Raw genomic sequence first — 61923 nt, forward strand, 5'->3', positions numbered from 1 at the left:
ACCCAGAATGCCTGTCAACAAATCAGAATCAAGCATTTGTGTCAAGTGTTATAAAACACTGCATAATGCTAAATTGATGAATGAATCGATGCATTTTTGTTATAAAAATATCCATATTTAAAGTGGTAGAAACACTTTTCTCTAACTTCTGCTATGGATGGATGCGTTTGATTGGACTTCTTTTGGGCTTTTGAAACCCACTGCCATTATAAAGCTTGGAAGAGCTAGGACAATTTTTTACATAACTCCCGATTGGATTCGAATGAAAGAAAAAGTCATATACACCAAGACGCCTTGAGGGTGAGTAAAGCATGGGCTAATTTTCATTTTTCGGTGAGCTAACCCTTTAATACTACAATTTTAATACCTTCCTGTGATTTAGTGTCAATTTTAATAATAAACGAGATTCTATTACAGTTTTTAATCTTTTTTTTTATTCGTTTTTATATTTTTAATTTTAGGTTTTAGTAATTTCTTTTTTTTATTTTGCTATTTTTAATGTCTATATTTTGTACAAAATATTTCAGTTTTAGTTATTTTAGTATATACAGTTAAACTAAATAATTTTCTTAAATTTTTTAATAGTTAATATTTTGCAGTAACAAAAGTTTTTATGATTTTAGTTTAGCACTTGTTTTTAACTTTCCGTGTTGCCGTCTTCTAAATTCAGCAAAATGGTTAAGTGTGAAAGTAATGTGGTTTTTGTTTGTTTATTTGTAAAATTATTTTGGTTTATTATCATTCCATAACAAAGCGGGTAAAAACCGTTCTGTCCAACAAGGCCACCGTACAACCCGTGACGTCAACCCACAACAACACCATTGTCTGTCTGCTGATCTCTTCGTTCATACGTTCGTCAAATTCACACACTGTCAAAATAAACCAGGTAGCATGTACTACAGTCTTCTTGACAGCTGCTCGCGCCTAAAGGACGTCTTTATTTTTGCTCGCGCTTCATACCGTCAGACAGATGTAGTAAGCTCGATGCTAACTTACACTGAGGATCTTATCATCGGGGTTTGATTGACTAGCCGCGAAAGTGTGAAGTGCGATATTTACCGTGAAATTAAGTTCCCGAAATCCTCATACGTGAAATGAGTACTCAATAGAAACTAAAATATTTGAGGTAAAAATCACCATGGGTGGTCTTTAATGTCATGATCATTCAGCGATCCGTTTATCTTGATAAGAGCGAGCTCGATTAACGTTAGATCGGACACAGGATCATGACGGACACGGTGGTCCTCTCCTTCCAGACTCGGCTGTCCGCGGTCATGGAGACAGTCCTCAAGACCACTATGTACGAAATCACCCGGCTGGTGGAGGACAGCTTCTTGGAGCAGATGGATCGAGGCAAGCGGGAGGCGGAGGCGTTCAAACGGAGGCTGATAGTGTCGGAGGCCAAACTGAGAGAACGGGAGAGGTTTAAGAGGGTGAGGTGTGTGGACTGTGGTCGGACAGCGGTGTCCAGGAGGAGGATACTACACCGAGGCCCCGAAGCACAGAGCAGTGAGTAGAAACAAGACTTTCCAAGAGGACCATCGCCACTCAGACATATAACAACGTACAGAATGGTGGCTATAGTTTTCTACATTATTAAAAATTGTTAAGCAATTTTCATTATTTAATGAACAAACAAGTGTCAGATGTTTTAAAAAGTACAGAATAGTTTCCCTGTCATCATTTCAGCAAATGTTTATGAACATTCAGTGTATTTTATTTCTCTTTTTTAATAAGAACTTAATGATGTTCTAAAGCAGTGGTTCTCAAAGTTTTGCACCTAAAGGCCCCCATTACAGTAATTCGAGCTTTATTTTAATTTAATATATTAATGAAAGTTTATATATAGTTTAAATACTTTGAACTAATCTCGTTTTTTTATATATATATTTGAAAAAATAATATATATTTAGATCGCAGTTTGAGTGTCACGACACCATTGACTCATGTTTCATGTAACATCATCAAGAAATTATTATATTCAGTAAAATAATTAACACTGGTTAAGTGCGACAATCTATTTGGCACTGAATGCTATTCTTCTTCTTCTTCTTGAAAGGTTTGGACCACGCACTTGATGTAAAGCAGGAAAAAGCCTCTGACAGTAGCTGGAGGTGCAGTCCCAAGGGAAGCACAAATCATGAAAAGCCTTCAGCAGCTCCAGAAACTAAACAAAATGTGTGTATGGTATTATTTTACTGGTAATATCCAGTGACCCAGAAGACAGTAAGCATTTGGACATTTTATTTGGGTGCCAAAGGGAATTAGTGAACTTGAGGGGAACTGATATCATTCAAAATTACTTATTTTTTGATAAATTTATGCAATAAAAATTCTGACATTTTAAACTTGGCTTAGATGTCCAAATACTTAAGCCATATACTGGGCCACTGTAGTTTGCCTAGATGTTATGTAAAAAATATGTTCGCATAATTTTAGCTTCAGTATGTAGGAAGTTTCTAATGCGCACATGTTTTGTGCACGACAGGTCGATCAAGTGTGTGAACCTAAACCTGGAGGAGAAGTGAAAGAGGAAGCAACAGAGGCTAGAAACCCGCAAGCTTGTCAAGTGATACATCCTCAAATACACAAACAAAAAGATCCTCCGGGCAGTGTTGAAGAGACCAATGGACTCCGAATGACAGATTCTGACCACAAACCAGGTGGCAGATCTGGCACAGATATACCTGTGGATGAAGCCAGACACCGAAACCTCAAAAAATGGTTTGATCCTAAAAAAGACCCTTTAGCATGGTCACCTGTTTCACAGCCAGAACCAGCCAGGACCTCAGTATCTTCAGAGTCTCCAGGTTTGAGACCGCAAATAGGCAGCATTGACTCAGGGCCTGTTAAAGAGGAAGTTGTAGTGATGCTTCCACCAGACTGGGAAGATATAGAAAGGATCAGGCCTCAGGTGGTTTCTGCTCAAACCAGTGCTAAGAAAGCACAATTAGATCTTCAGCCTGGAGATCCTCTAATCACTGGGCCTCAAAGACAGGAGCGGGTTTCCTATCCTGCGCCTCCCGTCAAGGTTCAGAACCTTGCACCACAAACCGTGCAGCATCTCACATCACCCGTTAGGAAAAACACAAAAATTGTTCTACATCCCAGTTCGGTTGTGACAGATCACGGCGCTGTTGAAGTAGACCGGGTACAATCCATCTGTAAACCCCTTCCTGCTCCAAAACCCTCTCATATCCGTCAGTATCCTGAAGGAGCCACTACAGGTGAAAGAAGTTTCAGTACCATACAGCCAGGAAGAAGTCTGCCGCAGATGGTCAGTATGAGGGTTCAAGGGGACACACGGCACCTTTCGGCAAAGACATTGCACAACTGCAGCCAGTGTGGAAAGGGCTTCTCTCATCTGTGTCACCTCAGAGCTCACCAGCAGATCCACACAGGTGAGAGGCAGTTCTGCTGTACCATCTGTGGACGCAGTTTCACCAAACTGAGTAACCTGAAAGCGCACCGCAGGGTTCACACCGGCGAGAGACCTTACATCTGCACAGACTGCGGGAAAAGGTTTACCCAGAAATGCAACTTGAAGAGACATCAGAGAATTCACTCTGAGTTCACTCACTCTAATGTATGACGAGACGTTGGGGGGGTGATAGTGGTAGAATCTGGTACTTAACACATTAGAATATTAATTGATGTTTTGTTGAATGGTTAATTTATTTTTTTATATCATCCATTGTATTAAAATTACTAGACCTCATTTTTCGAACCTCATGCTCAGAAAATTTTCATCTGTAGTGATGTGACCGGATCACTCAGGGGAAATGCCAATTTTATCAAGATAAATAGAAATATTTTAAAACAGACCACTTTTCCATTCCCTCTTGATATGGAACAGGCTATTTCTCACAAATAAATGTCCACATTTTACCCTAAAATCAAAAGAAGAGAAAAATATATATAGCTTTGATGAATACAACACAATTGCTCAAGTATAAACTGGCAAATGAGATCCCTTTTGATTTGTTTGTTTTTTCAGATGCATAGCATTAGCTATTTGAAATGGTGCATTACTGTTTTTTCCTTTTTATTTTTAAGATATGCGATAAACTGTTTGAAAAACGAATTTATGTGCATATGCTGCTGTGGGCTTAAATAGTTACATGTTCATATTTAGATGTCAGTGGTTAAAGGTTTAAACCTATGCAGGAGGAGCCGATGAAAGCACCTGCTAAACTTCAAATGACTATTTTAAAATGTAGTGACATTAAATGACATGGTTCCTGTGTTTTTTAGAGCATAAAGAATGAGTAACAGTACAGCTGGTACATTTAAGCTACTTTCTCTTCTCTTTTTAGTTGAATGTCTTTTGTTGATTAAATGCCACAGACTGTGTTTTATTACACACTGTGCAAACTCTTCCAGAAATGCATGCAAACAGATTATTGGGGAATCAGGTACACCGGAGTAAGCCACGTACATTACAGGCTCTGTGACTGTAATTCAAATCATTTGATTCTTTTTCTGTGAAAATGAAAAATATAAATGATGAAATTGCATTGAAAATGGACCAAATGGCAGGACGTTAATGTCTACATTTTTGTCATATATATTTTGTTTTGTAAAGTTAAATTGAGCTAAATTAAATACTTCTCCATCTGTTTGGTATGTACATGGGTCATGTGATATTCTCATGTGGTCCTTCTGATAACTGACATGTTCTCCTTTCTTATTGCACTAATACTGAAATGTGACCCTGCATGACAAAACCAGACATATGCTGAACGAATAGTTAACAATACATTGTGTGGGTCAAAATAATATTTTTTTAATGCCAAAAATCACTAGGATATTAAGTAAAGATCAAGTTCCATCAAGATATTTTGTAAATATTCTACCATAAATATATCAAAACTTAATTTTTCGTTAGTAATTTGCACTGCTAAGAACTTCATTAGGTCAACTTTAAGAATTTTTGTTCAACATTTATAATTATTATTATTATTATTTTACACCCTCAGAATCCAGATAGTTCAAATAGTTAATATATTTTCCTATATTAACAAACCATGAATCAGTGGAATGCTTATTTATGAAATCTGTTTAATAAAATTGACCCTTATGACAGGTTTTGTGGTCACATATAATACTGATACACTAATAACACGGTAGTAACAGCACATGATGAAACACAAACTTGTGGCTAGTGCAGAGCAAGATGTGGCACTTTTTACTGTGTTGTGCAATTTTTGTGACACTTACTGTATGACAACACAATTATAAATGATTAGAAAAGGTTAAATGGTCTTTTAAAATCAAACCTCATCTTAGAAATAGAAAATGTTAAATAATAAATATTATTAAAACAAAAACAGTTATTAGAAATGTTACACCGAGGATCACAAGTTACCGCTTTAGGGTTAAATCAAGATAACAACACAAGGATCAAAACGTTTGAGTTCTTTGCTTTTATTACTTGTCATTAATGACTTTGATCTTCAAACACATTTTGCAAAAGCCTTAGTAAGAATGATGTGCAACCACTGAAGTGTTTAAATCAAAGGGGCATGGGTTCAGTGGTTGATGAGCTTTGTAAACGAGTAAACTAAGTGAATCTGTCAGTATCCGCGCTGACGGATTAGAATGTTTTTTATACAGTCTATGATTAGAACACGCGCGTTACAAATGAACAGGTAATTACTAATGAAGACTCATTCTATTCACGTACATTACAGTCACGTAATTGCACAAAAACTAAATGTCTCCTCCAGCTCACTACTTGCACTTTCAGCACACTGTGGTATCTTCCAGGCCACTAGAGGGCAGTAGCACCGGAAACATCAAAATTATCTGCATCCGCTCAAGATGACACTGTCAACTTCAACGATCATATTACCACAATAACACCGTCTTTTTTCACGTTATTCCGAGTGTTTCTGCTGAGGAATTCGCTGTGTGAGGTTCGTTTTCATAAAGTACTTGCATAAGGTACATAAGGTTACCGTATAAATAATGTGGCTTTCGTTATTTGCCACTGTCCTGTTCATTTCATTTAATTTCGTGTTTTTCCGGGAAAAATCGGTACAGACTATCTTTCTCTTATGAATATAATAAAACTAAAGACTTTTTGGAGTTATGAAGGATGCAGTACTACTCTATAGGTACTCAAGATTAACAGGATATTGAGTGAAAACGAGCATTTCACCCCCCCCCCCCTTAAATGGCCGAAGTGAGGGTCAATACTTAGCTTATTTACCACAGAAACCCAAGTGAAAACATTCATATGCATATATAGACGTATTTCTAATAACATAGAATTTGCAGCTTTGCAGTAATAATCAGATTGTGTGCTGGATCATGCACGTGGTCCACAAACAACAATAACAACTCGTCCACCTGCTGAGAGTCTGGATAAAAATACCAGATTTGGGACAAGTTGACACGGTTTGCTCGGTCGTCATGATGCCAGCAATATCACAGTTTTCTGATTCTGCTTTTATGTCTTTTCAGGGTAGTTATTTTCACTGCATCAGTGTGTCCTCGAGGAGACAGGACGATGTCAGAAGCGCTTTTCCTCACATTCCAGTCTCAGCTCTCCCTTGTCATGGAGACCGTTCTCAAGTCAGCCATGTTTGAGATCACCAGGCTGGTGGAGGACAGCTTCCTCAAGGAAGTGAGCAATCGGAAACAGGAGCTGGAGGTCCTGAAACGAAGGCTGCAGTTGTCTGAGAGTAAACTGAGGGAGAGGGAGAGAGAGAGGGAGCGGGAGCAGGAGCAGGAACGAGGGAGGAAGACACGGTGCCCGGACTGTGGCCGAACAGGAGAGTCCAGCAGAGATGAGAGCCAGCCTGTCGAGACAGTCCGGGGTGAGATACAACTACTGTTATTATTATTGATCATTTAAACTATTTAATCCATCCATCTTTTCCCGTTATAACTTATCTTATGTAGGGAAGGCTCAAGCCTGTTCTGGCATCTCTGCACAACTCGCACTTAATTTTTTGCCCTTTTTTCTGGTCTTTATTTAGGCCTAAGCTTGAGAGATCAGTCTACCAATCAGCCTACACTACCTGTAGATGTGTGGAGCGCTAGACAACGCCTGGAGTCTGACAAACAAACGACAGCACACACACTCTGTAAGGAGAAGAATGATGTACACAGACAGAATACAAAAGAGATCGTCACACCTAACTCCAATGCACAAATTCATCAGGATTTTCTGCAGAGGATTCTGGCCAATTCAGTCATCCACAGTGAGTCCACTAGTGACTTCACTCCCACAGTGAGCAATGTAGACAAATCCGCCAAAAACTTTACTCTCTGTAAGGAAACGGACTCAAACACCTCAATACTGTTACAAAGTGCTTCAGCTCAGGATGCGCACGAGGACTTGCCATCATCTTCACCAAACAGCAAAGTAAAAACAGAAACGGAGCTGGATCTTTTATCTGTCAAGGAGGAGGAAGAGATGGTTCTGGTGTGGGACAGCGTCAACAGAGATGACGGATGCCAAGCAGAAATGGCTGATCCGAGTCCGGGAGAGCTCAGAGGTCCTTGTGATCAGGAGGAGATACAGGTAGAAAGCTTTCCAGGTCTAAACTCTCTCGACATCCCAGATGCCACCTCATATTTCACACCTTATTCAGTCAGCACACTGGTAAATCAAGGTATTAGGGCACAACACAGTCATTTATGCACAACAGAGCTGATGCTCTCTAGCATACCAGAGAGGTCACATTCATTAGTCCAACCAGAAAATGGACAAAGTTATCCTGGTTCAAAGAGTTCCGTCCTCTATTCTCACAATGATGTTTGTCCAGGTGTGAAAGCAATCCGCCATGCACAAAACCCACAGCGTTTCTCCCAGGACAAACATGGGACGCCTGAACAAATCCATGCAGAAAGATCCCACCATTGCACCCAATGTGGGAAAAAGTTTGCGAGAGCATCCGACCTCAAGGCTCATTCGCTGATTCACAAGGGCAAGAAGCCTCTGAGCTGTTCGCAGTGCGATCAGACGTTCGCCTACAACTTCGAGCTGAAGGCTCACCAGCGAAACCACTCAGGGGAGCGACCTCATGTCTGTCCGCACTGCGGCAAGGCCTTCGCTCGAATGAGCAACTTCAGGCAGCATCAGAACATCCACACGCGGGAAAAACTCTTCAGCTGCGCTCAATGCGGGATGCGATTCAATCGAGCCACCAACCTGCGAGTTCATCTCAGACGACACAGCTACGCGGGGAAGACTCACAATTGCCCTTTTTGTGGAAAGAGCTTTCTGGGTCCCAGGCAAATGAAGGCTCATTTACTGAAAGTCCATGGAAGAGGAGGGAAATAAACATAACTAATTTATGTTTGGAAATACTGATTCGGAATTGGATCAATTCATGTTTAGATGTTATAAACGGTCTGCTCTGTTAAAACTCAAGAAGATACCACTGTCCCATAGTTGCCACCTTCGAGACAACTAAACAAGATGTGGACAAATGGTCATGCATGGAATCTTTGCATTGTGGAAAGATGAGGAAACCTATTTAGGTTTTATCAACCGGAGTTATTTTGCTGTTGTAGTGATCAGTCAGTGTGTAATAGCTGGTATATATTATGTATTTAATGTTTTTGTATATTATTTTCAACAACAGTAAAGACAGACTATGTATGTAGCACATCCTCTTTCCTGAGATATCTTTTTTAGAATGACTTTACTCTTTATATTTTGACTAGAAACGTACCCTGGCCTTCACTTAAATTGTGATGTGTCCCTGTAGCTTCAACTTTTTAATGGCATTTTGTTGGAAAAAGTAAATGAACCATCAGATGTACTGTAGCAGCTCTCTTTCTTGTTTCTGACAAATCAGTCCCTCCTCATCAAGACCGTATAATTAGTCCAAAATGCTCCAGATCCATTTCAGTTTTCCATTCAGACTCCTTTTCAGTGTTTTTGTTTTTTTGATTGATGAACACCCTTGTTGGACAATACACGACCTCCTGCTCAGCCCTTTCCACAAGGTTTCTGTGATCTCCAGCAGCATTGTGTCTTGATGCCTGCCTCTCCTGGAGTGACGCACAGGTCATTATCTGATGGATTTGTATACTTTTTTCCAACAAAAGCAGTAAATGCTAGCAAGACATTAAATTGAGAATATTTAATTTAATATTTGTTATTTGCTATATTTTATTATTACTAGTGCACGACTGCAGATATTTCTGACAAACATTCAGCATTCCATTTGAAATGTAATATTAAATTGCAGACTTATCTTTGTCTGTTATGATAATAAACAAGCAGGTTATATGCATGTGATTGCGTACATGACCTGAGAATTAACTGAACTTTAATTCAAAGCAGTCAGTCTCTCAAAAACATTAACGTTCTTTGAGCGGAATATTACAGAGGTATAGAAATGTTTCTAAATGCATCCAAGTTGATATGAAAATTAACAATAGAAATTTAGGTTTACTAATTTATTGTTGTGTTTGTTGCAGATCGGCCAAAGGTTTGCAGAGCACATTTCCGCAGAACAAGGAAATCTACAGCCCATAAACAAGCAGAGGACGTTCAATGTAAGCATTTATACGAAGTGAGTTTCATTTAAAGGCTTTTGAACGATCGAGTGACCAGTATTATTTGTTTCTTGTGTTTTCACCAGGTTGTGGCCAGAGAGATCCTGACTCAGTTTCAGGTGTGGCAGAGGGCCTGTTATAGCAGGAACATCGAGTGGGGTCCCATTACAGCGAAGGTTCAGTCCTCTTCATTTTTCCATCTGCTGAAATGATCCATTTTGATATCTTGAAATGCATGAAGATAAAGTCATGTGTTCAGGAAGTGTATTGTGGTTTGCTTTTACACAGATCATTTCTGCGTTGCCGCAGTTTTATGGACGGGAGGCTGAGGTGATCATTCGATGCACTAAGATGCTACACAACCGCAGGGATTACCTTCGAAGGAGAGTAAAGGTTAGAGTTCACAGGCTCAAAGATTTAATCTCTTAATTGCTTGTATGATGATGAATCATTCATGAATTCACTTTTATTTATATTGCTTAAATGTTATGGAAGAAAGCTAATTGGAAAAAGGAAATTTCAATTTGACATTATATGTGTAACTTAACTATTAGGATAAGAGATAAATAGACAAATAGATTATTTAAACATTTAAACAAATGTATTCGCATAGGTGTTTTGAAAATCTGTCCTACTAGCATAGGATGGTTTACCCATACAATGTTTTAAAGGGATAGTTCACCCAAAAATGAATATTCTGTCATTTAATTACTCATCCAAACACATGACCTTCGTTCATCTTCAGAACATAAATTAAGAAAAAATTTTTTTATGAAATCCAAGACCTTTCTTCTGACCCTGCATAGACAGAAACACAACTGACACAACATGAGTGAGAGTTCACCCAGATTTAAGTTTTAACTATTCCTTTAAAACGTTGTATGGGTAGACCATCTTGCTATGCTAGTAGGACAGATTTTTCCCCCCGTTTATGCTTGTTTGGTTAATGGTGCAAAATGTAATGACTAGAATAAGAATGCAATTGACAATTTTAAAGAAAATGTTATATATATATATATATATATATATATATATATATATATATATATATATATATATATATATATATGTATATATATATGTATGTATGTATATATATATATATATATATAGACAGATAAATTAATAATTTATTTCTAATCATTTTTTATATTGTTTAATGATTTATTTATAATAATTTATACTTTTATTTTTTTCCCATGACCTTTCAAAAAGTGTAAAGTATTAAAAAAGGCCAATTTAATTGAATGAATTTAGGTTATTAAATACATTATGTGCAAAAAAAAAAAAAAAATATATATATAGACTTATATAGCATTAAAAATAAAACAAGCACACACAAGGAAAAGGACAATTCAATCATGTTTCAATTAAATATGGTCAGGATTATTGCATTTCCTCTCTGTAAGAAATGAAGAGGGTTTTGCTGCAGACTGTAGCATGATGATCCACTTTAATCATCTAATCCACTACATAATAATTTAGCTTGCATAGTGGATGTTTTTATCATGAATGCGTATTACGGTACTTTGTTGACACGCTGGATGTCTTTAATGCACGTGCATAATAATGAGGATTATTTGTCATATATCATACTCCATGACAAGGATGGACTCAACACCAACAAGTGATTCAGTAAGTGAATGAGCACAATTTGTCTTGTTATATTGTTAGTGTATTTTAATGGCACTTGCATTTTACATGAACCCTTTTGGAATTGACTTTGTGTTTTCCTAATATCATGCTGGGTCCTCATAACCCCTATTTTGCAAATGTAAGAATATTTAGATTAGATTTTAAAAATTGTCAAGGCAAACTTAAAAAATACTGAAATAAATATTAGCTGAGTAAATAAGCTAAAATCTGGATTATTACAAATTGTTAGCAAATTTTTAATTGTCAACATGTTGATGGTAAAGATGTAATCCTTGTTTAATTTGTAAAAATATTCTTTTTTTTAGACGCATATTACTGTCCTTAAAAGTGGAGAAACCCCCTGTATCTCTAAGTGCACTCAGTGTTGTGACAAGTATCACTGCCCTTATTGTGAGACCTGGGTCTACAAGCCAAGAGAGTCAGGGAGCGTTGTGAACCACGTCCAGAATCATCTGAAGTTGGCTGTCCATGAGGAGGGTGTGTATAGTGCTTCCAAATTCATTCAAATGATCTTTCGTCAAGGCATGTTAATCCACTCTTGTTTGACTCTTTTTCAGATTTCACTATTGTCAAGTGTAACTTAAAATGCAGGGAATATGCACATTTTCATTGCTGCTACTGTCCTGCTACTGTTCTTCGAAGAGGCCAGTTAAAAACACATCTCACTAAATGCAAGCAGAAGTTCAATGCTGAAGAGGAATTTGAAGGAACCTGCTCATTTGAGGAAAGTCCTGAACATCAGTAGTGCATTTCATTTTCTGTTACTGTTGATTCACTAGTTCATATATTTAGTTCCCTGTTAGCTGCAGATAACACTCAGAACTGTAGTTTTTGGTGGATTATGAAACTGTGTTGTGGAAATAAACAGTTACTGAGAATGTATCTGTGCTTCTTTTTTCAGAGCTGAGAAGTGCTGAAATATGTGTACATTATCTAAAATCTTTCATTTTACCACTACTGAGATACCACATGATATTAATAGTTCAACTTTTGAAATGGTCTTAACCATGGACTTCCTAAATTCCCAGTTTTTCCTCTCCGTATGAGTAATAAAAGTAAAACGGACACATGTAATGTGTACTGTTAGAACAGTCTCCTGTAGTTAAATATAAAACAAAGCATATGTCAAAATAAAGCTTGACATATATAACAGCAAACAGAATTTAATATAGGATCCTCTACAAAAAAACAAAACCTATAAAAAAAAAGTGTTTGTGCATATTAAAAGCATAGCTGCTTCATCATACCACAGTCTGCAGCAGAAGAGTTCTGTTGTTCTCGGAAGAGGGGCGACACCAAAAAGTTTGGTTGTCTGGTTCAAACTTTTATTCAGTAAGGACACATTCATTTGATCAAAAGTGACAGTGAAGACATTTATAAATGTTTCCATACACAAATAATAATAATAATAATAATAATAATAATAATAATAATAATAATAAATTAAGCAATCACAACTGTTTTCAACATTTATAATAAAAATAAATATTTCTTGAGCACCAAATTATCATATTAGAATGATTTTTGATAATATTGAGACACTGAAGACTGGAGTAATGGCTGCAGAAAATTCAGCTTTGCCATCACAGAAATACAATAAATATATTCAGTAAAGACAGACTGCTCTGCTTCAACTTGTGTATTTCATTACTCATGTAAACAGGCAAATGGTGCTTGATTACATTATCAGCATGCCAAACATTGTTGGAAAGTCAGCTGGGCCATTAACTCAGTAAGGTGTTGCTAAGTCTTTTAACACTGACCTACTGTGAAACACCGCCTGACTTCTTCTGATCTTTCAATGAAGAAGTCGATTGAAAATCTGCTTTTGTGAAACTCGTTTTATCTGTTGTCCAAACAAACTCCTTAGTGGGCAGAATAAGTTACAACATTGACCAGCTTTAATACTGATAAATATAGTGTATATAATTTATATATATATATATATATATATATATATATATATATATATATATATATATATATATATATATATATATATATTCATTTTACTGGAAAATATATAGACTGCAGACAAAACAGGGTGTTGCTCCTACACTTTAGTGTATTTGTTATTTAAGCTTTTAACAGCTTTTGTGTTTCTGCTTTATCTCAGTTTATTGCAAAGCCTAACAATGTCCAGTTTCAGTTACTGAACTTTACAATGATGTGAAACATCTTTTTAAGATGTTCTTTTCTCCTGCAGGAAAGTGCTGTGGAGAGAAATCTTTTACCTATGGGCCAGCGATATCTTGTACATTTTCAAAGAGGTGATGTTCAAAATGTACAATTGTGAATAAAATATAGTTATATATGAGCTTGTCCTCTCCGTTTTGTGTGTGTGTGTGTGTGAGAGAGTGTGTACGATCATGTTATCTTTTCTAAGGAATATAGTCAGCCAGACTTTGTAACATTCATGGGAGCTCTGTGTGTGGGAAGGACATGGGGTGGGTTTGAAGAAAGGATTGATGAGAAATCTTAAAGTAGACTGGGTGCATTTTTAAGTTTAAGATTTGATGTCTGGTTTACAGATCATTTACATGTACGAGATTCATTGATAAGTATGTAGAGCATGAAACGCGGAATGCATGTAAATAAATGCATGAAAATAATTTTATACACGTTCACCTATTTTCCTCAAAGCAAATGGGTTTGTTTACTGTCACTATGTTCGTTGACATGAACAAGAAGGTTTGCCACGAAACATCCCAACAATACTAAAGCTAAAAACGCAGTTTGTCCGCAATGTTGTGGGATACGGTCCTGCTGATATTTGTTTCCCGTCGGCCCGCTATGCGGTGACGCTTCACACTCCCCAAACCGACTGGGATTCAGAGCACCTCTGTCTCAAACGGGGAAAATTGACATTTCATCGAAGGTAAGCTTCTCTTTTATGAAATATTTGTTTACCTTTGAATATGTGGTCACATTTGTGTGCACAGGCTCCATCATTAAATGATTCCCGCTTCAGACTATTGATCAGGTGAGGAGGAGTTTTTAGCTTTAACAGTGCTGGTTACTAATGAAAACAACGTGACCATTTTATATTTGCCGTTAGTTTACAGAAAGCGTGTTATATTAGACCAGAACAAATATTATTTTATGCACACTTCTATGGGAAGAAATCAGTTTTCGTCCTTAGCCTGCTTGCTTTAGCAGACATGTCCCTTTAAACGAGAGCAATACCCCATCCACGTTTTTTTCCACCGGCATCACAGGCACGACCTGTTAAAACCTGCACAGTCAGCTTGCTTGCTTCTTTCTTTCTTTCTTTCTTTCTTTCTTTCTTTCTTTCTTTCTTTCTTTCTTTCTTAATTTAATTTGTTAATAATAATGGTTAGCTGCAAAATCTTAAAGTGGCCACAAAATACACTTATTTCCTAAAAATCTTAAGATTTTCTGCTTTTTCGTGGTGACAAATAATGTTAGATGATCAGTTACCATGCTGGAGTTATTTGTTCACTGACAAATGCTGGGTTTATCCATATTTTATAATAAATGTGCAGATGTTTTGAAAGAATCAGAATCATCTACACATAATAGACTTTTGCTACGTTTTTAAATACTGTATTTAATGTTATTTATTACATATAATTTTCACTTAAAAGGATAGTTCACCCAAAATTAAAATGTTATGTTTATCTGCTTAGCCCCAGGGCATCCAAGATGTAGGTGAATTTATTTCTTCAGCAGAACACAAAGATTTTTAACTCAAACCGTTGCAGTCTATCAGCCATATAATGGAAGTGAATGGGGAAAAACGGCTTTGAGAGTAAAAAAAAAAAAACATACAAAAACAAAACCAAATTAAACCCTACAGCTCTTGATGATGCATTGATGTGTTAAGACAAGAAATGATCGGTCTGTGCAAGAAACTGAACAGTATTCCAGTTTTCCTAAAATCTTAGCTACTGCTATTGATGGATATTTGGAATAATAACTACCATTTATAGTGGTAATAAAACTCTGAATTCATACACATTTTATCATTTTGTCAAAATGGCTTATTGTGCAAAACCTGAATGTGGATGATTTGTTTTGATTCTTCCAAGTATATCGTAAAGTAGGCAGCCAGATGATATAAAACAATAAATAAAAATAAAAACAATCTCAACCAACTAAAACGAGTTTCAGTGACTAAGAAGCATAACTTATTTATAACGGGTCATGAACAATACGTCTCCTCTTTTGAAAGGTAACCTGAAATTGGACGGCTAATTTTCAGCTTGACTGAATAAGAAGGCTTTGCCCGCTGGAAGTAAGTCTGCCCTTTCTGTGTAAGATATCCACCACCAACGACCCACAATGGAAGTGGAGGATGCCTTATCAGCTAAGTTCAGGGTCCTGATTCAAGGGCTCATGGTGACGACGACCTCAGAGATAGTTAAAATTTTCAGCAAAGTGCTGCTGGAGACCAGAATGGAGATCACCCAGAGCTGGAGGGAGATCGACTTGTTGAAGCAGCAGCTGGAGGAATGTGAGCAGCAAAAGACAGAGGCCATCATTAGGGCACAGAGGAACGAATTCAAAAGAGAAGACGAGGAGGTGGAGGTGTCACCTGATGTGCAGAGCTATGACACGGTCACACCAGAGGCGGTGGTGAGTGGGCAGGCATCTGTTCTGTGGTCATTACCTTCACTTGTTTTCAGTGCAGTGCAAATCTGCAAAGAATCGATGTTGTTATTTCTGTGCTGTTTACCAAAAAATACAGAAGTACAAATATATTTTATGAAATTAATAGCAGTGATCGTGCTTGTTTCCAGTTGGTCATCATAGCCAAACTGTAATTTTAGTGAAATTCTGTTGAAAATGCATTATTTTCTGTGGAATCATTTGTGCTGTTTGTGTGTTACAGCGGCTTCAAAAAAGAGCAGAGAATGTCTCAGAACCAGAGATGACACAGTCAGACACACCAGGTACTACTATTTTTAAAAGTAATTTAGATAATCTTTCATGATAATAAATAGCAGTAGACATAAATCTCAGGGAAGTACCAAAAAAACAAAAAAACAAACAGATTACACATATATTAAAAAAAGAAAAAAATGATAAACTGTAAAGTTAACTTGAACTTACTATGATTTGTTCTAACCTTGATGAAAAAGATTGATAAAAAAAAAGATTTTGTAAACTGAAAGAAAATAAAGATGACAAAATAATTGAAGAACAAAATGAAACTAACTAAGAAATAATCGTTTTCATAATCCTTACGTTCTCACCCCTTGGCGAAAAAATATGAGTTGTGTGGTGGTTTAGGGAAATGTCTGTAAATGGCACATCGTGATAGTTAAAAGAAAAATAGATGAGAACGCATGTCCTTTCTGTAAACAATACAAAACTTTAGCCTAGCATCTTGTGATCACTCTGCCAGGATTTTGGACCAATGTGCATAGGCTAAATCACATCATACACGCTTATAGTTCTTCTTAAATGAGAAAAAAATAAACCTATTCAAATATGAGCCTTTACTGTTACAATATCATGATTATGGTTAAATAAGAAAAAGATATCTAACCATCATAACCAAATTAGTCTACTTTGGAGTGTTCTCTTTGGAGTGTTAGAAGCTCTTGGTGCATAAAAAAGATCTGTAAAGTTGCAAAGACTAAAGTCTCAAATCCAAAGACATATTCTTTATAAATGTTAAGACTCATCCACACCCCGGGGATTCCACGTGGAACATAAATACAAACTGAAATACCTGTGAAATCTACGTTGAAAGGTTCTGATAATGTTCATGGGGTTTTGTTTTCTTTAGGAATCCTGCAATAACTGTATTTTTCAGTGATATTAAGCAGATGAAAGTTATTGTTCAGATCAAAACATTATATGTCACAATAGTAAATTTAAACTGTGAACCTTTAAAGCAAGGTCTAAAAATATATACAGGCTTTTTTTTAAAATACACTGACCCCTGTATCATGATACGTATAGTATCGCCAGATTCTTGCCGATACACAGCCCTACTATAAGTAAGGGTTAATGTACATCCAGCCTGTTGCTATCTCAGAATAAACCCCGACAGGGTGATCAGGACCCCGACTCGAAGCAGAATAATCTGTTTATTACAAGCTAAAAAGATTAGTTTTTACCATTTATGTTGAAATTAATGCTGAAGTCTTCCATTGTAACACGCAGTGGTTAAGTGTTTTCAATCACAAGATGGCGCCAGACAGTCAATGTTAGCGATTGGTTATAGTGATTCATTAAGCATATATGTAAGTACCAGTCAAGATAACTCATAGTAACTGGATGAGCAGTGTGTTATTCAATTTGCCGGTTGTTATCTGGGAATAACATACTGCTGGATGGCGCGATTGACCAATCAGAATCAAGTATTCCACTGAGATGTGTAATTAAATACAAATATTTGACATCATTACTGTTGTTGTGCTGAAGCTAAATACATTCATTCTGATGTGAGTTTTTAGCAATACTAATTAGCAATTTTTTTGCGTGTTGATTCATTAGGCAGAAAGGTTCAGAAAATCTGTACTATTGCTGAAAACAGCCAGAAGGCCAAGTGCCAAGAGACAAAATGCACACAACATGTGGTAAAACCGAAAATAGTTTGTCCCACCAATGTGCCACGAGTGAGGGGGCGGAAATCATCAAGCAAGACCATATCACAGACCACATCTAAAATCATTGCAAATGGACCATCTACAAGTGTGGACATGTATACAAAAAAACCAAAATCAGAGGCGATGAAGAAAAGGAAATTAATAAAAACGCAGAAGCATGCTAATGATGTTAGTGTTGCTCGTGGTCTTCGAGACCGACAGCACCTCAGCATGCAGAGGCAATGTCTGTGTTGTTCATCGGATGAGTGTGACCTCCAGTCTAGCCCCTCCAGAGCCCTGCACCAGGTCCCTAGTGTGTATATCTGTCGCAGATGTGAGAGAAGGTTTAAAACAGACCTCCTGTTCAAGAGTCACAATTGCCCAATGCCTCAGAATTGCAACAGGTGTGGGCAGATGTTCACTACTCTTCAGGGGCTCACTGCACATAGTCAGGAAGTTCAACCTCAGTTCAGCTGCAGTCAGTGTGAGCAAAGCTTTTCCAATCAGTGTGCTTTAACCATGCACAAACGGATCCACACCAACCTTAGTGTTCCCAAGGATATTAAGGCTAAGAGGTTCGAGATTCGTCTCGAGAGAATCTCAGACTCCCAGCTGGAGGCCGCTTTGTCCTCAAAAAGTTCTCTCTTGCCAATGAACTCTTCAAAACAGGATCTTTTGAGTGAAGCACACAATATGACTACAGCAGATTCAACTCCTGGATCTTTAAGCAAACATAGTGCAGAATCCACGGCAGTGAACGTACGTGAGACCAGCGAGACACAACTATCATCCCAAAGTGTAGCTGAAAGCCTGGACTCCAGGCCAGGAACCATGTCAGATTCCAGTTATGGACAGTCAAGCATCAGGAAAGTCTATGCTGTCATGTCATCCACCTCATGCCAATATCAGATTACCGAGGATGCAAATGGATCAGAGGCACTAGATGTGCATGAAACTGAAAAAGTAATTTATAACGGAAAACATGCCAGTTCAAGTGATGAGTCAGGAATCCGTTCTCCTCCAAGAAAGCGGAAGATGTCAGGTAATATTACAAAAATGGGAAAATGTTTATTGAACAATCATACAATAAGTGACTGGATTCAGTATTGGATTAGTGTTAATGTTGTGGATACCATGTTGTTATATTTAAAGGGTTAGTTCACCCAAAAATTACCCCATAAATCATCCAAGGTGTATATGACTTTCTTCTTTCATATGAATCCAGTCGGAGTTATATTAAAATTTTTCTTTAATCTTTAACCTGTTTAACGCCACTCAGCGCTAGGCCTGTTGCAATAGTCAATATATTTACTTATCGCACGATATATAGAAATGAGCACGATCATTTTTGGGCCTATTGATATATTGTGACACATGCGATATATACTCTGTGGCTTAGGCGGGCCTCAGTCAATAATATAATTTATCGCAATTAATTTTGGTGCAATATATCGCACAACAAAAAGTAGTTATTGTGACAGCCCTGCTCAGCTTGTGTTGCATGGATCAGTCCAAAAGAAATGAAATAAAAGGCGCCCATCCATAAAATAAAGTGTCTTAAAAGGCTCCAGGTGGTTAACAAAGGCCTCCTGTAGTGAATCGATGCATTTTTGGTAGAAAAATATCCATATTCTTAATGTAATAATCACTTTAATGTAGCTTTTGCCAACAGTTGGAAGCAGCTCTGGGCGGATGGCATATGAAGTCAACATTGCACATGTGTTGGTGAGTCTCGTGAAAACCAACATTTATTTACAGGATCAAAAGAAGCAATGTTTCCTTACTTTAACAAAGGAAAACCAGTCTCCTCTTGGCTTATATCGGAATCCTCTGACATTCTTCTTTACAAAGCCGACCTCATATGTCATCTGCCCGGTGAGCGCAAGTGATTATTACATTTTAAATGTGGTTATTTTTCTTACAAAAATGCAACGATTCGCTACAGGAGGACTTTGTTCACCCCCCTGAGCCGTGTGAGACACTTTAAAAAAAGGATGGGCGCTTTTTATTTCCCTTATTTTGGACTGATGCACTGCAACACCCGCCGAGTGTCATTAAAGAGCCAGTAAGATGAAAATTCTACGCTTCCTATCACTGTTTATAAGTCCTGTACATTAGGTTTAAATCCATCCAAGGTTAGAAAACATTGTCATTTTGTCAAAATATCATTTTAAAATTACCTCAATTCTCAGAGATCCCCAAACGGTTCACACAAAGCTGTTCAAAAGATTCAGTTTCCTTAAACCCCACCTTTCGGTAGCACACTGTGTTCTGATTGGTCAACTAACATAACCAGTTTGGATTGGTTGTTCCGCACACAACTTCACGGTAAACAATGCGTTAGCATCTGTTTGGGGTGAATTATGTTTTATTCCTCTCACCGCGAAGCAAACAGTAAAATAAAAAACTTGAACAGTCTCGCTGCTTTTTCTTCTGTGTGGGTGTATTCAAGCCGCGCGCTTCAGTTTGAATCTGAATATCGCGTTCAACGCGGGGGCGTGGTCACATTAGATATACAGTATTGTTCAAAATAATAGCAGTACAATGTGACTAACCAGAATAATCAAGGTTTTTAGTATATTTTTTATTGCTACGTGGCAAACAAGTTACCAGTAGGTTCAGTAGATTGTCAGAAAACAAACAAGACCCAGCATTCATGATATGCACGCTCTTAAGGCTGTGCAATTGGGCAATTAGTTGAAAGGGGTGTGTTCAAAAAAATAGCAGTGTCTACCTTTGACTGTACAAACTCAAAACTATTTTGTACAAACATTTTTTTTTCTGGGATTTAGCAATCCTGTGAATCACTAAACTAATATTTAGTTGTATGACCACAGTTTTTTAAAACTGCTTGACATCTGTGTGGCATGGAGTCAACCAACTTGTGGCACCTCTCAGCTGTTATTCCACTCCATGATTCTTTAACAACATTCCACAATTCATTCACATTTCTTGGTTTTGCTTCAGAAACAGCATTTTTGATATCACCCCACAAGTTCTCAATTGGATTAAGGTCTGGAGATTGGGCTGGCCACTCCATAACATTAATTTTGTTGGTTTGGAACCAAGACTTTGCCCGTTTACTAGTGTGTTTTGGGTCATTGTCTTGTTGAAACAACCATTTCAAGGGCATGTCCTCTTCAGCATAGGGCAACATGACCTCTTCAAGTATTTTAACATATGCAAACTGATCCATGATCCCTGGTATGCGATAAATAGGCCCAACACCATAGTAGGAGAAACATGCCCATATCATGATGCTTGCACCTCCACGCTTCACTGTCTTCACTGTGTACTGTGGCTTGAATTCAGAGTTTGGGGGTCGTCTCACAAACTGCCTGTGGCCCTTGGACCCAAAAAGAACAATTTTACTCTCATCAGTCCACAAAATGTTCCTCCATTTCTCTTTAGGCCAGTTGATGTGTTCTTTGGCAAATTGTAACCTCTTCTGCACATGCCTTTTTTTTTAACAGAGGGACTTTGCGGGGGATTCTTGAAAATAGATTAGCTTCACACAGACGTCTTCTAACTGTCACAGTACTTACAGGTAACTCCAGACTGTCTTTGATCATCCTGAAGGTGATCATTGGCTGAGCCTTTGCCATTCTGGTTATTCTTCTATCCATTTTGATGGTTGTCTTCTGTTTTCTTCCACGTCTCTCTGGTTTTGCTCTCCATTTTAAGGCATTGGAGATCATTTTAGCTGAACAGCCTATCATTTTTTGCACCTCTTTATAGGTTTTCCCCTCTCTAATCAACTTTTTAATCAAAGTACGCTGTTCTTCTGAACAATGTCTTGAACGACCCATTTTCCTCAGCTTTCAAATGCATGTTCAACAAGTGTTGGCTTCATCCTTAAATAGGGGCCACCTGATTCACACCTGTTTCTTCACAAAATTGATGACCTCAGTGATTGAATGCCACACTGCTATTTTTTTGAACACACCCCTTTCAACTAATTCAACTAATTGCCCAATTGCACAGCCTTAAGAGCGTGCATATCATGAATGCTGGGTCTCATTTGTTTTCTGAGAATCTACTGAACCTACTGGTAACTTGTTTGCCACGTAGCAATAAAAAAATATACGAAAAACCTTGATTATTCTGGTTAGTCACATTGTACTGCTATTATTTTGAACAATACTGTACTGATGGGAGACGTGAAAAACAGACATCGCGTTGTTTTCATATGGATTATTTTATCACAGAATATCTGTTTCAGCAGCACTTGTTTAGTTTTAAAGTAGACATGTCAAGCTTTCTATAGATATCTCTCTCATGTCTCTTCGTTGAGTATTCACGGAGTTACACTTCATTTTAATGACGTTTTTGTAAACGAAGATCAGCGCAGAGAAAGGCTGCAGACAGCACAAATACTAATAAGATGCTCGGGAGAAAACAAACACATAACTTTATAATCATACTTCGCGTTGTAATTCGGAGATGCTCGTTGGTCTAAATAAAGTTGGTAATGAACCCTCTTTTATGGCCAAACGCTTTGAAAATCCTGCCTTGTACTCAACGAGATTAGAAAAGCAGTCATCAGTGAAATGTTGTGAACACAACAAGGATTTTTGTACTGCTCTGGTATTGTGGTAAAAATGAATTTTAGCCATTGGTTCTTCTGATCTTCATTCTTTGGCAGTGAAAATAAAACAAACTTGCCTTTACAATTAAAAACACACTGTCTCCTCGACATGATGCTATCACACCAACTGCTAACCAGAGCGTCAGTGTGTGTGTGTGTGTGTGTGTGTGGGGGGGGGGGGCAGTTCAGAGTTCCATTTCTCCCAAGACAGTAGGCGGAGATTATTATGCAAAGTGTTCCTAGTGACGTACATAGAGATGGGCAAAAGATTTGAAATCTATAACGACTCGTTTCAGCGATTCAGAGTCGACTCCTTACTTTAGAAGCCAATAACTTTATAAATCGTGTACTTTTTGGTTGAATTACTTTGCACATTGTTTACACTGATGGACAGCTACATCATACACTGTAATACAGGTAATTTTTGATTTCCCATCTCTGTGGCTCTTTAAATAGCTATAAGAAAGTCATAAGTCATAATAGGATTCTTAGAAGAAAGTCATATACACCTAGGATGACTTGAGGGTGAGTTACTTATGGGCTAATTTTTGAGTGAACTAACCCTTCAAGAAGTATTGTAAGTTCTGAGTGATGTTTTTCCTCTAGACTGTTCTCATGATGCATACAATGGCGTGTTTCCTGTTGAAAATATTCTGAGATGGAGAAACAATAAGGTAGGAATGAAGTGCTTTTTAATCACTTTGAGAGAAAAAAACAGCATCAACATTAAGCTAAACTCTGATATTAATTTAATTTTCAAAGGGAAGAAATGAAGTTAGGGTCAAGTGGATGCCTTGCACATTGTGGTAAGTCTTAATTAAGCCTCAATCAAATCTTACATGTGGTCTTATTTAATCTTAAAATTTGAATATAAAAAACCCTTTTCACTGAAACTGAAACAATCTTAAAATAAACCTATTATAAATAATCTTCTTATATAGTGAATTGTATATACAGTAGTATAGCGATGTTTATGACTATCAGTTTAAATAAGAGCTGAAGTTAATTTTTCCCCTATAAATTTTGTGCATTCATTTTCAAAGTAAATAAGAAAATGACCATTCAAAGATTTGGAATCTATGTTTTTATGTGAGGGTAGATCCTTACAAGTGCAAGTGTTTGCACTTATTATCGCTATTTCATCTGTGTTTCTCAATAATTGAGATGTGATAAGATGCTACTGACAGGATTAAAAACGGACAGCCAGGGAGAGATTTAATTTAATGATCATATATTGTAACGCTAGCCAAAGGATGTGGGGAATGAAAAAACATTAACATAGCTCAGGGTGAGCGCTATTTTGACACCTCTAATTACATCATTGTTATTAATATTTATTTATTGTTTAAAGACTGTGGGAGAAGGTTTTAAAAAATTATGGCACATTTACTATTCCATTATAGTGATTTTTTTGTAATTTAGACACATTGCAACTGTGAAAGCTCCTAAAACTAAACTAAATTCATTATTTTTAAATACCAGAAAGGTTAAAGACATTCTTTCAAAAAAAATAAATTAACCTTTTCTTTCTTAGTGGTGCAAAGTTTCAGAACACGTGGGAACCAGCAGAAAGCTTTCCAGGCTATTTGGATGACAAGAACGAAGAGCCGAAGAAAACATAGAACAGACAAAAATGATATTATGTTGACTCTGCTTTTAAGAAGTTCTCTGTTTACAACAATAAGAATGCTTTACAATGCAGTTAATTTAATGATTTTTTTTTCTAACCATTCCCTTTTTTCTGTAATAAACTTAAGTTGGTAACCGGTTTCTTACAGCTACTCTAGATAGATGCATTGATGTTAACTAGGTGATGTTACATTTTAATACATCATTTTAAGTGTCTGAAATGGAAATCTTGCTGTAGCTTGTATCATTATGAACAACAACAAAAAAAATATAAGTGTGTGTTACTTTAGATATTTAGAATTTCAATGACTTCCTCCTATTTACCTCTGCAATCTTTATTTTTTATTTTTTTATTTTATTCAGTTACATGTTTACAGGTTTTGGTGAAAATTGTTGGATTTTATTTTTCACTCAACAATTTAATGAATGCTATTAATGAATTGCACAGTTTATTACCTAATCACCATAAATGTTCATTGCCTCTTCCTGTTTTTAACTTTTATGTTATACCAAAGAATCTTGTAATCATCAAGGCATCTCACAGTCAATGTAGGCCGGTAAAAAAAAGCTGGTAAATGTATTGGAAAAAATTAAATAAACAGTTTTCAAAGTGGCAAGGCTTATCTTATCATGACATACCTTTTTAACAGCATGAAAAAACTTGCTGGTTTTCTTATGATGATTGCATAACTTGTAAATATTGTTGGGAAAATTGTACTTGGTGGTGTTCAGCCTGACACATTAAGTGTCATAAGTGTATAGCTTTTCTGAAGATCACTATTATTTGCTGTACTTGTGTGGAGATAATCCATGCACACAGCTCAAGTTTAAACAGGTCAAGGTGCAGACTGCAGAAGTCATAAGAACTGGGTCTAAGAAAACATTGTGGCTTTAACACCTACAGAACACTTGCGGCATGAGATTCTGCTTATGTATTTTGGTCAGGTAAGTTCCTGCTGCAAGTGGAATAATATTTAGTGTGGACTCTGAACATCTACAGATACCACTGAGAAGAATTCAAGAATTCAGCCGAATTTCAGCTGAAAGGTCTGTAATAGCTCAACTTAATGTTGAAACAGGGATCTGACTGCTTATATGTTACAGAAAAATCTATTTGTTAATTTTCATTCCAGAATGACAGTATTTAATATTAACAAATACAGAGCGTTATAGAAGTATCTATTTTCAATTGTATTTTATTTAATTTTGGGGTGCTGTGATATTATGTTTGAAAACAAAGTTAATGATTTCTACTTCGAATATTTGTCTTGAAGAGGTAATGGAAATTACTAAAGTTTAAAACTACTGGTTTAACTTTTACAGGAAGTGTGTTTTTTTTTCTTTCTTTTTGAAACTAAAGCAGATACTGGAGTACCTACAGGCTACATCAGCAATGGGAGTATTCTTAACTGCTCTGACAGGTAAGATCTAAATTTAAACATCTCAAAAGTCTATAAAAAGATTCTTAATTAATAATTATAAAAATTATTGCAGATGATGACTTTTTTTTAAAATATTTTTTAAATACACCTAATTAAATGATACACGAGTAAATAGCATAATTTAACTGTTTTAGAAGGTTTTTGAACTGGTAAACGTTTTTTTTTTTTTTTTTTGGGTCAGTTCTCCTGGTTTTGCCTCTGAAGCGTTTGGAAGCAGTAGAGTTAAAACAAGTCAGACTCGGAGAGACAGTGGCACTGATGTGCAACCTGTCTCTCTACTATGACATCCACTGGCTGAGGATGAGTGAGGGCCAGCTGATGGCTCTGATGGTCACAAGTCTGAAACACACTGGAGAACTGTCTGTTGTCTGGAATTACAATGAAACTCATTTTGAGGGCTTTATGGAGAAGCAGATGACTGGACTGAAAATTCTCCACGTCTCCACCTGCGATCTCGCCACATACTATTGTTCAACGTCATATCAAAAACGCTTGGATTTTGATAAAGGAGTGCAACTATATAGTAAGTGGGACATCATACATAAATGCATATATATATATATATATATATATATATATATATGTGTGTGTGTGTGTGTATGTGTATATATATATATGTGTGTGTGTGTGTATATGTATGTATATGTATGTATATATATATATATATATATATTTGTGTGTATCCATCATTATTTATAGTCTGATTGCTCTACTAATTTCTTTTTGTGGTCTAGCCAACCAACAAGGTAAGCAAAAAAGTCTATTAACACTAATTTATAGCTTAAATACATATCCCTTTTGTTTGAATCCAATATAAACAAGTGTAACATTACTTTTTCCAATTACAATTCTCCCTTTTTTTTTACTATATTTACTAAAATCTAGGGTTGTCTGCATGTCTTGATGCACCCTCTCTTCATTACCAAGTTTTTGCAGCAGTGCTGAGTTTTGGCCTTCTTGGAATGCTGCTTGCTGTTTCTGTGGTGCATATGAAGACCAGGACAAAAAATGTCAAAAAAGATGAAAAGTAGGGGAGCCAAATAAATTAACATAAAAGGATTTCAAATCCAGGATTGCTTTCATTTAATAGGCTTACTCAGTGTTTTATGTGCTACAAATAAAAGTTGCATTGAGATCTTTTTGTACGTGTTTATTTTGTTAATCAAATTTACCTTTGAATTAAAAAAGGATTTTTAAACTCCAAATATCACTTTCTCATCTCCACTCTACATGTTACATTTGAATAAAGAAAAAAAAGGAAACCTATTATTCAAAAACTTTTTATTCTGAAGTTTGGAAATTGAGCAAATAAATGCAGTTGCCCAATGAACCTCCAAGAGTTATGAGAAGTCCAGTTTGAGAAAGCCTGCTCTACAGAATGGCCTGTTTAAATAGTTGAAGCCATTTTTGTTGCTTTGTTGTGCCTTGAATGTCAAATATAAAAATGACATTACAAAAATAGCTCTAATTATTTTATAAGCAATTTAACCCTCTGATGCATTAATTATTTCACAATGTAATATTTTTTTATATGTTTGGCTTTACATTGAAAGTAAAATCATGCCAATCATTTTTTTTTTTTATTAAAACTACATATGTCAGCTGTAGTGGACACCATGCATCAAGGGTATAGTGAGTCGATAGAAGTCATTCACTGGTCTGAAAAAACATGTTTTTTAAAATGCTTACTACCAGCAAATGGTATGAATATACATAAGAACATTACTGTGCCATCATGACATAGCTTGTTAAAGTATAACTAACAACAGTGATTGTAAATGGACTGCATTTATGTAGTGCTTTCAACAGACCACATGGCCATCCAAAGCGCTTTACAAGTTGCCTCACATTCACCCATTCACACACTCATTCACACACACTGACTGCGGTGTCAGCCATTCAAGGCGCCATCCAGCTCGTTGGGAGCAGCTGGGGTTAGGTGTCTTGCCCAAGGACACCTCGACACTTGGTCAGGTGGAGCTGGGGATCGAACCACCAACCTTCCAGTTTGTAGACAACCTACATGAACCACTGAGCCACTGCCACCCTGACTGTGATTGTATGGGGCAGAGGTGTGTGGGGTGGGGGTGGTGGGTTCATACACGTGTGTGCACAAAATACAAGCACCAACACTCGAACGCAATCATGCACACATATATCTGCGCTCATACAGTTGGCTATACATGTATACATGCGTACACTTTTTATGACCTAATAAATCTAGACTGTAAGCATTGAAATAAATGATAATTGAAATAAATGATCATTTGTAGCTGTCTGTTTTTCTTAGAATAAAAGGATTTAGCACTTATCCCTGAGGCACATGGTGAATAAAGACAGCATAATCCTTTCATGGAGTAAAAAAAAGCTCAGAATTTCTATACCTAATTAAAATTATTAAGTGTATGTATAAAATACAATTTGATTTAAATATAAAATAAAAATAATGCTAATTTAATATTTAAGTAGAGCCTATTTTAGAGTCCTAAAATGAATGCCAGAAATATTAAGATGTAAGTCAGAATGAAAGACATTTCTATTAATAAAATAAAAGGTAAAGTGAGACAAATAAGCAGAGTTGAAGATATAATGCATACTTGGTTAGGAATAGATGATACCAAAACGAACTCGATACATTACATAATGGGAAAACCTAATGGTCTATGTGACATTTAGTTTTGTGTGACAAAGGCCTATAGTGCAGGGGTTTTAAGTGTGTGTACTTAAACTCGGAATGACCATAAGAAGTATGAAATATACAGTATCTGAAGTGAGTTTTTCAGTTATTATTGCAAATGAACTGATTTACATATATATATATATATATATATATATATATATATATATATATATATATATATATATATATATATATATATATATATATATATATATTTATATATATATTGTTAGATGGTTTACATTTAAAGTCTTGACCATATCCCTACACCTAAACCTAACCTTAACCACGAGTAACTCCCAAGTTGCCCCAGTACTGAGGCATCTTTACACAGAAGGTAATGATTTTTGTGAGGATTTTCTTTTCAAATAGAGTTATTAGAAATTTGATTTCACAGGCTTATTATCCAAACCCAATTAGAATTAAAGTTAAAAATAAAAATTAAAGTTGAAATAAAAAATAGAAAAAGATAATTTGTCTTTCCCTCTCCCTCCAAAAGCTAAAGAGGTGAGCTTCAAAAATCTAAATGAGACATAAATAATTTTTTTTTTTTTTTTTTTCATAAAAAAACAAGTTTATTGAAAGTTTAGATCTTGTGTTTTGTGTGTTTGTGTGTGATACGGTGCAATCCTTTTGGAGAGATGCAAAACTGGTTATGTTCCAGGGATGTTGAATTCCCACCACTCTATGTGAAGGAAGTCAGGTTTGGTATTTTTCTTGAAAACAAAGATTTTGAATTTATTATTAATTTCCTAGTAGGCTATATTTTGGATATATATGGATATAAGCCCTTAAGTTGACTTTTAATTCAAAAGGCCATTTTTTTTTATTTATTTATTTATTTATTTTTTTATGTATCTTACGTACTTGTATTTTATTTTTATTTTTGTTACAGGCTTTTTTTTTTACACTTTATTTTTTTTTATTTATTTGTTCTTCATTTGGTTATGCTCAACCAAGTCAGAATAAGATTGGATTTATTTTGGAATGTGATTATGCACCTCGTTTGGGTGTAAGATCAATACCCTTCTCTGTAAGATGGATGTAAAGTTATAGGCCTGTGCTCCAGCCATAGACAGTAAAAGCTCCAGCTCAGTAAGGGACATAGTTACATAGCCCAACCGTCAGTAAAACCCAAAACCGACGGAGAAGACACTACGTGAACGTGATCCATACCCCCGAGCAGAAGGTGGCGGTAATGCGCCTATTTATTTTGGTTGCCAGCTGGTGTTAAAAACCAAGGGGCAAGGAACTCGACCGGAAGTTGAAGTCGGGCGGGGGCTGCCATCTTTTAGCAGAACTTCACTTGCGTTAGCATTCCCATTGACTCCCATTCATTTTGGCGTCACTTTGACAGCGAATAACTTTACATCTGAGGCGTTTAAAGACTCTGTTTGTCCATTATTTATTTCTAAAGATACACGACAATGTATAAAGGGCTCCATTACCTTCTATGTTACATTATGGCCCCGTATAAACAGTTTTTGTAAAAAATAGGCTAACGATTGCGTCATAACCACTCGGCTCTCTGTCGCATTACCGTACAGACAGGAGGAGAAGCTCGCAGGCAATTAACTTAATATGGCGTACTGTCGTTACATTTTAAAATACTATACAAAATAATTAATCAGAATGTTTACTCCTACTCACTCACGACAAAGAACTCTCCGCTCAAGCTCGCCGTCTCTGCAAGATTAACGATGGCAGTTTTCACGCACAGCTACTAGAAGATTTACATCTGCCAGACAGGTTGCTGACGTCGTCAAGCTTCGTTTGAGTCTGCGCGTCAGAAACGGAAGTGCTAAAAAACGCTAAAACTGGGCTTCATTTGTCTCAATTGAGTTCCAATGGGGTCGCTGTGTCCATTTCTTTTACTGTCTATGGTTAAAACCCAATACAAGCATCACAAGATGGCGACCGAGACCGGAAGTAGGGTAGCGGTTTTTCCGGTCGCGCCAGTGCTACGATCGCTACTCATTAGGATAATAGATTGCGAACAGCTTGTTTTCTCCCAACCGTTAAATTATCTGCCAAAACGCCGAATTGCATATGTTGTTCGTTTTTTTTTGATGATTTTCAGGGAGATGTGAATAGATCCATGTTAGACGAAGGCTACAAATTATTTTTGGAACAATTTACGTTTGATTATCAAGGTAACGTTATGTATAATAAGCCAGCTGCAATGATAATGATTTTCGAATTAATTTACTTTTATGGATTATTTTCAAAGCGGTTTAATAAAATCTAACTTCATGTATGCGTGTTTGGACACACTTCAGACTCAAATATTATTGCAGGGAAAGTGGTAATTAGGGCCATAGGTTAAGAAAGCATGAAGAACCACATCAGCTTGAGGTAAATACAAACAGGATTTAGTTTAATAATTCATTTTAATTTATTTTTAATCACAAAATGGTTTCCAATGTAGCCTGTTAGTAATCCCACAGTCCATAGCATCAGTAACTGTATAATTTAGTAAGGAAGAATTAAAACAAAATTTCAATAACAGAATAACAGAGTTTCAGTTTTTATTTTATTTATGTGGCAATGGTCATCTTAACCTCTGTGCAGTGTTCAGGGTATTTCAGGACCCCCAGTAAAAAAAACACACATACAAAAAAAACAAAGTGTTCCCTTCTTCTAAATGACATGACACTTAATGACTTTACCAAAACAGAAATAGCGATGTCTGATTGTATGTTAGTGTAATAAAATCACTCAATGTTCATATAGTGCTCTTGTTTAAAATTGTAATTCTAAATGTTTTCCAGTAAATGGCAGAAATCTACCAGGCAGATTTTTCATAAGACTGTGTATGAAAGCAAGAAATGTAGATATACTTTAAAATTAACTACATATTTATTTTGTATAAGCATTTCATAAAATACTCATATAATACTTTTTTTCCACAAAAATTTAACACAATTTAAACAAATTCCATATCACCTGTATAGTAAAAACATTAAAAGAAGTCATGTTACAATTCATGATTGTCTAGATATCGTTGTTTTTAATTTCACATCTTAAAGCACTTTTTTTCAAATATCAGTATTCAACATTTTGGGATTAAAACATCAAAACATTATGCATTTGTAATTGCAGGTTAAATGCATTTATATCTTGCATTAAACAGTGTGTGTAAACATCTGTGGGGGTCTCTAGAGAGCGATGTGTAGAGGATTGAAACTTGAGCCAGAGGTTCTTCACCGCTATGAGGAGACCTTTGACGTTAACGTTCTTCCATCTGGTCTCATCATCCACCCTGATGCTCCACACCTTGGTGCAGATGGCAAAGTGGTGGACCCAAATGAAGAACCTCTCTGTGTCCTGGTAGAGGTTGAGTTTGTGTTTTCTGATGTGTTCAGAATCTGAAACGATATTGCAGATCATAAGTATAGTTAGATTTTTATTCTAATTTTATGACTTTAATTTTTCCACTAAAACCTAAAAAAAGCACACTAAGAAGTATGTGAAAGATTATATGTAGATTATATGTATAATGATTATATGTATAATGTTGGTTAAAACCCTGGCTGAGAAGGTGACAAAAGCTTAAACTTACTGGAAGATAGCAAAATTCTTATCACAAACCAGGCAAGTTACTAGCAGGTGAAGAGAAGCATGGTGTCACTAGCAGGTGAGGAGGAGAGTGATGTCACTAGCAGGTGAGGAGGAGAGTGATGTCACTAGCAGGTGTGTAGATGATGCTGATGTCACTAGCAGGTGAGGAGGAGAGTGATGTTATTAGCAGGTGTGTAGATGATGCTGATGTCACTAGCAGGTGAGGAGGAGAGTGATGTTATTAGCAGGTGTGTAGATGATGCTGATGTCACTAGCAGGTGAAGAGGAGAGTGATGTTATTAGCAGGTGTGTAGATGATGCTGATGTCGCTAGCAGGTGAGGAGGAGAGTGATGTCACTAGTAGGTGTGTAGATGATGCTGATGTCACTAGCAGGTGAGGAGGAGAGTGATGTTATTAGCAGGTGTGTAGATGATGCTGATGTCACTAGCAGGTGAGGAGGAGAGTGATGTTATTAGCAGGTGTGTAGATGATGCTGATGTCACTAGCAGGTGAGGAGGAGAGTGATGTTATTAGCAGGTGTGTAGATGATGCTGATGTCACTAGCAGGTGAGGAGGAGAGTGATGTTATTAGCAGGTGTGTAGATGATGCTGATGTCACTAGCAGGTGAGGAGGAGCATGATGTCACTAGCAGGTGTGTAGATGATGCTGATGTCACTAGCAGGTGAGGAGGAGCATGATGTCACTAGCAGATGTGTAGATGATGCTGATGTCACTAGCAGGTGAGGAGGAGCATGATGTCACTAGCAGGTGAGGAGGAGAGTGATGTCACTAGCAGGTGAGGAGGAGAGTGATGTCACTAGCAGGTGAGGAGGAGAGTGATGTTATTAGCAGGTGTGTAGATGATGCTGATGTCACTAGCAGGTGAGGAGGAGAGTGATGTTATTAGCAGGTGTGTAGATGATGCTGATGTCACTAGCAGGTGAGGAGGAGAGTGATGTTATTAGCAGGTGTGTAGATGATGCTGATGTCACTAGCAGGTGAGGAGGAGAGTGATGTTATTAGCAGGTGTGTAGATGATGTTGATGTCACTAGCAGGTGAGGAGGAGCATGATGTCACTAGCAGGTGAGGAGGAGAGTGATGTTATTAGCAGGTGTGTAGATGATGCTGATGTCACTAGCAGGTGAGGAGGAGAGTGATGTTATTAGCAGGTGTGTAGATGATGCTGATGTCACTAGCAGGTGAGGAGGAGAGTGATGTTATTAGCAGGTGTGTAGATGATGCTGATGTCACTAGCAGGTGAGGAGGAGCATGATGTCACTAGCAGGTGAGGAGGAGAGTGATGTTATTAGCAGGTGTGTAGATGATGCTGATGTCACTAGCAGGTGAGGAGGAGAGTGATGTTATTAGCAGGTGTGTAGATGATGCTGATGTCACTAGCAGGTGAGGAGGAGCATGATGTCACTAGCAGGTGTGTAGATGATGCTGATGTCACTAGCAGGTGAGGAGGAGCATGATGTCACTAGCAGGTGTGTAGATGATGCTGATGTCACTAGCAGGTGAGGAGGAGCATGATGTCACTAGCAGGTGAGGAGGAGAGTGATGTTATTAGCAGGTGTGTAGATGATGCTGATGTCACTAGCAGGTGAAGAGGAGAGTGATGTTATTAGCAGGTGTGTAGATGATGCTGATGTCACTAGCAGGTGAGGAGGAGCATGATGTCACTAGCAGGTGTGTAGATGATGCTGATGTCACTAGCAGGTGAGGAGGAGCATGATGTCACTAGCAGGTGAGGAGGAGAGTGATGTTATTAGCAGGTGTGTAGATGATGCTGATGTCACTAGCAGGTGAGGAGGAGAGTGATGTTATTAGCAGGTGTGTAGATGATGCTGATGTCACTAGCAGGTGAGGAGGAGAGTGATGTTATTAGCAGGTGTGTAGATGATGCTGATGTCACTAGCAGGTGTTTTTTCCAGCTCTTTTTTTCTCCCATGCCTCAGCAAGAGCATCTAATTAAAGTAAAGCAAACAACAATACATGTATTATTTTGTGTTAAAAACTTAACACTTTAATAAAAAACAACTTATTAATTTGGAAAGTTACTATCACATTTATGTAATATAGCAGTTGCTAAGAACATCAATTCAAAGTTAACCTACAAACCATTATAAAATAATTTGAATTCTGCTTGTACAACAGATGTTTGTTCAACTGCTCATATTTCCTACATTGTTGTGGATTTTATTGATGACTTGAATTGTCTGTTAATTTTGTGAAACTTAAACCAGAAAGAGAGCAGTATAAAAGGGTGATAGCAAAAGTATAAAAACACAGCTTCACTAACCTGCTCGACTGTTAGCATAACTGCTACCATGTGCTACATTACATGTATATGTATAACGTTACATCTAACAATACAAATAAAACATACTATATTTTATTAATGTCTATAGTTGCTGATAAACATTTAATATAAGTTATTGTTTTAGTTAACACATTACACTCACCTGGGACAGGACGGTTGTTGTAATCGTGCTCCAGTACCATCTCGACATTTACTGCTCTGCACCACAAAAATCCCGTTTTGACGCGTGATTTAACGTCTCCGCAACTTTTCCACGCAAACCTGGAAGTCACAGCTCGTGGTGCGAGATCTTTACATAGACAGTAAAAGGATCTTTACGACCGGACTCCGGTTGGACACAGACCTCATCCTCCGTGTAGTGCTTATAACACAGACTAAAGTCCTACCTTTCCTCACAGTAAATATCGCCCCCTCCTCTCTCCGTATAGCCCAACTTCAACGCTTTTTTAAAATTTTCGTCGGTGGGAAAACTATGAAATGATAAATAAGGCTGTATTTTATTTGAATTTTAACACAAAGGCACACTACACATCTGATTACTTCTGGTCTCCGACATTTTTCGGCAAGCAAATGAACGCTAGCGCTTTCACCGGAACAAAAGTTTCCCTACTTCCGGTTTGCTTACGTCACGGTGTGAAATAGGCCTATTAAACAAATCAAGTGACAACATTTAGCATATTGTTTTGGTATATTTTCAAACCGAGTAAGAAGTGACGGTGAAGAGCACACGAATCTGATAAAACGCTTCGACTTTGGAGAGCAACCTGAGCATAAGGTTAGTGAATTGGTCTGGAAGTAATGTTACCTTTAAAATGCTCTGAAATATTAAAATATGTGATCTTGACACTATCTTGACGTCCCAGACATGAACTTAACGTAATTTCCAGGTTTAACTGTAGTAGATTGTATGCCTTGTTGTTGTTGTTTTTGTTTGTAATTACGTTTGCTCTTTAGCAAATAGAGCTAAGTTACCAGAACTCTGTAAGAGCTCGGTAAAGTACAAATCAAATCACTTTTATTGTCACATCTAATGCGCTACATGAACTGGATATGCAAAATGTCATGAGTGTGCATTGGACGGTATATCCAGTGGTAACAGATCGATTATTGTATTAAGTGCGTCCAGTATTGAACTGTGTTAGAGTTAAAGTGCAGTGTGTGGCATATCGTATATTGGGAATACGCTGTAGGGAGGGTGTATTAGTTCTGACTGTTCATTAGTAATGGAGGCAGTAGGGTTGCCACCTTCAAAACAGAAAATAATGGACGCCTAGGGGGGACACCCCTCGGGGCCACGATGACCAAAGGTCCGATGGCGTGCCAGTAGTGGTAAATCACAACTTAAAACATGTTTTCATAAAAATATAAATTGTTAATGAACTTTAGTAATTGTGTAAGGTGGCGTGAACACTGATTTTGGATAAAATATTTGTCATGGTTTGCAGACAGTAACACCATCCAAACAGTGAAACCACATAATAAATAATCAATCTACAAACATTTCTAAAAAGTATTTTATTAGTTTCACAGGTTGCAGAAGGGACCCTTCAGACTTGTCTCTCAGATGCCAGTGCATTGAGATCAATGCATTTTGTACAGAGCTGAGGAAAGCTTGTTTTGAGGAAACTATATTACTACGAATTAAAAGAAGTGTCAATTGTGTAGTAAAATTTTTTACCTGTGAGTTATTGATCTGGAAAAGTTGAATATGTGAATATCTTACCAACTTTAGCAAACTAATTACTTTGGTTCTGGCACTGGCCCTCCAGGGTAGATTTAATAATCATTTATATTTATTTATTAAATAGTCTTAATAAAAAATATAGAACAAAATGTTCTTACACTGCTTGGAGATCACATAATTGACTTTGGCTTTACAATAAAAATAAATTATTTTAAGTGATCATATTTTACATAATAAATATAGTGACTATCTTTTAAAGTGGACACCCAGCTCAGTGAATTACAGTGTGTTGACAGTTTGAATCTAACCATGTCATGTCAACAAATGAAAAACTCAGACATTTATTTCTTGTGGAATTTTAACCGAAATACCATACTTGTACATATTCTTGATAATTGAACAACAACCTTGTTTTTGTCTGCGATTTCATCAAGGGCCATCTGTTTTTGTGCCATCTACTTCTAGAAGAAAGTAAAATCAAATTTGCCTTTAGCCCCATTGTACCCTATTCTAATATGTCTACATTTAAGTTATATTAAAGTGCATTTAACATAAGAACTTGCTTTCTATTTCTTTTTAGGTCTTTAATTTAGGTTTGGACACAAGAAAGCCAACCACAACATCGACTGGAACATCTGCAAAATGACGTATAAAACAACTTTCATGCTAATGCTCATGTCAGAATTGGCATTCCCTGTACTGACATTGTCAACTAGTCGCCCTGTGGCAGTTATTCTGGGGGAACGTGCCATTCTCCCTTGTAAAAACACATGTACTGGACCTTTAACCTGGACATTTACTGGTGGTAGGAAGAGACTGGAGGTTTTGAAATGTGACCAAGAAAGTTGTACCGAAGGAGGTGGCTTTAAAACCAGATTGAGCCTTTCCACTGAAAAGACCAAGAATGGAGATCTGTCACTTACATTAAATCATGCTTTGTACAACGACAAGGGATGGTACGAGGCCAGTTGCGGTTCAACAGTTCTCTGCAATTCATTTTTAGAAGTTCTGTGTAAGTTCTGTTTCTTATTTCATTTGTTCAGGAACACAAAGCATTTAATGAATATATAGTAGTGTATAGTCATCTATTTTACCATTAGCAGGTATATGAGCTTCTAGTCATGGTTAATTGTGATCTAATCATTTATCTATTGCTTTCTACTATTTAGTCCCTGTAACAGTAAATGTGTCAGTTGGGGAAGACGTGACACTACCTTGCTATGCTCATACTGACAAAGAGGTTGCTGACGATGCTGTAAACATCCTGTGGAAAAAAGGGTGACCATATAGCTGTGCAAGTTCAAAATGGAATTACGAACTATGGCTCAGGTTATGCAGAGAGGGCCTTTGTTGCAGTAAGTGGTTATAAAGATGGAGACCTTTCCTTTTCAATACGCAGAGCCACCACATTAGACCAAGGACTATACCAGTGTTATCACGGCACAGAAGAGGAAAATGGATACCCAGGAGCTGTTGTTCTCAACATTGAAGGTATTAAAATGTTTATTTGCATTAACAATGTTCACATTGTTTACAGTGTTTCCTTCTGCCACAAAAGGGAAAGCGTCTGTTAATTGAAACATTTCCATTGTTTATCCTCAGCTTATCAGAGCTTTCAAGAAAAAACGTCTGGTGATTTTCTTACCCTGGATTTGTTCGTCTCAGACCCTGTGACAATAAGTTTCACCAGTGCTAATACAACAGAGATCCTGCTCTGCAGTGTAGAGAGAAGCATCGCTACATGTAGCTCTGACTACACTCACAGGGTGTCTGTCGTGGATACCTCCCTTGTGCTGCATGAATTAACGGGATCTGATACTGGAATCTTTACAGTGAAAGACAAGATGGATGTATTGGTTGCCATTTACAACGTTGCTGTGAAGAGTATGTTTTAAATTGTGTACGTTTTACATACTGTTCACTAGAAGGTGCATTATGTGTTAAAATGATTGACAGGCTTAATGATTGATCTTTATATCTTTGTCTGTCTTTTACAGGTCTGGACACTTGTGAGGTTGGGAGAACTTACAGTATTATACTGATACCAATAACTGGTTTCATTCTCATTTGCGCTGGTCTGTACATTGGGGTTAAAATCAAAGACAAAAAGCAGCTACCGGTAGACATCGAAGGTCATGTTTAAACTTTCCTAAAATAAGCCTTTATCAATTCAAGATCAAGGAAAAGGGACCAAATGTCCTGTATCAGTGACATGCAGTTGTACCTTCAACTAGGGATGCACGATCATGGTTTTTCATGGCCGAAACTCTGATTTTTTCTTTTTTTTATCTTTAAGCAACAAAAAAGAAAGAAAGAAAGTGTGCATAAACAAGATGTTTATTTGGTATTTAATAGGCCAAACTGGCTTTTGGCTATTGAAAAGAATAACTGTAACCATCTGAAATTAACAGCAGTAACTGCACAGTAAGTAGCCTACATTCAACACAAACATAGATGGTACAGACATCAGCTTTTGTTTTTTAATTGGGTTGAAACTACATTGAACTGGCCTTAAATTAAAAGATTAACTGTAATCATGTGAAATTAAAGGCAACAACTTAATAGTTATACAGTCCAAACAACACAATCAACACACATTCAATAAGAGGTTTCTTAATCCGCATTCAGTATTTAAGTTTTTAAATTTGGTTTTACTGGTAAACTGACGTTTACTTCTGTCTTTTCAAACGTGTATGCAAGTTCTACTTTCCAAAAAAAAAAAAAAAACATTTCAGTTTTGTCACAGTTTGGTCTGTTTCATTTCTCATCCAACACGTGAGAAGTTGAGCCAAACATTCTTCACTGTCTCCGCTTGTGCAGGGCGCGGACAGATACAGTATGCTCGCACAGCTTCTGTTACTTAAGTGAGCGCAGGGAAAGGATCTTATTTGTGCGTCAGTACACTGACTGCTGTTTGCTTCCTGCAATCTGTACCACAGACGTTTATCTCTGCACTTCCAGTGCTGAACGGCAGCCCGTGTCATGCGCACAGATTTCGAAATACTTCCACATAAATGACATAGTGAATAATTACAATGTAGTCTAATTTCAGTTTGTTAGCACAGGATGTTATTAATTTTATATATAATTACATACAAATATACACTAACAGTCAAAAGTTCCAGTCATTTCTTCTGCTCACCGAGCCTGCCTTTATTTGATCCAAAGTACAGCAAGAGCAGTAATATTGTGAAATATTTTTACTATTTAAAATAATGGCTTTTGATTGGAATATAATTTATACATAGGGTGCTTTAAATTGATGAAATGATGATAAAGACATTTGTAATATTACAAAAGATTTCAGTTTTTTATGTAACTTTACAGTCGATATTGATGTCCTTTAGCAGAGCATTGAATGTTGATGATAATGGGATGCTACTGATAGCCTCAATGAGGTTAATAAAGTATATGGATTCTATTAAATTTATTGATAGTAAAAATAAATTTAATATACAATTGTACTTGCCAAAAGTGATCTCCCATATGCTGTCTTTGGATTATTGAAATGTAGTTGTTTTTTCTGTATATTCAAAAAGTGTAAAAATGTATATTTCAATATTTCTCCATGTTCATTTTAACTTTTTTATTTGAATTTTAGATGTCTTGTTTTAATTGCATATGTTTCTGTTTTGTTGTAGTTTCTAAAAAACTAAAATAAAAAAAGACAATTTTATAGAGAAATCAGTATTGATATCATTGATCCTGCCTTCGGCTGTAAAAAAAAAAAAGTCATTAAACAAATACACTTTGTCTAATCAGCATCTTGATATGCCACACCTGTGAGGATGGATTATCTCTGCAAAGGAGAAGTGCTCACTGATTTACACAGAGTTGTGACCAGACAATATTAATTTGCTGCCCGTTGTGAGAATTTTGTGGTGCACTCTAAAAAATGGTTCTAAATGGAATTAAAATTGGTTAATTGGCTTAGGGGAACCACTTTTAGTACTATATAGCACATATCTTTAAAGGTGCTATGTAGAACCATATAGGAACCTCATTCTCTATATTAGATTGTAGATGTCACTCCACTCACCTCTTTTCTGAGGTCAAAGTCTTGTCTGGAGGCCCTGGAATATTTCCTTATGGGGGGAAAAAGATTTGAGAACCTCTTTATCTTCAGGAAATATACTGTATTTAAATTTAATGTAATTTTAGAAACCCTTTCACTGACTAAACTAATCAGACACTAAGGGTGAGTTAGAGAACCTTTAAAGAACTATATAAAACTATACTGTGTTGACCAAACGCGCATTTGTGGTGCTCTTGAAAGCAAAATATTACATTTCCACTGTATACTGTAAACTTGGCTTTACGTGTGATTATTTTTTATTTTTTGTAATCTCTCTCTCTCTTTTTTTTTTCCAAAATATGTTGCAATGAGACATCTTCTGATTCTTTACTTGGGCACATGTTGAAGCACTACAATACTGTGGTTTTCAATTTTTTGGTTTGGGAGATATGCTACAGTTTATATTATTAATTTAATTATCTGTATTGTTTATAATTTGTTGTTAATACACTTCTATATTGCTTTTTTCTATTTCTATTGTCATGTGTATTTACATTTTATGTAATGTTATGGCTGCTTGTCATAACGAATACCATAGTTTGATAGAAACAATATAGTTATAAACTAAAGTTACATATAACTTTTACTTGCCCTCAGAAATTCAAAACTAAGTCTGAATTTTTGCCATTATTAGAATGATGAATTGAGTCCCAAATCAGACTTTATTGACTTACTCTTGTTAAAAAGTGTCAGCTTTTATAAATGTACAGTTGGTAAAAATTTATATCTGCAATTCAGTGCAATACCACTCCTTAACTGTGGAATGTCCATTTTCAATGTACTAAAATGTGAAATATTACTGATAACTTATTGTGAAATGCAACAATACTGCAGTGTTTTAAAAAAAATGATCCAAATGACAGCTACACTGTTATATATAGGTAAAGTACAATTTGGTGAGTGGGCTCCCCATCTTCAAGTGAATCAGTTTACATGATGTTGAAGTTTGTATTAACTTAAATACTGAAACCAAAAACTATTTAAAAGCTTCTGAAAACTCAACTCCATTCATGACAACCATAACCACAACCACATTTTACAAACAGGATGACATGCCATTTTCAATATCTTTCTTGTTTTCTGCCTGAAGAGAACTTTAGTTTACAAAACCAGGAATGTTGTACATAAAGTGTCCTGCTGCTAATGAGAGATTCAAGATTTTTCCCCCAACATGATTTTGACATGCAATCTCTTGAGTCTCCAAACCATTGCTTTTTTTAACTACTATTCAAAAATGTTTCCCAATGTTATCCAAAGTCTTTATGAATACACTTGACTCATTTTCAAAACAAAAATTCATGTAGGCTAGTTTGTGGCTTTCACGCCTAAATCTGTATGTGCATGAGTAAACCTATTTCCTTTGGCCAAACAACTTCCTGCTGCAAATGAGAACATTGTCATGCCTCTGATCTCAGAACAGACTTTGGTATCTGAATTGTCACATACAGTGACAAGAAAATCTGATCCCAGTACAGCACCCAGCAGTAAACCTCGGAGAAAGAACAAAGAGCAGTCTCATTTCACCTGAATCGCAAGTGAGAACATAACTTGCAAAATACTTCATTTCTCAATTCCACATCTCATTTCTTCTTCTTCTTTTTTTTAAATTCTTAAATTATCTTTATTGGCTAAGCATATTTTAGTGGGGAATTACTTTATCTGTATTTCATAGGTTACCAATAACAGCACAGATGGAAATTTTAAATACCCACGCACACTGAGAGCGAGCAGAAAGTGGGTTTTACTTCCTTTGGAAATCTAGCAGTTCTTCAGCAATCAAGCAAACACTGAACTATGACTACACTTTCACAATGGTGTTACCATGTTTAATCGCCCTTACAGGTAAAGTGATGTTTTTGTTGTTGTACTTTAAAAGCTAAAATAACTGCAATCATTGCACCAAATCATTACTTTGATATATCTTTCATATATATAATTATATAAATATATACATATATATATTTAGCAGTTGTAAACAAGCTGGATAAAATCCCGTTGCTTGCTTTCTGTCAGTTCTCCTCGTTTCACCACCGAAGCGTTTGGAAGCAGTAGAGTTAAAAGAAGTCAGACTCGGAGAGACAGTGGCTCTGATGTGCAACCTGTCTCTCTACTCTGAGATCCACTGGCTGAGGATGAGTGAGGGCCGGCTGATGGCTCTGATGGTCACAAGTCTGAAACACACTGGAGAACTGTCTGTTGTCTGGAATTACAATGAAACTCATTTTGAGGGCTTTATGGAGAAGCAGATGACTGGACTGAAAATTCTCCATGTCTCCACCAGCGATCTCGCCACATACTATTGTTCAACGTCATATCAAAAACGCTTGGATTTTGATAAAGGAGTGCAACTATATAGTAAGTGTGACATTTAATTTCTTATGAAATGAAATATGGGGCCATTGTTTCTATTGGATTCTTTTTGCTTATATATATATATATATATATATATATATGTGTATTTTTTTTTTTTTTAGCAAATCAACAAAGTAAACAAAAACCATCTGATAATGTACGAGGTGAGAGTCAAAAGCTTTTTTCTAAGGATTTACAGAGCCACATTTGAAGGCCTACTTCTACTGGTGTATCTCTGTTTGTATAAAGTAAATCTAGTATAAAAGCATTTCAAAAAATGTTTCCTGGCCCTCAAATTTGATTCTTATTTATTACTTTGTTATTTCAACAGATTTGTCAGGAGGAGTGAAACAAACAGATTTATCAGGAGGTTTTAGCGGAGCCTCTCTACATTACCAAGTTTTTGCAGCAGTTTTGTGTTTTGGTCTACTGGTAATGTTACTAGCGATTTCTGTGGTGCATATTAAGACAAAAAACGAAACAAAACCCCATTTACAACCATAAAAGTATGTCAATGCCTTGGGTATTAACTTTTTTGTTATCATTTATTTTCATAAAACTAACATTGCCCTGTCATATTGTGGTAGACAGACTTTAAAATATATTTATTATTATTTATTTTTTCTTCTTCTTTTTTTGCATTCATTTAGGCTAGCTACTTAATAAATAAGGAGAAGTGAAGATAATTTTGTGGGGAGTCAATCAGTCAAATCAGTTTTTTTTTTTTTTTAGCTTTTGTTTCTTTAAAATATTGAATGTAGGTTAGCAATAACCTTTCTTTTACTGTCTATGGTAATAACACCTGAAGGCCTCTTGATGGTCAGGGTGGCCTCAATTTTTAATAAAGCTAAAAATAAACATGCAAGATATTTGGTCTCTGTGTATTTCTTATAAAAGTCATTTAATTCAATAATGCGTGTAAGGCCTATATTCGTTAAGATCAACCTATTTTACTAAGTTCCAATCACTGTTCATCTCAATAATAAAAAATCCTGCTACACAAGGCGGCCCTCTAGCGGCCTCACAATATAAAGATGGCGGCGTTAACTTTGACTTCCGGACTCTATCACAACGTCTGATCGATTAATAGGTATATAATAACTTATAACCTTCGATGGACGCTGCTCTTTGAAGTTGATCGGAGTTTTAAGTCGATGTACTTGTCTACAGATTCATTTGCGAGTTAAACGACGCGTGTTGACAGCTTGTCAACAGAATTCCCAGGAATAACTGCTTTCGGAAAATTCCCAGAGTTTGTAAACCTCAAAGCAAGACCAGAACAGGTGTGTAAAGCCTCTTATTTATAGACGTGGTGCGTTTTCAACATCTTATATATCATCTGAATATATCTGATGTAAATCAGGTATTAGAAAATCAAATATTTGAGAAAAAAATCATATAATAAAATGAGAATAGAAGTTGGATGGATTATAAAATATAATTTATTACATAATTAAATTAACTTCCAATAATAATAACAATAACACATTTTGAAAAGTTTAAACTTGCATTATTTATTAATTATAAAGTGAATGATTTTCTTTTTTCTTTTTTGTCGTAAAATACATAACATTCTTTTTTTTTTTTTTACTCTTTCATAAATGCTCCAGTTCTAGAGACTGCAGACCAGCTATGATACTATCTGACCATCCGCCAACCTGGAATTTATCAGGGGTCCACAGTTATCGTCTTTTATTACTCTTTGGTAAGATGCCAACCTTTTTTTCCTCCTGGTGTATTAATTATTAATATATTGTAACTACACTTTTTGATATCTTTCAATAAGCAGTGCGATCTGTCCTCACAACCAGATTTCACTGCTCATCTTCGCTCTGCTCATCTTCGCTCCTATTTATATATATATAAATAGGAGCGAAGATGAGCAGAGCGAAGATGAATATATAAGAAGAGCATATTTATATAAATATATATAAATACTTTTTTTATCTTCTCTTCCCTGCTAGCTTCCTGTCTTGGTGGAATGTCAGTCCCTGATGCTGTGAAAGTGAGGGATACTGCAATTATCCCTTGTTACAAGACATGTGATGGGGATATTTTGTGGGCATTAACAACTAAATATGAAAAGCTGGATGTCCTACGATGTGTCCAAGGGACATGCACAGAAGGATTCAGTTTTAAGAACAGAGTACACCTCTCCAATGAAAAGTCTGGAAACCCTTCTCTAATAATGTCTCCTGTTCTGTACAATGATGAAGGCTGGTACGAAGCCAGGTGTGGTTTAGAATTTCTGTGTAAATTCCACTTGGAAGTTTTCGGTACGTTCATACTTCAGGTATTAGATCAAAACTGTAGTTAACTCACCACTGTTAGATGTGATCTTGTTCTTTGTTTTATGTCTTTTTAATGTTTAGTACCCACTACTGTGAATGTCTCAGTCAGAGGCAACGTCACACTGCCCTGCTTCGCACGCACAGAGAAAAATATCGCCGATGATGCTGTGAGCATCCTGTGGAAAAAAGATGACCAAACTGTATTGCAGGTTCAAGAAGGACTTATAAACTATGGCTCTGGTTTTAGAGGCAGGGCATCAGTTGCACTTCATCACTATAAGGATGGAGACCTTTCCCTTAACATGCTCAGGGTCACCACAGCAGATAAGGGATTGTACCGGTGCTATCACAATACAGATGAGGAACATGGCTATCCTGCTGCTGTCACTCTCAGCGTTACAGGTAATGTCTTTTATAATGTTTATTTTTTCTCCAGAAAAAATAAATAAAAAGTTTACTAAAATGTGCAATTCTTTCTTCAGCTCATCAAAACCTCTATGTAAAAAGGTTTGGAGATAATCTCACCCTGGACCTGTTCGGCTCTGACTCTGTGACTGTAACGTTCACCAGTTCTGATGCAAAGGAGATCCAGGTTTGCAGTGTGACAGGAAACAACACTACATGTTCCTTCGACTATGATAACAGAGTATCTGTCATGAATTACTCCCTCGTGCTGAGAGGATTAACATTCTCTGATGGAGGGACATTCACTGTGAAAGACACCATGGGTGAAGTCATTAGTATCAACACTGTCACTGTCGAGGGTACGTTTGAAATCAAACTAATTCACGTTTATAATGTTTAAAATATCAGAGTGTCTGTTTTTTACAAAGTGCAAGTAGCCCATTTTGATGGCCAAGGCTATTTCTACTATTTCTACTTAACCCCACTCACTGGTTGAGAAAATTGACAAAATTAGGAATAGAAAAAAAAAACATATGGTCACAACACAAGAACAGTGGTGTGGTGAGTGATGACCAGTGGGTAACACTTTAGAATAAGGTGCATGAACTAACAATGAATAACTGTGTTTTCATTAACTAACATTAAGAAAGATAAATAAATGTATTGTTCATTGTTTGTTTATGTTAATGAATACATTAACTAACATTAACCAATGGAACCTTGTTCTAAAGTGTTACCCGGCCTGTGATAGACCCACTGATCTATATATGAAATATTCAGAATTTAATTTTATTTATATTATAGATTAGAGGATAGACCCAAATTAAATTCTGAATAAATTCACTCTTTTCCAATGCTGTATATGAGCTCGAAGAGGTTTTATTTTACAAAAAAAAAAATTCAAAAGTTAATATAAAATATCTAACAGGTATTTAATAGGCCTATTATTGAAGTTTGATGTGGTGTCCTCAAATTTTTATGACGGCATATCCAGCTTGACACGTACAGCTCATGTTGTTAATCCCAAAATATACAGTACTGTGCAAAAGTCTTGGGCCCCTAGTATTTTCACCAACAAAAAATGATTTTAAGTCAGTTATTTCTATCATTTACTGTAGAGTGTCAGTAGAAAATATCAGTTTACATTTCCAAACATTATTTTTCCATTAAATGTAATAATTCAATGAGATTTTTGTTTGCACGAGGAGTCTGACTGCAGCCAGTGCTTCATACAGTGACATGATCTCAACATCTTCCACCCGTTTATGATTTTAATAAACAATATTTACACTGAATATTATTATTGCATTCGTTTTTCAGGTTGTTTTAGCTTTTAGTTAACTGTGCTCCTTTTGTGTCATTCACAGGTGTGGCCTGGAACCCTTACTTTGTGGCTCTATTAGCATTGCCTGTTTTACTCCTCCTTTTCATTGGTCTATTCCTTTGGTGTAAATATCATAGAACGTCACAAGTGACAGAAAATCACTCTTATTATAACGCCAGAGAGTCTACTGTGGTTATAGAGTCTGCATACATTGGAGTGCCACAACAAGAAACCAACCCAAATATCTCGGGGGATGTTGAAGATTATCCAGGGCTGGCAGTAGAGGAGACCATGCCTGTGATACCCAGCACTGAGAAGCAGGACAGCATTGATGAAAACATGTAACATCTCAATCAGAGCAAAAATGCCCAAACCAATTAAAATTTCAATTAGGTTGCTTTCTCAGAATTCTCATCAGCACACATTTAATTTTGGGCAGGGGAATGGACATTTTTACTACTTAATATAAGCATTATACTTGGATATGCTTCTCATCTCCTAACTAGACCCCCCCCCCAAAAATAAAATAAAAATAAAAATAAATATTAAGTCTGCTTTTTAAAACAAAGAAAATGAGGAAGGATAGTATGCAAAAACAGTGGGAAACTGTATATTCATGCAGTCTGTGCATGTTAAAAGATAAAATCTGATTAAGTCAGAATCTGCTTAGGTTTTCTTCTTCTGCTCTACTATATACTAATTATATAAGAGTAGATTAGAGTAGAGTAGAGTAGAGTAGAGTAGAGTCAACTTTATTGTCATTGCACTTTGTAAGGTACAAGGCAACGAAATGCAGTACTACTAATAGCTGATGTTTAAGGGTATTCTATGAGTACATTTGTGCCAGTGAACAAAATGTGAAACTTTTTTTTAAACCACATTGTGGACCAAATTGCTGTACAATACAAATATATACAGAGATAATTTATATAGGGATAGCGAAAAGGATCAAAACAGAGTCTTTAGCGAACTGTGAAATGCACTTAATGTAAGGGATATTACAGATATTAAGATAGAGGTAACTCATTCCAAAGCCTTGGAGCTGCTGCAGAAGTTACTTGTACCTTTCAGTTAAGACTGAGGGACTGTATGACAGCTGATCATTTCATTTAAGTGACCTCCAAATTTGATGCAGGCTAATTATATCAAAAACATATCTGGTGCTAAGCAATACAAGGCTTTGAACATATAACAACTCTTTGTAATGTGCTCTGTATTTATAATAAGAAAGCAATTATATATTGCTTAGCTCAGGAATTATTATTTTAATGACAATATGAACTGCCTTCATTAAGCCTTTTTACTATGGTCACTGATATGTCTGATCCACTGATCTCTGTACTGTGCATTTATCTATGTGTAAAGTGAATGTACAATTATAAGATGAGGAAAGCACACCAGTTTTTAGGGTTTTATGCTGCCACTTGTTACCCAAAAAATGCACTTAAAATATTTGATGTTTTTTGTTATTTTATGATATTTTATTTAATGATCATTTTTTCCTGATATGCTTACACTGCTGACAGACATCTTAAGTCATTAGGGTTGAGCCAGACATGGTTGGGCTGCACAACTGTTATTATTACAGTAATGAAGATGATGTCAGATGTGCCCACACCTTGTAAACCCACCTGTTGCTGGTATTGTGCTGCTTCTTTCTAAGCATTACTCTGCACTTTTTCTTGCTGCTATTGTTTGTTAACTATTATTACAATTAGGTACAAATATTTGTGTGAACTGTATTTTTAAATGTCATGTGTTTTAATAACTTTTGTATTAAAATTCCTATTATATGAATGTGCGATAGTGACAAATCTGCCAAACAATTTCAAAGCATTCAGAGATTAAAATATATATTTATCGTCTAAATGAAATGTCTTAAATATTTCAAGAATCTGTCCATCCATCCATTGCAATGATCTTTTGTGAATCCACTAACAACAAACATGAAGACATTATGTGAAATGTATACTTGTTCATTCAGGAAAAAATAAACAATACCAGTCAAAAGTTATAGGATTCACATGCTCATTTTATTTCCCACATTTTAGAATTATATTAACGCTACCAGAAGTGTGAAATATGTCAAATCCAGCTTAAGTAATGAACAAATAGAATTCTGGAAATCAAACTATTTAAGATTCTCCAAAGTAAACTAAATCTTATACTTACATGCCATTAATGTTTGTGACCTGTTTTACATAATTGTAATTTAACCTATGGATTTACAGCATTGCTTATACATATCAGTCTTCAAAATCTTCGAAACGTAAAATCCCCAGATAAACTTTGGTCACACTTTATTTTAGGGTCCAATTCTCACTATTAACTAACCATTAACTTTGACTATTGCCTCAATTAACTCCTTATTTGTTGCTTATTAATATTTTATAGGGTAGTTGTTAAGTTTAGGGTATTGGGTATTATGGATGTTATGCATTATATGTACTTTATAAGCACTAATAAACAGCCAATATGTTAATAATAGACATGCTAATAAGCAACTAGTTATTAGTGTGAATTGGATCCTATACTAAAGTGTTACCAAAACGCTTTCCTCTGTCCATATTTATATATATTTTCAACATTTCTTCAGTTTTTCATTTATAACCGCTTTTGTGGCATCATGACCTATGGAGATGACATTTGTTGGCTACATGACCATGACATTCAGACCAGGATCAAAGCATGTTTTCATATAGGTCATGAGCAAAACTATAGCTCAAACCACATCTCTGTTTTTGTGCAGTCTATGGAGTACACGATGATGTCATGTGACTTATGTTGTGTGTTCATCTATGTGTATTTAGTCACTCTGAGCTCCAAAATGACCACGAATTCTGCCAAAAGATATCCTTGTGGTATACTTGAAAATATCTGCATAACGAGACCATAACATAACTAATGCTTGCAAATACCCTGGTGATAAACACAGCTGGATTAGTGTTGAACTCCGATTGGCTGAACTAGATTATTCAGCTCAATAAAAAAAGCTTTGGAGATCTATGTTCCACTGTACATGGCAGAGCATATCACGACTCAAGTGAGACACAGGTGGGTGCCAGAATTATTACTATTATTTTTATAAATCTTGGTTTATATTTATGCGGCACGATTGTATCATTATCAAATCCAGGCTTTGAAATTTAAAATATGCTGTTTTCCAGATTGCAAGATGAAGAACTTTGTTATAATGTTTCTGGTTCTGACTGTAATTGCCGATGTGAGTACACTGATTTCATCTAACCATGTTACTTTATATTCTTTTGGTCACTCGTGATTTATCAGTTCATCCACGCATGCTTTGATCACTTTAATCTTTCCCTCTCTTCTAGATCACCTCAGCTAAGGTATGAAAATTATTCATTTCATCAGAAATATTAAGTGTGTAAACACTGGCACTTAGCTGCATTTATTTTCAGAAGCTGCGACTTATCAATGGTCTGAATGGTGGTCTGGTTACTGGTGTAAATGGAGTTAACCCTCTATTGGTGGGTGGCCTGAACCCACCTGTGCTTTCTGGTGGTCCTGCTGTTATTGGACAGCCTCCATTAGCACAGGTAGGAACTGAAGATTTACCAATGAAAAGAACAGTTCATCCAAAAATGAAAATTTGCTGAAAGATTACTCAGACCATCAGAGATATGAATGAGTTTGTTTCTTTATTAGACCTGATTTGGAGAAAACATTATTTACTCACCAAAGGATCCTCTGCAGTGAATGGGTGCCGTCAAAATAAGAGTCCAAACAGCTGATAAAAACATCACAGTATATATTCCACAAGTAGACACTAGTTCATCAATTAATGCCTTGTAAAGTGAAAGAAAAGCTATGTGTTTATGAGAAATAAATCTAAAGCATTTTTAAACCATCACTTCTGGCCACTTCTGAAACCATCTTAATGCTGGATTTGTTTATTACAAATACATAGCTTTTCACTTCACAAGACATTCATTGATGGACTGGAGTCATGTGGATTACTTGTGAATATTTTTATCAGCAGTTTGGACTCTCATTCTGATGGCACCCATTCAATGAAAAGGATCCATTGGTGAGCAATTGATGTAATGATACATTTCTCCAAAACTGTTCTGATGAAGTGAAAAATTGTTAATTTTCATTTTTGGGTGAACAGTTCCTTTAAGCACTTTATCCCAGCTAAAATATAATGTCCTACAGAGACAAATACTAACTCTTTTGTGTCTGACAGATTCTGCCTGCTGCTGCTCTTCCTCCATATGTTCTTCAGCAGCCACCAGTTCCCTTCGCTCCCCCCAACATCGGACCTCAGATGGCTTACCCTTTTGCTTCACCCAATGGGGTATGCGTTCATTTTCATTCACAATGTTTGTGTAACAACATACATTTATTTCAGTCTGAATTAATGTAATTTGGATCGTTGTTTTGGACTTTTCTTATCGACAGGGACTGGCGTATTACATCGGTGGATTCCAGAATCAACCAGCCATGATCCCTCTGCAGCAACAAGTTGCGGTACAAAACAACCTTTTTAGTTGCTTATACTATTCTAATGCTGTAAATTATAAGTATTTGCTATAAATATGTTCATGAAGCTTATTCCTAATGCTTTTAGGCTGGACAAGGTCCTACTGGAAATAATCAAGCTGTACCACCAGGCTCACTGAATAGATTTAAGGTACATTTTTACAAAGCTATTAAAGGCAAAACCATCATTTTTTGAAGCTAGTCTTTAGACATTGATCCAAAATCTTCTCTGTAAATACCTTGAACTTGATCCTATTTACCTATTTACTTGTAGCACATTGCCTAAAATACTACTACTAATACCTAACTATAACTGATTAGTGTGTTCTTAGTAAAACATGTCCTGCAACTTCATTGTTTAGCAATATTCAATGTTAATGCAATATACAAAAGGCAGAATTGCTCCCATCCACCTTTCTAACTGTGTTAAATCATTCTTCTCAGCGCTCCTTCCTCAGAAGGACCACTGCAAGACCCCCTGTCTCAATCACCAAGGTTTGTAGAAAAAAATCATTTTGTATTGTTGTAAAATCTATTGTAACCTGGATTATAATATAATTGATCATTTACATATACTGCAGATGCCATCTCAGGTCAACCCTGCTGTCTCTGGAAACCCTGTTGGGTAAATCTGAGTGATACATGTGCTGAAATAGAAAATTAAGGTGTGTTTTATATATGTGTTGACACACTTATATTTTGATGTTAATGTACAATTATAAATAGTATTGCTGAGAAGCTGACTGAGTTTGTTTCTTTTCACAGATACATTCAAGAGATCTTCTCTTCTCTGCAACAAATGTCATTAATGTAGAATATTCAGAATCACAGCTAAGTAAAACGTAGGGTAAACTGTCTAATGCTTCGCTTTATAGTGACAAATAATCACTATTTGTAACAAATGTTTATACTGAATGCTGAATAAAAGTCACTAGTTGGATGCAACTGTGAATGTTTTCTCCTTTGATTTCCCCATCTTACTCCTGTGATAAGTTTGAGACCACAGCTGTTTCTTTCATAATTCATTGTGTTATATTGCCATCTACTGGCAACAATGTTCTTGAAGTAAAAAAAACAAAACAAAACATTTTTTACTATGTAATTAACAATGTACATGTATTAAATGTAATAATATAATCATGCAATTAATTCTACCATGCTAATCATCATCTTCCTCATTATCACTGTTTTAAAATGAGTTTCCTGTCACTGTTTTATATTCTCTGTCCCAAATTTGTCTCAGTATCTCACATTAAGGCTTTTGTTAGGCTCTGACAAAGCTCATTTCTGATATGGGCACTGGTTCAAAAAGACTTCTATTTAAAGAAATCCAGTACAAATATTAAATTCAGACTAAGAGCATGTCAAAAATGTGGATGGCATCAGGACAGAAAAAGTCACAGCTCATCAAATTTACATAGACTAACAAATGAATAAAATTAAAAGAATTTAAGAAATTATACATACATACATATATATATATATTCAATTGATCAAAAGTGTCAGTAAAGACATTTAAAATTAATTTGTGCTTTTGAATATTTGGACTTGTAATACAATAGTCACCAAAAATCATATATCATGGGTTCCACACATTATTAAGCAGCACAACACCTTTATTTAATTATTTAACAAACACTATAATGAATTCTACAGGATCATGTGACACTGGAGGAATGGCTGTTGAATATGTATTACAGAAATAACGTTTACAAATTTTTAAATAGAAAGCAGATTTTTAAAATTGTAATAATATCTCATTTTTTATCCAATAAATACAGCCTTTGTGACCATAACAGACTTTGTTCAGAAAATCATACAGACCCCAAATGTGTATGTCTGATTCACTATGGATATTTCAGGAGTGTGCAAATGGTTTGTGTCACAACTATTGTGTTTCTCAAGGACAGAAAAAAAAGTATACTTTTCATATGAGTGTTGAAAAAATATTAACCTTGTAATATAAAAATGTTCTGATGTCTCAGCGAATGAATGAAATAATGAAAAATAATAAATAAATACTCCCAAGAAATGAAAAGAAGAATTTCAAAAATTCAAATAAATATACGTTTTTCTTTTTCTATAAAAAGACTATTAAGCTGGGTTGCATAATCAGACATGCTGGGTTTTGGACTATTTGTTAAAAAATCAAAGCATAGTTAGATATTGGCTGATTGTATTATAGTGCCATCTACTGGATTCTTAAAGTTCCTGAACAGTTTAGAAATGAGAAAGGTACACTACAGGCGAGGAAACACAAACCATATGTGACCCTGGAGCACAAAACCAGTCATAAGCGTCTATTTTTGAAACTGGGATTTATACAAAGCTGAATAAAAAAGCTTTCCATAGATGTATGGTTTGTTAGGATAGGAAAATATTTGAAAATCTGGAATCTGAGGGTGCAAAAAAATCTAAATATTGAGAATATCGCTTTTAAAATTGCTCAAATTAAGTTCTTAGCAATACATATTAAGTTTGTACATATTTACAGTAGGTACATTTATTTACAAAATATCTTCATGGAACATGATCTTTACTTAATATCCTAATGATTTTTGGCATAAAAGAAAAATCTATAATTTTGACCCATACAGTGTATTTTTGGCTATTGCTACAAATATACCTGTGCGATTTAAGACTGGTTTTGTGGTTCAGGGTCACATATGAGTCTGGTTCTTCTGTCTGGGATACTCAACTCCTGAACCATGTAAATGCTGCCTGAGATCACCACACAAATTGCCATAATTATTGTTTTGTAGAGAATGGCTCAATCTTTTTTTTTTCAGTCAGACAATAATTTGTCTCCTTACCTCACAGAGCAAACAGCCTTCCATTCATTCTTCTTATATCAGTCTGTGACAAAGCTCAATCCTGAACTCGGCACTGGTGCTTCTCTTCTATTTTAGTTCATTCTTAAATGTTTTAGTGACTTTGGATAAAATCATGATAATTCTCATCTCATCAAACACACATACTGTATGCATACTCAAACCCAGACAATAAATTAATGAAAACAATTAGCAGCTCATTTGCCCATAATGATACATATGTAATGCGGTATAGACAAATTGAGACACATGACACACCGTATGTGTTACAACTACAGCAGTCTGATATTATAAAAGGACATGCACCAGTTTAAAAGTAAAGGGGAAAAGACGCTAATAGTTTGCACTTCTGCTCTGCCTTGAATGTACTTTTATTTTCTCTAATATTCTCAATTTACTGACTGTAATATTAATAGTATCTTAGCGTCTTTTAAAATATATATCTAAGGACAGTATCTTTCTGTTTTAGTATATATTAATTCTCATTGATTTTTCATCCACAGATTACCAAGATGAAGTTTCAGGCCATCTTATCCATGGCCGGTCTTCTCAGCATTTGCACTTGTGCTCCTGTAAGTCTTCATTGAGAAATTCATGTTTTCAGATTGAATCTATAGTAACAGAACTGCTTGTGTTTCACAGATCTACCAGCCACAAATTGGAATAATTGGAAGTAACAGTAATGAGGTATGTTTCTTGTGAAGTTTTGTCACAAATTATACACTAATTATTATATATTAATATACAAATTCTACCATTTAAAGTTTGGGTCAATATATATATATATATATATATATATATATATATATATAAATATAATATAATATAATATAATATAATATAATATATATAGTATAAACTAAGATTATAGTGTTCTGTTACATAATCAGTTGTTTTCTGTCATCCTCACAACTGTTACTTGTTTCTTTGTAGGTTTTGCGTTTCAATGGACTCACTCTGGCAGGTGTGGGTTTGGGTCCAGGACAGGTAAATCAGCTTCCAGTTGAAGTTTAGATTTAGATTTTTCAGACAGAAATAACATGTTTGCCTGGCATATGACAGAGATATATAATTTCTTAACCTGAAACAAGGAATTTCTTTTGTTGGCATGGGGCTCATTTGAATCTCTGCTTTCTTTCTCCTTAGGGAACTGCATTTTTTCCTCCCTTCCTGATGCAGCAGCAGCCCCCACAGGTGCTCAACTTTAACCCTGCGATGCAGGGACCATTCCTGCCCCCTCAAATAAACCAGCTGAACCCAGCACAGTTGCCCCCGTTTCAGCAGGAGCAGCCCATACCTGGCATTATTCCCAACAACGGCTTACCAGCACAGAACCTTCCTCCGGTACAGACAGACTGCAAAGGGAACATCAATCTCTCATGGATTTCTTTTTTCTTTTTTGTTCCTTATCCACACATTTTTTCATCATTATTTTTCTGGAGATTATAAAAAGGCATCTTTTGTTTTTAGGGTTTTCCGTTCTTCCTGACTAATCTATATCCTTTGAGGAACACTCCTGTAAGACTGACACCAAACCAGAACGCTGGGCCAAGTGTTCAAGCCCAGGACACCCTGCAGCCAGTGCAGCCAGTGCAGCCAATCCAGGTATTGTAAAGCCTTCTCTAACATTTTCTCCTCCTTCTTAATCGATTTATTAGGCAAAGAAAAAATATTAAATTAAAAGTGTATTGCATTTTTAAGTGTGTGCATTTTTATCTGACACATCTCAAAAATATTAAACATATTTAATTTTTAAAATATTTCTACCTCATTATTTTTTTTTTATAAACATTTATTTTTAAATTTACATTTATATTTAATCATTTATTAGATGCTTTTATAACAAAGCAACTTACTACTGATTAAACATTTAATTACATGATGTAGTCCACAGGGGCTTGTATTTGTGTTTTCTTTAAAAGAAAATATTTCACATTTAACAGAACAGGGGAAAAGCAGACCTGAAAGTAACGTCTGCTCCTGATTACCGTGGGGATCAGACCGGTCCTGGAACTGGAGAGGTTTTTTTCAGAAGTTATCTTTTGTTAACATGTTGCTAATAACCAAACATAACAAAACATGACTGGGCTGAATAATTAGACAGATTGTTAATCAATCGTGTCTCTGACAGGGGCGTCCTGGGTTCCCACTGTTTGAGCCGCTCAGAAGATTTCTTTATTAGAAAGGTATTAAAAGTTTTCTAAAATTTTATATCATACCAATTAATTGTTTAGAATTTACATTTGTTGTTGGTTTTCCAGATATCCCTCCATGGAGACCCCTCACAGGAACCTTTTTGTTCAACTTGGACATCAATATGTTACCTAATAAAATAAAATAAAAATATGCTCATTATTAATTTTGTCTAAAGTGATTTTTTTTTCCCATGTTGAAAATACTTCCTTTTACTTTCCACTTAAATCTGATTAAGAGCAGTGTTCATATCTATTAACTATTAAGAATATAAGAATTCACTTCAGTGACAAAATGATCGAAGTCAGTTTTGATGCTGGAAATTTTATTGAACAGATTCTCAACAATGATTAAAGAAAGAACCCCCCCCCAGCAAATTAAGAGTTAACACCCATAAATATGAGTTAATTAACAACCACAACAACAGAAATCTATAATACACATTTAAATTTTACTGCTGAATTATATAACAGCTGGATGTTCACCTGTGGAAAAAGAAAAAGAGGTTATTCAAAGCCAAAACGAAGTTTTTAATCAAACTAGGCACAGCAGTCTGCTTTACCAGTGTGATTATTGTACATGGTTCTTTTCTAGTTTGTCTCCCGATCACCTTCAGACTCCGCCTGGAGAACCAGAGTCAAAAGCAATGTTGAATAAATAAATATAATAAGTGAATCATATGTAATATAAATATGAAACATTATAAAATCTAAAATGAAAATATATGAAGCAATCATAAACATATATTTTTTTAAAATACTGAAATACTCTTAACTTGAGAACCAAAATACTGACCTTCATGAATGATGGGAGCTAATAAAGAGAAAATACATGAAAGCAAGAAAGAGAATGCAGTTAGGAGAAAAATGATGACGGCTGATGTCTATAATGTAACTGATGTGATATTATTACATATTCCTGATTACTTACAAGCTGTGTAATGCCATATTCAAATGAGATTTTTTGCTGTGGGGAACACATATACAATAGACTGTTGTGTTGTTTAAAAACTATATTTAGTGCCCAGATATGACTGCAGATAGAGATGATAAGACTTACTGTTGCAGTTGGGTTGTAGATGAGCTTCACATAAGGCTGTTGGATATGAAAGTGTATTTCAAGATTTGGTAAACTGAATTTAAATGTACTTTTATTGATATCTTTCTTTTATGGGCTGTCTGTTATCCTTTTATATATATGTTATCGTTCTATTTATTTGATATAGTTTATTAAACATGATGAATGTTCATTATAATGCCTGTTACCTGCGGGCCGTAGAGGTTGAAACCCTGACCGTACTAAACAAGATAAACACTAAATATTAATTAATTACAGCACAAAGACATCATATGGAACCTATCTCACTATAATAATAATAATAATAATAAAAAACTTTACCCCAAGTTCCTGAGGTCTATTCACTCCACTCTGTAAATAAGTCAAAAACAGTATACATTTCTTCAATATGAAATAATATTATATCTGTAAGAGAGATTTGAATTATAACTTCATTACCTTTTTAGCTGGCTGCATCTGCCCTTTGTCCTGGATAGAAGAAAAAAAAAGTATTTTCTGTGTAGATCATAAGCCTTTAACTTTTACTGTGTGTTTAAATTATAACTCTCACTATGTGTTCAATCTTTCAAATTAAACAAAGTATGAAATTAAAAAAAAAAACATATTGTAAGCTATTGCAAATGAAAAATGAGTGGCAAAGTATTATCTTTACTTAGACTGTTTCGTTCACTTACTTTTGGTAAGAGGAACACATTCTCTCCCTGAAACAAAAGCAACAATTAATTCTGATTTTATCTTCTGTGTTACTGTATTTTTGTTTCTTGAAATACAGTATCTTAGGTTAATTAATGTCAATTTCCCCTATATAGTGGCATTACCTCCTTTAGATGGAAAGCACTAATATTCTGTTAAAGGGAGAACATAGTTAATGTTTACTTGTGTTGCTCTTTGTTACATTTACTCATATCAAAATATTAAAGATTATTTCTATTTCAGGATACAAAACAACAGCACAATATATTTTACTCACCTGCAAAGTGACATTGTCAGCCTATGTTGATCCAAGTGAATAAAACACAGATTACAGACTTCACATGCATTCAGTTCATGACATTTAATGTCTTTAGTTGAATCATCAATATCTTACCTTGAAGACTGGAATGAACTGCCTGTTATCCTAGAAAATGTATCAAAGTGAACTCATAAATCTATACACAATCAATAGCAACTCGACATAAAACCCTGTTTATTCCATGAATGAATTTGTGAAAAGTGCATGTTAATTTTAGCAGAATGAGCTTACCATCATGTTGGGACTCAAAGGTTTTCCAAAAAGTGGATTCATTTGATTCTCTTTACCCCCATCTACTGGAGCTTGGGTTGGATGCATTGGCATCCTATCCAACTGAAGGGATTTAACAATATTTATAATTCATTTTCATATTTCAGCAAATATTCAATTGTTCTAATGTGCAGTCTAACTTACTTTGTGAGATGGTCTACCTGCTCTCCCATTCCTCTGTGTTTTTTTGGTTCCTCCCCATCTATGCCATTGTGCTCTTTGCTGTGTACATGTGCATAAATCTTTTGTTTATTGTAATGCATAATGATTGCAAACTTTGCAAAAAGAATCGAAAATGTTGCTCACCCTGTCTCCTCCGTTTTGACCAAGGAACACTGGATCTTGTCCAAACGGAGAGACATTAGATGGATCTTGTGCATGTGGCTCAGGTCCATCTGGATACAACGGGCCCACTGCATCTGGCTATAGTGAGTGTCAGTTAACGTTTTGAAGTAAAACTACCTCAAATTATTATGAATTATGAATAAAGTGGAAAAACGTACAAAAACTGGACGCCCAGAACTCTGCTCCCATCTGGGCCTGATTGGAGTTGGCTGAAGTACTTTCACTCCTCCATCCTCTGGACCTGAGAAATATTGCTCTCCATTTACTGGGTTAACCTGATCCCAGTGGCTTCTGTCATTGGGCTAATAAAAAAAGCATTAATGCATTAAAAGTTTCGGACACCTGTCGTGGCAATAATAAAATGTAAAACAGTGTGAAACTCCACACCATGACACTAATGATAAACTGTATACCCAAAATATCTAAATACTTACTTGAGCCGCCACCACAACACATGATAATGCCACTAGAAACCACATTGCTTCTATATAGAATAAATATATGCAATTTTCAGCATTAAATTGAAGTAAAATATCAGCTGATGTGGCACCAGAATCAAAGACTGTGACTTCTCAGTGTTGGTGCCTGTAAGCCTATGTCACATCGGTCGTGCTCCTCTCTTTATAAAAGCCAGGTGTTGAGCAATTGTCACTGTTGTTGTGGATCATTTGTTTTGAACAAGGACTAATCAATTGTTAGAGAAATTGTTACTTAAAATACTAATACAAAGCTGAAGTTATTTAAGGTGGTCAAAATATAAGGGTATGTTGTAGTCCATTCAAGCATTTCATAACATTACACACTTTTTGCATCAAAGAGATGTACGTAAGTGTATGGACTTACTTATAATTCTTTCTCTGTTGCAATATCAGTCAGATAGATTAAAGAAAGCCACAGAGGAGTGTCTTCTGTAGGAGGGATTGTGCTGATTGCTTAACTAATTTGTTGCCTTAAGCCCACCTAATGTCTTTATATCCACCCTGTGCATTTAGCAACAGCAGTCAGCAATTTTGCAATTTCAGGCATCAACATAACAGAGGGGTGTGATATCTAATGCTGTATTTAAATCCGCAGGTTGTTCAAATTATTATTATATTTCTAGGCATCAGAGCAATAAATATTCTTCCTAGAATTTCTGCTGCTTTGGAGAATCATACTCTTCGACAGAAACATGAAGACAGTGATCTTATTTGCATGTCTTCTTGGTCTGTCTTCCAGGTAGGTTTCAAAAGCGATACTTTTGATGTTTACACAGTTTAAGTTGCATGTTAATAATGTGACAGTGATAACAATGATTATTTTTCATTGCTATTAGGCTGAAGTTCACCGGCGTGTGGCTCGCTCATTATCCAGCTCGGATTCTGATGAGGTTAGTCAAAAATTCTACCTCCAAGTTAAAAATAAAAAATTCAAGATAATGTTTTAATTGCTTGTATGTCTGTCTTAATGTCTTTAATCAGAGTGGAGCATTTTTCTCCAATGTGCGTCAGCCTGTCCCGCTTCTCAACTATGATCAGCTTCTTCAGCTGCTGATGGCCTTTAGAACTGTCCCAGATGCAGATCCAGCCCCTGCCCCGGTGCCAACTCCCCCCGCTGCCCCATCCACTGCCCCAAACCCGGTGCCAACCCTCGCACCTATCACAGCACGCTAAGACCTGCTCTTTTGTTGAGAAAAATTTACATTTTCTGGTTGCATGAGAGTAGCGTAATGATTAGAAGAGCTCTTATAGCCAGTGATATTAGTCTAACTGTCTGAAAACTACAGTAGAAATACAAATCAAATCAACACTTTCTGGACAGCTTGGAACATTAGAATAATTATACACAAGTGCAATTTATACGGGAGATAAAAAATGTCATTTGATTAATTTGTTGTTGTTCTCACTGTATTTCAACAGTTTGTTCCCATTAAAACAATTGTGCTTTTATCAGTTTTACTGCCTGTGTGTATGATTCAGTATTTTGGATGTTAGAAGTTTCATTTATGAATGCAAATATGATTAATACATTTCAAATGCTCAATACACAACACTATAAAAAAAACAAAAAAAAAAAACTAGTAATAATATAATAATAATAATAATAATAAGAACAATATATATATATATATATATTATATATATATATATATATATATTATATATATATATATAGTATATTATATACAGTACAGACCAAAAGTTTGGAAACATTACTATTTTTAATGTTTTTGAAAGAAGTTTCTAATGCTCATTAAGCCTGCATTTATTTGATCAAAATACAGAAAAAACAGTAATGTTGTGAAATATTATTACAAACTTAAAATAATAGTTTTCTATTTGAATATACTTAAAAAAAAATATTTATTCCTGTGATGCAAAGCTGAATTTTCAGCATCATTACTCCAGCCTTCAGTGTCACCATGTAACATCCAGTCTATCACATGATCATTTAGAAATCATTCTAATATTCTGATTTATTATGAGTGTAGGAAACAGTTCTGGCTGTCTTATATATTTCATGAATAAAAAGAACTGCATTTATTCAAAATAATTTTTTTCTAATAATATATATTCTAATAATATATTTTCTTTACTATCAGTAAAGAATAAGATAAGAAAAATTACTGACCAGTAGTGTATATTGTTATTACAAAATATTTATATTTTAAAAACAGCTTCTTCTAGCTTCTTCTTTTTTTTTTTTTACATCTCAATCTTTTTAAATAACATGATCATACATACTTATATTTGTCACAATCATGATATGTCAGTTCAATCATTATAGAGATTTTTTCAATTGATTTTTTGTTAAAAACAATTCCAATTACTTTTGACAGTTTTCTGTATTTTTGAAGATCTCTATGGCACAGATATGAGGAAAGTTATTATTTATTATCAAGAATCCCAGTCACATCCGGCCCCAAGGTGTGCCTTAATCTTTTGTTTTGTTTATGTGTTGCATAAACTCAGTTTAAGTATGTGTACAATTGTTATATCATAAAAAAGTCAACCCACGTAACTCATTTCTCTATTTCTCAAGTGCTGAGTAAAGTCTGACTTGCTAAATACTAAGTGTTAAATTTTTTCAATTGTGTCACCGTGTCACTGCTGCTGATTGGCCAGTTGCATGTCAATAATGTATATATAAAGCATATATGACTGCTGGCTTGATGTCCCACAGACAAGTCTTTCATACTTTTGGAATAAAGGTAAGAAGCAATGGTAGACACAATTAATAGCATTTACTTTTATATTTGGTCATTTAGCAGCCATTTTTCTTCAATACGATTAAACACTTTCTCTATTAGATCAGAGCCGCTCTTCTTGAGAACCATGAAATCTTTCTCATTGTTGCCTGTGTATTTGGACTCTGCTGTGCTGTGCTAGTGAGTATTATGCATATTTAATTGCATGTGCATGTCATTTTTAGCACCACATATTTCTGTAAAATAATTTATAACAATGGAACTGAAATGATGATGGTGATGAAGATGCAAAATGACAAATTAATTTTCCTTTTTAAGGCAGAGGATGAAGAACTTCGAGAGAAGCGCTCATCAAGCCGTTCCTCAGAGGTCAGTTTGAAATCAAAAACTTAAAATCCTTGAAT

The 61923-nt window shown here is 35.7% G+C and overlaps 4 protein-coding genes and 1 long non-coding RNA gene across 8 annotated transcripts; all 5 read left to right on the forward strand.

Annotated features, from left to right (window-relative positions):
* The first annotated feature begins 660 nt into the window (after positions 1-660).
* LOC113075048 (zinc finger protein 394-like) lies at positions 661-4630 on the forward strand. The gene is made up of 3 exons (XM_026247759.1): positions 661-1509; positions 2060-2178; positions 2489-4630. The coding sequence occupies exons 1-3, from the start codon at positions 1227-1229 to the stop codon at positions 3590-3592; spliced, it is 1506 nt and encodes a 501-aa protein (XP_026103544.1). The 5' UTR covers positions 661-1226; the 3' UTR covers positions 3593-4630.
* Positions 4631-5773: 1143 nt separating this feature from the next.
* On the forward strand, positions 5774-13495 carry LOC113075050 (zinc finger protein 16-like). Of its 3 annotated transcripts, XM_026247763.1 has the most exons (8): positions 5779-5918; positions 6469-6824; positions 6987-7534; positions 9445-9522; positions 9609-9698; positions 9811-9915; positions 11484-11655; positions 11736-12060. In XM_026247763.1, the coding sequence occupies exons 2-8, from the start codon at positions 6515-6517 to the stop codon at positions 11921-11923; spliced, it is 1491 nt and encodes a 496-aa protein (XP_026103548.1). In that variant the 5' UTR covers positions 5779-5918; positions 6469-6514; the 3' UTR covers positions 11924-12060. The 3 variants fall into 3 exon arrangements, with proteins under 3 accessions (XP_026103547.1, XP_026103548.1, XP_026103549.1); XM_026247764.1 differs by lacking the exons at positions 11484-11655; positions 11736-12060 and adding an exon at positions 13385-13495 and having other exon boundaries at positions 5780-5918; XM_026247762.1 differs by lacking the exons at positions 9445-9522; positions 9609-9698; positions 9811-9915; positions 11484-11655; positions 11736-12060 and having other exon boundaries at positions 5774-5918; positions 6987-8553.
* A 125-nt stretch (positions 13496-13620) lies between these two features.
* On the forward strand, positions 13621-24571 carry LOC113075049 (zinc finger protein 614-like). Its single transcript, XM_026247760.1, has 7 exons — positions 13621-14056; positions 15374-15777; positions 16034-16094; positions 17650-18783; positions 22936-23003; positions 23092-23135; positions 23864-24571. Exons 2-7 carry the CDS (start codon positions 15484-15486, stop codon positions 23949-23951), a joined length of 1689 nt encoding a protein of 562 aa, XP_026103545.1. The 5' UTR covers positions 13621-14056; positions 15374-15483; the 3' UTR covers positions 23952-24571.
* A 16516-nt stretch (positions 24572-41087) lies between these two features.
* Positions 41088-48112, forward strand: LOC113075051 (uncharacterized). 2 transcript variants are annotated; one of them, XM_026247765.1, is made up of 10 exons: positions 41088-41261; positions 41399-41568; positions 41740-42081; positions 42201-42242; positions 42410-43361; positions 43689-43783; positions 44043-44354; positions 44451-44771; positions 44852-45133; positions 46142-48112. In XM_026247765.1, the coding sequence occupies exons 6-10, from the start codon at positions 43711-43713 to the stop codon at positions 46441-46443; spliced, it is 1290 nt and encodes a 429-aa protein (XP_026103550.1). In that variant the 5' UTR covers positions 41088-41261; positions 41399-41568; positions 41740-42081; positions 42201-42242; positions 42410-43361; positions 43689-43710; the 3' UTR covers positions 46444-48112. The 2 variants fall into 2 exon arrangements, with proteins under 2 accessions (XP_026103550.1, XP_026103551.1); XM_026247766.1 differs by having other exon boundaries at positions 41222-41568; positions 42410-43168; positions 43249-43361.
* Positions 48113-55381: 7269 nt separating this feature from the next.
* Positions 55382-55794, forward strand: LOC113075046 (uncharacterized). Its single transcript, XR_003280879.1, has 3 exons — positions 55382-55456; positions 55567-55621; positions 55697-55794. It is a non-coding gene; the product is annotated as an uncharacterized LOC113075046 (long non-coding RNA).
* The last annotated feature ends 6129 nt before the right edge of the window (positions 55795-61923 follow it).

The sequence above is a fragment of the Carassius auratus genome, unplaced genomic scaffold (genome assembly GCF_003368295.1).
Source record: "Carassius auratus strain Wakin unplaced genomic scaffold, ASM336829v1 scaf_tig00016313, whole genome shotgun sequence".
Lineage (NCBI taxonomy): Eukaryota > Metazoa > Chordata > Actinopteri > Cypriniformes > Cyprinidae > Carassius > Carassius auratus.

What these genes read in the sequence shown, in the direction of transcription:
- LOC113075049 (XM_026247760.1), top strand. Translation starts at nt 15,484, where the DNA reads ATGGAAGTGGAGGATGCCTTATCAGCTAAGTTCAGGGTCCTGATTCAA. An exon ending in AAGAAAGCGGAAGATGTCAG is followed by an intron (nt 18,784 to 22,935) that starts GTAATATTACAA and finishes TTTTTCCTCTAG; the next exon opens with ACTGTTCTCATGATGCATAC. An exon ending in TGGATGCCTTGCACATTGTG is followed by an intron (nt 23,136 to 23,863) that starts GTAAGTCTTAAT and finishes TTTCTTTCTTAG; the next exon opens with TGGTGCAAAGTTTCAGAACA.
- LOC113075050 (XM_026247762.1), top strand. Translation starts at nt 6,515, where the DNA reads ATGTCAGAAGCGCTTTTCCTCACATTCCAGTCTCAGCTCTCCCTTGTC. An exon ending in GCCTGTCGAGACAGTCCGGG is followed by an intron (nt 6,825 to 6,986) that starts GTGAGATACAAC and finishes GTCTTTATTTAG; the next exon opens with GCCTAAGCTTGAGAGATCAG.
- LOC113075051 (XM_026247765.1), top strand. Translation starts at nt 43,711, where the DNA reads ATGATACTATCTGACCATCCGCCAACCTGGAATTTATCAGGGGTCCAC. An exon ending in TCGTCTTTTATTACTCTTTG is followed by an intron (nt 43,784 to 44,042) that starts GTAAGATGCCAA and finishes CTTCCCTGCTAG; the next exon opens with CTTCCTGTCTTGGTGGAATG. An exon ending in TGTCACTCTCAGCGTTACAG is followed by an intron (nt 44,772 to 44,851) that starts GTAATGTCTTTT and finishes TTCTTTCTTCAG; the next exon opens with CTCATCAAAACCTCTATGTA.
- LOC113075048 (XM_026247759.1), top strand. Translation starts at nt 1,227, where the DNA reads ATGACGGACACGGTGGTCCTCTCCTTCCAGACTCGGCTGTCCGCGGTC. An exon ending in AGGCCCCGAAGCACAGAGCA is followed by an intron (nt 1,510 to 2,059) that starts GTGAGTAGAAAC and finishes TCTTCTTGAAAG; the next exon opens with GTTTGGACCACGCACTTGAT. An exon ending in CTCCAGAAACTAAACAAAAT is followed by an intron (nt 2,179 to 2,488) that starts GTGTGTATGGTA and finishes TGTGCACGACAG; the next exon opens with GTCGATCAAGTGTGTGAACC.